Here is a 70,288-nt window from a genome sequence, read left to right on the forward strand (position 1 = left end):
GAAGGGGGGGGGTGTCAAAAAATTAAAAAAAAAAAAAAAAAAAAAGCCTGCTCATGTGCCAGGCTGGTTAGTAGTTTGTGTAATTTTTCTAACCAGCTGAAAGTCCTGACTCTTCACAACCACCTTTTTTTAAAACTTTGTTTATCCCCCTCCCCCATTCCTTCCCCAGGGAAGAAGGAATCAAGAATTGGAAAGCAGCCGGCCTTTCCTGAAGAAGGCTTTCTCTCCCCTCCAGGGGGGCTTTTGGGGAGAGGAGGGCTAAGCTCTCTCTAGGGCCCTGAGCCCCCAGGGGTGGGGAGGCCATGGTGGTTGTGGGGTCCTGCGGAGTTGATGATTTGCAGTCCTCCCCCCTTTTGTGCAGACAGCAGTGAGTGGAGAGGGGCTAGGGGGTCATGTGCGGTGTATTTATGTAAGACACCCAGACAGAGGGCATGGGTATTTATATAACCTGGCGTGGGTATTTATGTAATATAGGATGCGGTGTTTTTATGTTCCTTTCCTAACCTGCGGCTTTCCTGGCTGCCATGTGTGGTCTCTTGAGTTGGTGTTGGTGGAAACTCAGCTGGGGGTTGGGGGGGGTTATGTATACACATCTGCCCCCCCCCCATAGGGATCACTGGTGTGAGCCTCTGTTCCCATCTTTCCTTGGTGGGTACACTTGAAAAACTAAATCATGTGTGGATATGTGGTAGAGGGCAGTGGGTTTTCTGTGGATGAGCAGAATTGCTGTGGGCAGCCAGGGCACCTCAGCTGAGCCAGGCCAGCCATGTGGCAAAGGCCCCCGATGGAGAGCTCAGAGTTTGGCTGGCACCCAGTGGCTTGGCCACTTCCTTGTGGCTATTGGAAGGTTTACGGTGGCTCTCTGGGGGCTGGTGCTGGGTTGGGGCTCCTGGCTTAGAGTTCCTTTCTCTTTGGTTCTGCCCAGGCAGGGAGCTCCAACCTACCTAAAAGAGGAGTGAATCTCTTCCAACTCCCTTCCAGGCCTGGTAGTTGGGGATGGCCTTGGCACAGGGAAGGAGCAGGTCCCCTTAGTGAGCCAGCCAGGGAAGCTTCTTTCTCACCTTCCAGTTTTGTCTCCCAAGCCTGGCATGAAATAAGGCCTAGGTGGAAGGATGAGAGGCTACCAGGTGGGCCAGCCTGTCAGGTCCTTGGTGAGACTCTGTCATTGACTCAGGCTGGGTGGTATAGGAATGGTTGCAAGGCTACTCCAGGATTTGTTCTCCTGCACAAAGACCCCTCCTCCCCAATTCTGTTCACCCACACTAGCACATATGGAAATAAGGGGTCTCAAAGACCCCTTTTCATAGATTGCCGTTCCCTGCCCTGTCCCCAGCAGCCCAAACTGTCCCTGGTCTTTAAGCCTCCTACTTTGCTGACCCAAAGCACAAGTACCCTGACCTCCACCAGACCACCAGAGGGGTCCCTTCCAGGTTCTGTTATCTGTGGGCTTGAAGCACCCAGTGGGAATCTCAGGAAGGAGGAAAGCTGCTCAAATCAAGACTCCCCTTGCACTACAGGGACTGGTTACTTAACCCATGACTGTACCAGAGACCTCACAGGAGACTCTCCCTTCTGGTCTTGAAGGAAGTTTGCTCAAGTCCACCTAAACACATGCATACAGAGAGGCCTGCCAAGTAGATTCCAGCAGACATTGGAAGGTGCCCTTCCTGGCCTTCCTGTGGGCCCACTCAGAACTGACCACTCAGAACTGGTAGGGGCAGTGCTTGGGAAGACCTGCTAGGTGGTAGGAGATTCTGGCCTCAGAGGCCTAATGGAGTTGAGGCTCTTTGGAGTGCCCTCCTTTAGTTTATTTTTCCGTCTCTGGTTATTGGACTGTGCTCTTGTGGACCCTTGGCCTTTCTACTTATGTCACATTTCTGAAGCTTAGGGCACACCTCCAGAGTGCACACAGACAAGGGACCTTGGAGAAGGCTTTTAGCCTTTAACCTGTTGGGGTTGGTGGAGAGTAACTGCTGAGCCAAGCCTTCGCTGTTACCTCCTCGGTCCTTGATGTTCCTTTCAGGGCCTTGGCCTATTGTGACCACTCTCTCCTTGGGAAACTCACATTGGAGGGACCCTGAATGTTGACTTCACTGTTCTCCTGGGCCTTGGCTCAGATTCCACCTTTTCCATACTAACAGTGAAACCTTTTCTAAACCCACCTCAGTTGTTGCCGCGTATGTACACATGAGGGCTGTGTGACACCTGATGACCCTTAAGCAAAGTGAGGTCAGTCGGAGGATGCTAGCGTTTACTGCAGGAAGGTTCTGTGTCCACATGAGGGCCGGGCCTGACTCTGACATCTGTTTCTGCTTTTCCCTCAGCAAGGGTGAATCATGGAGCTGCGTGTGGGGAATAAGTATCGTCTGGGCCGCAAGATCGGCAGTGGGTCCTTTGGAGACATCTACTTGGGTAAGTATTTGCACCTCCAGCTGGGGCCTCTGGGACAGCTCTGGGGACAAGGACAAGGGAAGAGCCCAGGATTTCAGGATCTGGGGTAGAACTTTGCTCCAGTCATGTGGCATGGCTTATAAGTTCCCAGGGTCATCCCAGATTCGGGAAGAAGCTTCAGGTGGCCAGGCGGCTCCTCTCACAGCTGGGCCGGCGTGGCTCAGTGGGCTGCGCTGGGTAGAGAAGGTATTTTTAGCAGATTTGCAGCTGCAGCTGACCTGGGTCTCCAGCTGAGCGTGGGAAAGCCCTGACTCTGGTTGGCATCCCCACTGCCTAGGTCCTTGCAGAAAAATTCTGGTAGATGGAGAAGTCCAAGGCTACCCTGGACCCCTAGGGAGGCCCCCGGGGAGTCAAGGCCCTTCCCTGTGCTGTGGCCTCTTGGAATGCAGCCTGTGCCAGCTTTGGAATGACACGTGCGAGGGGTCGTCCCCCTCAGGGAGCTCCCTGTCTCCCGGATGTACTTCCTGTTAGAAATCTGAGTTGGCTCTGATGTCATTTTAAGCAAACCACTAACATCTTGGCCCCTGGCCTGGGAGAAATGGGGCTCCTGCCCTGGGTGCTTCTTTCCTAGCCTGTAGTGGGCCATTTTGAGTCTCAGCCCATTGTTGGCTGTGAGTGGAATTTGGTTGGTAACTGTGCATGTGAAGTTGGGAATCTTGGGGTTGCTAGAGCAAGATGGTAAGCCTCCCAAGTTTATCCTTGTCCCTGTGCCCTCAGGAGCTACCTCTCTTTCCCTTCTTGGAAAGTGAAAACCGCTTCTATCCTGGGCGAGGAAAATGTACAAATCCATGTACTATATTAGTTTATGAGACCAGTCAAGGGTTTCTCTTCCCTAGTGTTCAGAGTCCCCATTTCCTTTAAGTATAAATTCTACCACTCAGTGAGCCTCAGGGGGTGAGTAAGGGACGCACAGGCCTTCCCAGATCTTACCTGCAGGGCCCTTTCTGAACACAGCGGCCCTCAAGGCAGCGGCAGGATAACTGATGTCACTGAGGTTCAGCATGGTCAAGGTGACTGCCCAAGATTGCTCCAGGAAGCTAGCTGGGGTGGCCTTGACACCACAGGTCCACTGAGTGAAAGGGCAGGAGACAGACATACCTAGATTCTAGACCTCTCTCTGTGTGGCTGCCCTGGGCCTTTGGTGTCCCCATCTGTGACCCCAGCTGACCAAGTGCTGTTGCAAGGCAGAAATGAAACAGCTGTGGAAGGCAGTTCTGTGCCAAGCATTAGGTAGATCACTGTGCCCTGTAAACAGCTTGGAGTTTCTCTAAGGGTCATGGTGGTATGTGTCTGTAGCCCCAGCTGCTCTGGAGGCTGAGGCAGGAAGACTGCTCAGACACAGCCCAGGAGTTAATGGCCAAGCCTGGATAACATATTGAGACCTGTGCTCCAAGAGTAAGTAACATGAGCTCAGAGTCTGCTAGCTCTTTCAGGAGGTGGTATGAGCTTGTCTCTCCCCTGTTCCTCCATGCTAGTATGCAGCTTGTCCACAGCAGGTGTCCAGTGAAGGCTCGTGAGGTGAAGAGCAAGGGAATGGGGACTGGGCCAGGTTCAGGTTCCCAGTCTTTTCCTTGTTTGCTATGTGACCTGGGTTAAGCGCCTTTCTCTGTCCTTGGTTTTCTTGTTGTCTGTGGGTATCTCCTGTTGGTGAACCTGGGGTGAGTATGAGGAACTTCCTCAATGAGTCTCTTGGGCCCAGGGGGCAGCTCTTGGCACAGACAGGCACCTACTTCTAGATAATCCAGTTTCTTGGCCCCTCTACTGTAGAAGGGACATGGAAGCTTGTGGAAGGGGAGGGGCAGCTTAAGGTCACTTAAGTCAGTGTCCTTGGTCTAATGTGGTACACCTCCCTGGAGGCAGGACTTCCAGTTTATCTGTGAAGTCATCTGGCTTATACTAACAACTAGGTCCACCTTTACTCCTGTTTGTGTCAGCTCTGGAATCAGTTGACCTGGGCCCTTTCCTTTTACCAGACGCCCTGGATCCCTGCCAGCCTTGATTTCCCCGTCTGTGAGGTGAAGTTGTGAGAAGTAACATGACCTTGGTGTGTGGAAGGCCTGCCCGTGCTGGGGTCTGCTCGCCTGTTCTGGGGCCGCCTGCCTGTGCTAGGGCCAGCAGTATGGATTTAAACCTTAGGTCATGTCCACCTTCTCAGTTAGAAGCTGCTGCTTTCCAAGGATCTCCATCCTCTGGGGAAGGAAATTCTCCCTCTGTCCAACCTTGCTGGGTACACCAGTATTGGGGGGGTTTTGGTGAGCACCTCATGCCGATGCCATCCTAGTCCCCCTCCCCCGTCTGTGTGGGAACAGTGGTGGTTTGTCCAGCCTCTAGCTGGCCTTGCTGGCACCCTTTGTTCAGAGTGCTGGCCACATTTTCATCATGGTGCCCAGCCAGGGCCTGACTCCAGATGGCCTCTACAGGTGGGGCCAGGCTGAGCTTCCAAGTCTGCCTTTCCAGGATCGACTGTCTGAGAGTCCTAGGATAAGAGCTGTGGGTGTGGTATTCTTTAATTTCTGTCTAAAACCCCCTACTTGGGGAGAGTGAGGTTTATTTTGCTAGGGTCTCAGATTGCTAGGCTGCCCAAGGTCTGGAGAACCTAGGCTTGGGCCCACTAACTGATCTTAGGGGAATGTTCTAGACCTCTTAAAGGCTCTGATGACTTCTGGGCCTTAGCTCTGCACGGGGCAGGGAGCCATGCCCCCTGACAGGCAAACACTGCCCCCCACCCCTTTTGAGATAGGGCCTTAGTATGTAGCCCAGCTGACCTCAGACTCACAGAGGTCCACCTGCTTCTGCCTCCTGCATACTGGTATTAAAGGCATGCACCACCATGCCCAACACTCTGGGTCTTTTAACATGTGGGAACCAGAGTTGCTGCTGTTTGCTATTGGTGCTGGGATAGGTGAGCTCCATCTCTACCCCTAGTCTCTGATTGCATCTGTGTAGGTGGTTCTTTAGGGGGCTGATTACTCCCTCCCCACCTGTAGCTGTTTCTCAAGGTTCTAGCCTCACTGGGGCCAACCAGGCTCATAGCCTTCTCAGCATTCAAGTTTGTTTGGTGACTGCTTAGTTCCCTCATTTTGCTGCAGTGTCAAATTGATGAGGCAGGAGGCGGCCTGTTTCTCCTAGCTCCAAGTCTTCACTCGTGCAGCCCCTCAAGTAGGCACCCATACTGGCCATCTGCCTCTGCATTTCCTATACCCTTTGTTACTCCCACCAAAGGTGAGCATAGCTCCAGTGTGTCTGGCAAGCTCATTGCTGTCTGCAGCTTTGATGAATGAGATGCTGAGGAACTGGAGTGGAGGAAAAAGCAGAGGCTTTGGGAGAAATTTCAAATCCTGGCTCAACTCCAGCCAGTTCTGCCTGGCCTCTCTGAACCTCAGCTCAGTGGTTGGCAGGATTAAGGGAGGTCAGAAAAAAGACTGGCTGCCTCCTGATGGGAATCAGGCCACCAAAGGCCTGTCAGTTGAGGAGGCAGCCATGGCCACCATCTGGGGGTCAGAAAGCATTGCCTAACAGCTTGGGCCCCTGGCCTAGGAAGTTGTGTGGCTCATGTCATTCAACCTTTGGTACCTCAGATTTGCCCTGGGTCAAAGAGAGATGCAACAGTAGCCTTAGCAAGGTGTGTCAGAGTTCAAGGAGATGAAGGACCCCATCTGTTCTGCTTCCTGGTCCTGGTCCACTGAGTCACCATTGCTGCTGGTCCTGCCTTGAGTTATCTTTGCCCTGGCTATCCTGCCACAGCCTCCTCCTGGATCCGCTTTTCCCCTTGGACTCCCCTTTCCCCCTTCAAATCCCCTCCAGTCCTTTCTAATACACTAGTGAATCTTAATGAGGAGTGATTTATGTCTCCCAGGGGCATTTGGAAAGTTCTGGAGACATTCCTGGTTATTTGAACGGAGGGTGGACAACAGTGGCTACTTGTACCTGGTAGGTAGAAGTCAAGGAAACTCCCAAACACCCTACAGTGCACAGGACAGCTCACAAGAAGGAATTGTCTAAACCCAGTATCAGGACTGTCAAGATTGAGAACTGTCACCACATACCTGCACCTGGCTGGGACCCTCAGCTGGAAGGCCTGGATCTTAGCCTTCACCCTTGGTTCACTTCTGCCACTGTCCTCTCCAGCTGTCCCTGGTTCCATTGCACCAAAGCTTTCAGCATTAGCTGCACCCCCTCCTACTGGACCTTTGCACATGCTGTGACCTCTATGTGTCTGACACAGTTCTGGCAGCCTTTCCTCTAGGGAGATGCTCCTTCACCCCAGAATACTGTGTTCCCCTTCTTCCTTTGCTCCCACATGGACAGCTGTCACCTTACCACCACCACCACTTCACCCTGTCCCTGGCTCATCCCTGGCCAGGGAGGGTGCCTCCTCGTCAGCCTTCACTGTGCAGGGCTTGCTGTGTACTTGGGGGGCTCTGCTAAACTTGTCTATACCATAAACAGCCTGGCAAACCAGGTTCTGCTAGTGGTTTGCAGATAGCCCCCTGGGCTTGGGAGTGGGTAGGGGACTTGTCTGAGGTCCTGTGGTCAGGAGGTGGCAGAATGAGGATCTGAGATCGAGCAGCTTGGCTCTGGAACCGACTTCTTGAGACAGGCTCTTGCTACGCAGTCCAAACTGGCTTCAAACTTCCCATCCTCCTGCTGTAGCCTCCCAGGTACTGGGATTACAAATGTGCATCACACTTGGTTAGAAGTGAGCATTCACTCATACTCACTGCATTTCCTGCCTCTGATGCCATGGTGAGATGGGCACACCAGGGGATTCCAGGGTACCCCAGTTATCTTACTGTGCCACATGTTTACAGACCTCAGGAATCTGTTGGCTCTATGGAACAATGACTGTTGATGTGTTGAAAGCATGTAACAGAGAGCTAGGGGAGAAATGAGCTTGTCCCATAAGCACGAGACCCAGCAAGGCTGGCCACTGTTCATCCACATTAAAAAGAAAAAGCCTGGTTTGGTGGTATGTGCCTGTAATCTTAGCACTGGGAGGGCAGAGGCAGAGACAGGAGGATCCCTGGGGTTTGCTGGCCAGCCAGTCTGACTGAATGGACAAGCTCCAGGTTCAGTGAGAGTCCACAGTACAGTTTAGGGGCAGAAGAAATGGCTCAGCGGTAAAAGTCCTTCCTACACAAGTGTGGCAGCCTTGCATTTCTTAGAACCCATGTTAAGGTAGAAGGAAGGTATGACTCTACAGACCGCTACATGCTCCCCCACATGTATATACATAATAACTTTTAAAAAGTTCTTTTTTGAGACAGGGTCTCCCTGTAGCCCCAGCTGCCCTGGAACTCTCTGTGTAGACCAGGCAGGCCTGGATCTCACAGAGACCTGCCTGTCTCTCCTCCCAAATGTTGGAATTAAAGGCGTGTGTCACCACACCTAGCCCCCCAAAAAAGTTTTCTGGAGTACAATTTGCAAACCCAGCCTCTAGTTGCTCCCTGAATTTAACCTCTTAATCTATTTTTCTTTTTCTTGGCTCTAAAATCAAAATACATATGCAAAACCAGCTGTTAAAACATGTTAAGGTGCTGGAGAGATGGCTCAGCAGTTAAGAGCACGGATTGCTCTTGCAGAGGACCCAGGTTCGATTCCCAGCACCCACATGGCAGCTATGAACTGTCCTTAACTCCAGTTCCAGGGGAATTGGAAGCCCTCTTCTGACCTCCGAGACACTGCACTACACAGATGCACTCACATACATGCAGGCAGTATACTCATACACATTAAAAAAAAAAAAAAACATGTTAAGTGAAAGCGCTAAGAAGACCATGTGATATAAGCTTGTTTCAGTGAAGTGTCCAGAAAGGCACATCTATAGATGGAAAGTAGTCACCAGGGGCTGGGGGCTATGGGAAGTTGGGTCATGAGTCCTAACGGGCATGTGAGGGGGTGATGGAAACATTCTCAAGTTGATTGTACCATGGTCATATCACCTTGTAAACATACTGAAAAACAGAGTTGAGCAGTGCCAGTGAACTTTCTTACACTTTATTACATCTCAGCAAAAGTGCAGAGGTGGCAGCATATAACTATCCAGTGCGCACTTCCCCTCCCCCCATCTCTCATGTTTCTTTTTTCAGTGTTTCTTTATGTAGACACAACTGGGCACAGACACTTAGACACTGTTACTGAAAGGAGTGTTCCATCCTTGGCTTTCTCACTTCCTGTATCTTAGAGAGCTTCCTCCTCTGCAAAGAAAGTGCTTCCTCATTCCTGTGATTGTGTTCTGTGTCATGGATGGGCTATTCTTTATTTAACCAGTCCCTGAAAGACGGACATTTGGGTGTTTTCCAAGCTTTTGCTTATTGCAAATGCTCCACAGTGGGCAGCCTTAGCTGGGCCTCTTTTTGCACCATGCAAGGATGTCGGCTAATGGGGCTGGAGAGTTGGCACAGCAGCTCTTACAGAGGATCCGAGTTTGGTTCTTGGTTCCCAGAACTGATGTTGTATGACCTACAACCACCTACGTATGGCTCCAGCTCTAGGGGTATCTGACACCTCTGGCATCCCTGGTCACTTTTACTCCATGTGCACCTATCCATAATACATACTTTAAAAATTTTAAAATACACACATACATATTTTTTCCTTTTTGAGATAGGATCTTACTATGTAGCTCTGGCTGGTCAGGTGTTGGCTATGTAGATCAGGCTGGCATTGAATTCATAGATCTCTGCCTGCCTCTGGCCCCCCGCCCAATTGATAGGATTAAAGGTGTGAACTACCATGCCCAGTTTAAAAAATAAAAATCCAGGCTAGAGAGATGGCTCAGCAGTTAAGAGCACTGACTGCTCTTGCAGAGGACCTGAGTTCAATTCCTAGCACTCACATGGTGGCCACAAATCATCCTTAACTCTAGTTCCAGGGGTATCTGACGCCCTCTTCTGACCTCCACGGCAATTGCAGGATACCAGTGCACTCACATACATGCAGACAATACACTCATACACATAAAAACATAAACAAAATATTAAAAAATAAAAATCCTAAAAAAATTATTTAAAAAGAATGTTGGCTAACTCCTCAGAAGTGGAGGTGCCTGACCCAGCTGGCTGGAGGAAAGTCATCCTCCCATCATGTGAAGAGGAAAGCTCAGTTGGCCTTTAGCCCTGCCTTCTTGTGGTCTTTGTGATAATCCTGCTGAATTGTCTTCCATGCCCCTTTCATTTGCATTCTCTGGAGGCTGAGCATCCTGGGAGGATGCTATTCCCATTAGAAATAGTTTTGGGAAGAATCTGTTCACATCCTCTGTCCTGTTTCCCCTTGAGTCTTTTTCCTGACCATTAGCTGTTTGCCTGTGATAAGAAATGAATGTGTTTTTTTCAGCCTTATTTCTGGTGTTTTTGCTACCCTGAAGGGGTTCTGTTTTTGAAGAGAAGGGAAACTTTATTTTTGGCTTATCTTTATTTATGTATGTATGTGCATGTGTGCGTGGAGGTCAAAGGACAACTTTTTGGAAGTGAGTTTTTTCCTTCTACCATGTTGTTTCTGGGAATCAAATTCAGGTTGTCAGGGTTGGTGACAAGCCTCTTTACCTGCTGAGCCATCCAGCCAGCTCCAAAACCAGGCATTTTTAAGTGTACAATTCAAAGCCAAGTACGGTGGTACATGCCCATAATTCCAGCACTTGGGAGGCTGAGATGGGTGGATCGCAAGTTCTGGGCCAGCCTGGATTACATAGCAAGACCTTAACTCACAAGACCAAAATCAAGAAAATCAAAGGTGCTTACCATAGTGCTGTTCAGCCACCACCTTTGCTAGTTCTTAGACATGTACCATTCTTCCTGAGAATAGTTCCTGCCTCTGGCAACTGTCCATGGATTTGCCTTTTTTCTCTCCCTTCCCTCGCCCCAGTGTCTCACCTCTCTTCTCCCCATTTCCTGGTAACTATTCCTCTCTCCATTTCTACAAGGCTCTGCTTCTGGGTGGGCCTTACCTCCCTCCCTCCTTTTCAAACAGGTTTTTTGCTGTGTATCCCAAGCTGACTTTGAACTCGGGCAAATCCTCCTGTCTCAGCTCTCTCCCCTCCAACCTTATGGGAGTGCAGGTGTGAGCTACCATACTTAGCTTTTCTGGACTTGAGCCATGGACTGGGCCCTAGCTGAGAGCTGGTCCTTGGGCTGTGCATTGTTTCTTAGGCAAAGTATCTAATGGGAAGCTAGGAGGGGGTGGGGAGAGGCAGTGGTGTGACAGGACCCTCAGGCCTGGACTCAGAAGCTTGGTCCACTCTCCATTTCATCACTTACTAGCCATTGGACCCTAGCTGAGCCACAGTTTCTTCTTTGTGAAATGGGGATGAGAATCAAATGGGTGATGAGAAGATGCTGGGTTCAAATGTGGGGCCTTCGAAGATGTTAACATTGGCCTAGGTGGAATGGGGGCTGATTATTGGGTACATTCCTTGAACTGCCTTCCACTTAGGGTTGTCATGGAGTATTTTACCCTCTGCATCCCAACCTCATTGGGCTCCTGGCCCCTCTTTGTCTCTGTGACTCTCCACACCCAGTGTGCCCCATTGACCTCCCTGTCTCTAGGATTAAGTTTCCTCCCTTGGTGATCTGCAAGCCTTTTGTCCCCTTCCAGGCATCACGCCCTCCTGACCCGTGGTATCTAAGCAGCCCAGGGTGTATCACTCCTATCCCACATGCTGCTCAGGAAGCTTTGCCCCCCTGTGTCCAGCAGTGCCATGCTTCTTTTCAACCCCTCCCAGTGCCAGTGAGGCCCAGGTTACTCCAGGCCTGGGTCCCAGCACCGTCAGTGCTAGATGGGTGGGGATCCCCTGGCCATCCCAGAGTGACTCTGGTCCTTTGCTTCCCCTGTCACTGGCAGGTGCCAACATTGCCTCTGGTGAGGAAGTAGCCATCAAGCTTGAATGTGTGAAAACGAAGCACCCCCAGCTCCACATCGAGAGCAAGTTCTACAAGATGATGCAGGGGGGAGGTGAGGCCGGGTGGGGGATGTAGAATGGAGGGAGCCGAGATTAGGGTAGGGAGTAGGAGAATACAGAATGGGGACAGTTGAAGCTGGGTTGCTGAGTGAGGAGGTGCAGAATGGGAGGGGGCTGGGGTAGGGCAGTGAGGGGGAGAAGTAAGGCTAGAGGGAGGACTGAGAGCAGGGTTGGGGGAAGATGCAGAAAGTGGGAGGTAAGGCCTGAGTAGGGCATTGAGTGGTGGGGTTACAGAATGAGGGGGCCAGGGGCAGTACTCAGAGTCAGGTGGAGGATGCAAAAAGAGGGGAGAGATATTTGTGGTGGGGCAGGGAATGAGGGAAAGATGCATAAGGTGGGGGTGGGGGAGGCTGAGGTTCCTGGTGGAGAGCAAGGTGAAGACAGTGCAAAGGACATGGGTGGGGAGTAAGGACCCCTCACTGAGCCCCTCTTCCCTGGCCTCAGTGGGAATCCCATCCATCAAGTGGTGTGGGGCCGAGGGCGACTACAATGTGATGGTCATGGAGCTTCTAGGGCCCAGCCTCGAGGACCTCTTCAACTTCTGTTCCCGCAAGTTTAGCCTCAAGACGGTGCTGCTACTGGCCGACCAGATGGTGAGTGTCTACCTCCCCACTCTCCTGCTGTGTGAACCACTTCCCTTCCAGCCCATTTCCCCATTGTGCCAGTGGGCACTAGATACCAGCTCTGCATCCCACCTTCAGATGTTGGACCTAGGGCAGGCCAGGGGACATTGGCCACCCACTGGAGAACCCTGGGCTGTTTCTTTAACATATACATTCCAGGCTCAGCTCCAGGCCAAGTCTGCCTCCTGGGGTAGGCCTGAGACTGTGGCCCTGTGTGATTGTAAAGTCCCATCGCAGTGCCTGACCCGAGGTGAATGGCTTAAGTCTGCTGAGCCTTAACCGTCTGGTTTGCACCTCCCCTTTACCAGGTTACCATGGGGATTAAGTGGGGTGCTATGCAATGCCCGGGCCAGAGCAGGTGTCAGGTCCTGCAGCCCTTGAAACACAGAAGAAAGCTCTGTTCAGAAGATAAAACCAGGCCACTCTCCCTTGAGGAGCCTACACCCACACTTGGATGTGTTTTATCCTTTCCCTGAAGACATCTTTGTTAAACCCCTGCTTGAATCTGTGTTAAAACGTGTGTGTGTGTGTGTGTGTGTGTGTGTGTGTATGTATGTATACACCTGTGTATATGCACATGTACATGTGGGAACCCTTGCGTGTTATGGGGCAAAGTTTTTTTTTAATTTTATTGGGCTGGAGAGATGACTTAGTGGTTAAGAGCACTGACTGCTCTTGCAGAGGACCCAGGTTTGATTTCCAGCACCCACATGGCCGCTATGAACCATCCTTAACTCCAGTTCCAGGGGAATCCGAACCCCTCTTCTGGCCTCCTTGGCCTTCGATGACATGGGCGCACTCACATACAGACAGGCAATGCACTCATACTCATTAAAAAAATAATAATAATAAAATATTTAAAAATTTTTTATTATTATTATGTGTATGAGTGTATCGCCTACATTTGTGCAAGTTCATCTGTGTCATGCAATGCCTGCAGAGGACAGAAGGGGGCCTTGGAGTCTCCTAAACTGGAGTTACAGACAGTTATTAGCCACCATGTGGGTACTAGGAATCGAACCCAGGTCCTCTGTAAGAACAACCAGTGCTCTTAACTGCTGAGCCATCTCTCTAGTCCCCTTCTTATTTTTTTGAGATACAATCTCTCATTGAACTTGGAGCTCACTAATTCAACTAGACTAGCTGGCCAGCATCATAATACCAGGGATCTGCATATCTCTGTCTCTCCCTGCCTTCCTAACTGTCAATGCTGTGGTTATAGACATGCAGTTAAGCACTTTATCAACTGAGCCATCTCTTTATCCTGCTAAAACCTTTTTTTTTTTTTGAGAGAGAGAGAGGGTCTTCCTGTAGTCCCAGCTGACCTGGAACTTACTATGTAGACCAGGCTGGCCTCCATCTCACAGAGATCTGCCTACCTCTGCCTCCTGAATGCTGGGACTAAAGGTGTACACCCCGCCCAACTCTAAAACCTCTTCTTAATAAAACTCCAACTCTGCTTCTTTTAAAAATGCAAAACATGGGGCTGGAGAGATAGCTCAGTGGTTAAGAGCACTGGCTATTCTTACAGAGGACCCGGGTTTGATTCTCAGCACCCACATGTTGGCTATCAATTGTCTGTAACTCCAGTTCCAAGGAAATCCAACACCCTCTTCTTACATCCAAGGGCACTGCACAACACAGTTGCACTATACTATACTATACTACATATACTACATGCAGGCTGTATACTCATACACAGAAAATAAAATTTTTTTGGTTTTTGCTCTTTTTGAGACAGGGCCTCCCTGTAGCCCCAGCTGACTTGGAAGTTGCTATGTAGACCAGGCTGGTCTTGAACTCATAAAGATCTGCCTGCCTCAGCCTCCTCAGTGCTGGGATTAAAGGTGTGCACTACCACGCCTGGTGAAATCTTAGAATTTTATACCTCTCTCTCTGTCTCTCTGTCTTTCTCTCCTCCTTCCTCTCTATCTCTCTGAGATAGAGTCTTACTCTATGCTAGCTTGGAACTTGTGGTAATTCTGCCTTAGCCTCTCAAGTGCTGGGATTACAGGCATGGGCTGGCACTCACTGATAAAAACCTCTTGAAGAGAGGACTTTGTATCTGCCTGACCTGCGGCCTTTGGATTCCTATCTCATGCTTCATCTCTCTCATTCCTGCTAAGTTTAGGCTTCCTTCACCTTCCCTTCTCTCTCCCTACCCCCATCTGGTTGACTCTGTGTCCCTGGCTCCCCAAGTCCTGTGAGGGTTGAGCCAGGCAGTGTTCTGTAGGGCCTGGCTGCCTTTCCCACTGCCTCTTACCTTTGGGCTTTCTCTTTCCCTGTCTCTCAGCATGTTTTGTGAACTTTATAATTCATCCACATGTGCTTGCCTGGCCACCCCTTGAAACCGCCTTTCATACTGAGGTCTTGCTCCCTGGCTAGGGCACAGCCCATGCTTAAATTTGCCACCTCTTCAGCCCCAGCCCTTCCACAGAGCCCTTGGTGAAGGCCTCTCCTGAACACTTGCTGAGTGACTTGCTGTTCCCTCATCTTTCCCAGATCAGCCGCATTGAGTACATCCACTCCAAGAACTTCATCCACCGGGACGTGAAGCCTGACAATTTCCTCATGGGCTTGGGGAAGAAAGGCAACCTGGTCTACATCATCGACTTTGGCCTGGCCAAGAAGTACCGAGACGCCCGCACCCACCAGCACATTCCCTACCGGGAAAACAAGAACCTGACTGGCACTGCCCGCTATGCCTCCATCAACACCCACCTGGGCATTGGTGAGTGAGCCAAGCCTGAGCAAGTACACTGTGGGTGCTGGCTGGCACGGGCCCACATCCCCTACCCGGGTTAGAGACCACTGGGATTTTTCTGAGAAGGTCCCCACCCATCTGGCCCTAACCTGGACTTGTTCCTAAGCAGAGGTTCATATTATGTCTCCCTTAGCAGTTCCACTGAGTGGGTGGCAGTGTTTCCCAGTTTGTGCAGCTGGGAAATGGTACTTAAGGGAATGTAGCTTAATGAATGCTAGGGCTGGATTTAACCCCAGCCCTGTCTCATGTCATAGTGTGAGCCTTTAGCATGAGGCAAACCAGGCAAGGGGGTGGTGGGTGCCCACACAAGTTGTTGAGTGAAATAGTACCTAGACTGGAAAAACTGGGCTGAAAAAGTGCGAAAGCTGTGCCTCAGGCAGTCTGGAAGAAGAAGGGAATGGCTGCAGTTGCAGGAGAGTGGCAGGGAGCCAGTGGGCCCTGAGGAGGAGTAGTGAGGGCTGGGTGCACGTGGTTAGGACCACAGCCTGACTCGCCCTCGACCCTCTGCAGAGCAAAGCCGTCGAGACGACCTGGAGAGCCTGGGCTACGTGCTCATGTACTTCAACCTGGGTTCCCTGCCCTGGCAGGGCCTCAAAGCAGCCACCAAGCGTCAGAAGTACGAGCGGATCAGTGAGAAGAAGATGTCGACACCCATCGAGGTCCTCTGCAAAGGCTATCCCTGTGAGTAGTCAGTAGGGAGGGCTTTTCTTTCAGAGGGCAAGACCAGGCCACCTCACCTCTAGACGGGGCCAACCATGACCTTGGCACCTACCAGAGATTTAGGATGCCTGGGCTCCCTTGGCCTCGCTATTACATACCAAGTGTTCCCAACCCCTTCTTATGCCTCATCTCAGGGGTCCAGCCTCAGCCTGAATTGTTTAAGGAAGTGAAAGCTGCCTTCTTGAGGCTTAGACCACGATGGGACTGTGCACCCCCATCAGACTCTTGAATAGCCTTTGAGTTTATGACAGCTGTTGACCTGGTGGCCAAAACCCCAGAGTTGGACAGATGGAGAGCTGTGCACTAGGCTCCCCCACGGTACCTGTGCTCACAGGCAGGCTAGGCTCTGTTTATTTTTCATCCCACCCGTATAGATTGACACTAACGTAGAGACAGTGAGTACCTAGGACAGTGGTAGCTGTTGGAGGCTCCTGGGAGCATGAACCTCACAGTGCCCTTTTCTGTCCTTGAACTCCCACCAGCTGAGTTCTCAACATACCTCAATTTCTGCCGCTCCCTGCGGTTCGATGACAAGCCCGACTACTCCTACCTGCGCCAGCTCTTCCGCAACCTCTTCCACCGGCAGGGTTTCTCCTACGACTACGTCTTTGACTGGAACATGCTCAAATTCGTGAGTCACCAGCAGGCCAAGGCGGGCTTGGGGGACTGGACAGGGCAGGCCCTGACTCATAAGGTCAGGGTGACTTGGTGGGGGGCGGGCCTCCCTCCAGACGGGAGATATGAGCTAGACGGTGTGAGTGACCTCACAGGAATACCAGAACCCCGCATCTCCAGCTGCCTTGGGATAGACAGAGTGTGCTACCATAGGGGGCAGGGCCTAGGGAGGGGGCTACCTTCTGTCAGACTGGGGAGGACTTGGCATGGCCTCGAGTCCTTCCTGGGTGCCCATGGTGGGGTATGGATGGCACTGGCTGCCCCCCCTGCTGCTGTGATGGCTGTTTGCACCTTCCTGCTTCTCTTGTTGTGTGCGTCCCAGGCAGCTGCCCTCACTGAGGCCTCTCTGGCCAGCCTGGACCCTTTTGGAGTGGCTTCTTTGTTCCTGGTCATGGGCCCCTGGGTTTTGCTAGGCACGTGTTCTGTCTCTCTCTTTTAAGGGTCCCAGGGGTGGGGTGGGGAGAAGTGTTCATCAATCGTGCCTAGAACTCCAGGATCCGTGAAATCATGTATCTTGTTTCACATCTCTTCTGGAAAAAGGGGGCTTCCTCGAGCCAGGCTCAGCCCCGAGACAAGGAAGCTATTGCATCACCCTGCCCCCGCCCCTGGCCCTGCGCCAGGCCCACGTACTCACCCACGTACTGGTAAGGACCTTCTGAGGCCTGGCCCTTCCAAGATTTGCAACTTAGCCAGCAAGCATGAAGACTTAGCCTCAGCTGTGCTCTCTCTGTCCTTTCCAGGTGCCCGGCGCCCCTGGGCACCCAAAGACTCCCAGATAGGCCTGTGGAGGAGGTGGAGCAACCGCCCCCCCAAAACTATTGGCCTATGATGTGGACTCCAGGGCCCCAGTTCTGACACCACCAGGTGTGCCTGGGCCCATCGGGGTCAAACCTGAGGAAGCATCCCTTGGGATGGCGGGTATGGCACCCTGTTCCTGAGAGAGGGTGTTCAGTGGAGAGGGTGTGGTGAAAAAAAGGCCCTACATGGGATTCTCAGGAATGAACCAGCTGCCAGAAGGCCAGAATAAGCCTGAAGAAGGGATCGTGGTGCTGCCTGGGAGGGGCATGATGACACTAACACAAGTCCTGGCTCCATCTAGATCTCATTTGCCATCTCTGTATTGAATCTGAACTCATTAAACACCTCCCACACTTCATACCTGTGTGCCTCTTTTTAGAGTGGCCAAGAATGAATCTAATGCCAAGATTACACATTGATCTTGGGCTCTTCTCTCCCAGTTTGGGTCTGTTCTGTAAGGAAAGGGGACAAAGGTCAAGCAGAAAATGGGAGCCTCTTGGAGACCTTGAGGACAAACCTGTGGCTTTCCTCTCTGAGGAAGGGGGCAGGAGGTGGGCAGTGGGGCACCTTCCAGCTCAGAGCATGGTCAAGGACATAAACATGGGTCTAGCTCTTCCTCACCATAGGGTTTTCAAGGCCTTGGGCACCAGATGCTTCCTACAGAAAGCCACCTCTGAGTTCAGTTATAGGATGAGCTTGACCCTTCTACTCAGTAAAGCTCCAAGAATGGATTTTGCAGTCTAAACCTTAACTGTACTGACCATGTGCTGCTAAGTTTTCATTAGCTAAAACTAAGGGGAATGGAAACTGTAGTTCCTCAGTCACATCCGCCACATTTCAAGTTGTCACGAGCCACAAGTGGCTGGCTAGTGGCTGCCACATCCAGCATGGCAAATGGGAACATTTGATATCCCAGAAAGTTCTGTGGACAGCTGTCCCTCATGGGACTGGCCAGCCGTCAAGATCTCAAGCTAAGCCAGGTGCACCCTCCCTGCCCCGTTGCTGGTTCTCTAATACCCTCCCTGGTGTCCTCTTGGAAATAGACTCTGGAGTCCAAAGCTGGACAGCCTTTGCCTCCACTGTGTGTGACCCTGTCACCGTGTGACCATCTCCAGCAACGGGAGCCCCCACAGGATGTGCAGTAGAGATTTCCATCACCCCAAAGCCAGGCCCTCCCACCTGCCCTGCAAGAAGCAAGTCGTCACTAGGACTTCCCAGCAGATAGGACCATGTGGGACTCCGTGAGCAATGAACTGGAAGGATTCTACCCTTGACCTTGGAATGACCTCCCCATGTTCCACATCAGGGCACTGGAATGATCTCCACATGCCTGAAACCTGGGATACTTCTCCAAGCACACACAGCCACCATCCATTCTGGCCAGGAGGAAGTGTCACATAGTCCAGGACAGACATTCATGACAGAACTGGATGCTTGTTGACTGTGACATTGACCTTTGTGCTTTCTTATGGGCAAATAAAGGCTGTGGAATCTCCCTGGTGTGCATTTCTTGATGCGTCAGTCAGTTTCAATGGAAACACAGCACCTCCTTTCGAGTGTGGGACCAGCTGTGGCCTGAGCCTGCTGGAGCTGTGAGAGCCAGATCTAGCCATCTACCTGGCTACTGGTGGTGGGGCTCTGCACCTTAGCCCTTAGCCTCACTGAGCCTCCGTTTCTCTAACAAAGGACTGAAATGATTTCTACCCTGTGGGGTCAGTGTGCCTCTGCCCACAAGAAGAACCCTGGGTGCTGTGGCCCTTGTTGTACTGTGTTCTGACTGAGTCTGCCAGACAGCGAGTGAGTGGGTAGAGGCCTGGCCGCCCTAGGCCCTGGTTTCTGAGTGGAGGACTGGGGATGTCCAAGGCAGGTCTCTGAACAGCAACCTTTTGAGGGGCAGAATGGAGCTCAGTGGCAGGGCTGGCCCCAACTCTGCTTTAGCTGTGTGACCCCAGGCAGGTCACAAGGCTCTAGAACCAGGCCAAGTAAGGATAAAGGCGGCAGCACCCCTGCTTCACTTCTGACTTCAGAGCCCACCTCAGAGGGGACCTCAGGAAGGGATCAGAGTGCTAGTGATCGGGTAGGGGGTGCACTTGCTCAGCTTGGCTTCCCTAGATTTAGGGATCATTCTGAACTCTGCCATTCCCCTGGGGGTGCCTGAAGACAGTCCTCTCTCCATTTCCAAGAGCAACAGGGCCTGTTAGCCATTGCCCAGAAAGACATGGGTTTGTGGATCCCACATCCCATGGCCCATGAACAGACCCCCAACTCAGCCTGTAGCTCTCTCCTCCACAGATGCGGCCCCCCTCTCGCCAGCCCCCTGCCCTTCCCTGTGGACGGCCCCAGGACCAGCTAGGTAACTCAGCCAGGCGCTGTACCCACACCATGCTCTTCTCTGGGTCTTTCTCCCTTCCTCCTGTACTTGGGTGGCAGCAGCTAGAGGGCAGGTCCCTGGGACTCAAGCTTTACCTGAGGGCTGCTTTCCACCATGGGCCCTCTAGCCTGGCTGCTTCTTTGACTCCCCTGGGCTTCCAGGCAGCAGTGTTACCAGAGTCCCCTGGGTTTCCTGGCTGTCATCCCATAGCAGGAGCCATGGCCAAGTCTGGGAGCCAGGAAAAGGCAGCCCTCTGGGCACTGGGGGACCTGGGGACAGTCCTGGTTCTGCCTTCCTTGGAGTTCTGACTGGATTTGCCCTTTCTTCTTTGACTATGAACTGTCTCTCAGCTAGGTGGGCCTCTGAATGCATTCCCTGCTTGGTTGGGAACCTGGAGAGACTGAGAGCGCTTGGTACACAGGGGGGCCAGGTTGGGAGGACCAAAAGGTGTCCTTGGTCATCCTAGGGGCATCAACCAGGGTAGGCTGAGCTCTCTGTGCTTCTCTGCCCTGTTACCTCCTTTCTCTGGGTAGTTGGGTGACTTCACCTCTATGAGCTATGATCGAGAGTGACCTCCAACTTTCTCAGAGCATGGATCCCACTCTGTGGGAAGGAGGCCGAACCAGTTTTCTGAGCTGCCCACCCGCCTCTCCCCTGCTCTCTTCTACTAGGGGTCTGGGTTGTGGAGCACTGGCTTCAAGGGGCCGACTGGTGTTTCTTCTCAAATTCCTTTAGGGTGCGGCACGGAATCCCGAGGATATGGACCGCGAGCGACGAGAACACGAGCGAGAGGAGAGGATGGGGCAGTTGCGGGGTTCCGCGACGCGAGCCCTGCCCCCTGGCCCACCCACCGGGGCCACTGCCAACCGGCTCCGCAGTGCAGCCGAACCTGTGGCTTCCACCCCAGCCTCCCGAATTCAACAAGCTGGTCAGTGGGGGTCTTGAACCTTGGGCTGGAGCCAAGGGGTCTCGCTTGTGCCCACACTGAGGGTGGCTCCCTGCCCTCCCTCCAGGCAATACTTCTCCCAGAGCGATCTCACGGGCAGACCGGGAGAGGAAGGTGAGCATGAGGCTCCACAGAGGCGCGCCTGCCAATGTCTCATCCTCAGACCTCACTGGACGGCAAGAGGTCTCCCGGATTTCAGCCTCGCAGGTGAACTCTTGCCCTGGCCCCTCTCCCGGCCCCTCTGGGCCATGGCGGACCTCCTGGAGATTCCCCGTGTTGGTCCGACCTCTTGGCTCTGTCCTTTCCTCCCCTGTCTGAGTACCCTGTATCTGGAACTTGGCCTGGCTTAATCGTCTTGGGACTAATTAGCCCTGTTTCATTGAGCAAAGTGAGAAACAGCCTCAATGAAATAACTGCCCCCAACAAGTGATAGCACTAGTACCCCAGCTTGCTCTCAAGACCCAATCGGGGTGGACAGCAAGGGACTCAGAAACAAGCTGCTCACACCCCTTGCCATTAGAAAACCAGCCATCAGCACTGGTGACAGCAGGGGATGGAGGAGGGAGAGAGGTCCTAGCTGGTGACCACACTTAACGTGGCACATTTGGACTCAGAACATTGGGAGGAGGGCCTGGCAGAGGTAGAACCTACCTCCCTCCTGCTCGAGGGGCCAACCCTGGGGTTGAACTGTCTTTGGCCTTGGACTTGGGTGTAGCCTGGAATTGTTGTTCTGGCTCCTGGCAGTGCTCCATCTGCAAAACAGTCTCAGATCCCTGAGATCTCATAGCCCTGCCCTTGGATTGAGTAGCCTGGTGTGATGGGTGGAGCTCACAGTGGGGAGAGACTTTTCAGAATCACTGTTATCAGTCATTCAGAGACTTGCTTGAAGCTTACTTGTCTCTCTGCTCCCCCTCTTGAAGACAAGCGTGCCATTTGACCATCTTGGGAAGTGAGGAGAGCCACCGTGGACCAGTGTTTGCTTAGGTGAGTGTTGGTGACTGCTGAGGGCCCCAGGAGGAGGGCAGCATGTGGTACTTGGGGTAGAGGAAGTGGCAAATGTCACCATGTACCCCAAAACAAATCTCCTCAAGGAAGCTTTAGATCTCAGAGTCTTTCATCTTCCTGGAACAGTCCTGGCTCTGGGACTAACAACTTCTGGGAAACTGTATCTCTGCTCTTGGGCTTGTCCATGATCCTCTACTCAGAACTTTCTGGAAAGCTGGTTCCTAGCAGAGACCAGGCCACAGCCTGCTTCTACCTCTGGGCTGTTGAATGAATACACTAAATTGTGCAAAACCCCTAGAACAGGGCCAGAATGTAGAAAAGGCCCTTGGTTGACTCTGCACCCAAGAAGAGACCTCTGGCCAAGGTGAGTCTGGATGGGACAACCCTTGGCTGCTTGAGGCCCAGAAGCCACTATGTAGTATGGATCCATTGACCTGATTTGGGGAAAGGGCTAAGGGTGCTCCTGGTACATGTTGATGGGGGCCTCTGGCAGTAGCTCACCTAGCAGAGGACTCAGCTCTATACCCTAAGCAGGATTCACTTTGCAGAAATTCACTCACAGCTAGTCTGTTCTTGGCAAGGCAGGAAGACAAGTGACTAGGAGTGGCCAGCTCACTAGGACAGAAGAGCAAGTTGGTTTCCCTCTCAGGGCAGTAGACCATCAATTGTGTGCTGGGCTTGCTCAAGCCAGACTCTGGGCCCCAAGAGGGAGAGATGGCCTTGGGGACAAGAAGACAGGAGCTAAAGGGGGTCTGGCAGATGGCTACCTAATCTCTTCTCTTTATTGCTCTTGTAGTGTCTTCACTGTATTTTCCTTAAAAACAAAACAAAGACAGAAAAAAAAGAACCACTCAAATGAACAAAAAGGAAAGAAAAAAACCCAGCACAAAATCAACAATGGATTTTGTTTCTTTGATTTATTTTGCCAACGGCAAAAAGATGAGATGTCCTTAGCACCGAGGATTCTTGTCCTCTCACTTGCCCACTGCTCCCAACCTGAAGGCTGCCAACGATATGGGTCACACTCTTGGCCACTTGTCCCCACCACCACCCACCACATGCAGGGCTGAAGCCCTCCTAATGGGACATGCGGCCATTGGAGGCGCCTGAGGCACTCAGTCGGGGACTGGTTTGGCCAGAAGATGAGTCCTGCGGGGTTGTTTGAGCCTTGGATCCAAGAAGACATGTGCAGCTGAAGCCCCTCTGCACAGCCAGCGGCCAGCTTTGTGTCGGGCTTTCCCAGTTGCCCCCTGAGCATTCGAGTCCCCCTGTCACCTCTCTATAGACCTTGAGGGGACGGTGAAGTGGTGGGCTGAAATGCCTTGTGTGCCTGTGTGTGCGTGTGTGCGTGCGTGTGTGCGTGTGTGAGTGTGTGTTAGACCTGTATTTTCCACAGCAGTAGGTGGCCCGCTCTCTCCTGCCTGGCCAAGTTTCTGTTCTCATGCCCCTAAAGACAAGGTGGCATGGACAATGATCTCCACATCCCTCAGGGTCCTTGTCACCACCTGTCCCTAGATGCCAACGTGTGGCAGCGCCATTCTCCAGTCCCGATCTTAGGGCAAGTCTGGGGAGTGTGCCCCCAGGTGACATTGGCTCTGGGTTAACAACTACTATCCTAGTCCTGACAGTCACCACGGTCCTCCCCCTTCCCAGGTCCTGACTTCTGAGGAGGAGCCTGGGGTCAGGGCTAAGTGTTGGATTTATCCATCCTTCCTGGTTAACACTTGGTTTTGGTTTTATTTTACTTTTGTTTGTTTCCTTGGTGTGTGTATTTCCTAATTTATTTACCTCTGTTTCCCTTTTCCCTTTTTTTTTTAATTAAAGAGCAAAACTTTTTATTACTTTGTAATTTAAAAAACTGAAAAAAAATTACTGAAGAACTTTGGGGGGAATTTTGTACTTTTTTCCTGTGTAAATATTGGACTTTTTTGAGCTTTATCGTGGTTGTTAATTTGAAGTAATAAAGTAGAAAAGGACAAAGTGATGCGGGCTGCCCTTTGTCCACCTCTTTGTCCTTGGGGTTTCTCACCAGCTAACCTGTCACAGACAACATGTTACAGAGAATAAGCTGTCACCCTCAGGCAGGTGCAGCCAGGGCCGTTTTCTGCTGTCACTTGGTACATCTGGGGATGCTTTGAGAACTCAAGGGTGCACTAGTGGCACCTGGGAGCTTGTTGAAGTGCAGCCTCTGATTCCTGAGTGCTGAGGAGGGGCTGAGGGCATGCACCCTAGCACCTCCAGATGCTAGATCCAGAGCACATCATATTATTCATACCAGAGTTCTGTGGGTTTGGGACACTTGATATTCATTTCTCAATGAGAAACCATCCATGGGCAGGCACAATGACTCGCCTGGAGTCAGTCCTGGCGGCAGAGCCAGGATTTGGGTTATCAGACCTCGCGAGTGGGCCATGGAGCTCTGTGAGGGATGGTCCTAGAGCTGGGATTCCAGGATGGGCGCTGTCTAGCTGACCCTGTTTAGTTCTCTCAGCCAGATCCTGATGCAGGACCCTCTTGAGTATCACTGACCTTTGTCTCACTGCTTATAAACTACCTTGTCTCTGTGTGTTCAGCTGGCACCACTTACAGTAACCCAGGGGCCATTGCTGTCAGTTTCATTCCACAGAGAGCAAAGCCATCTGATGACTGGTGTGCCTCAGGAGGGGTGGGGGTTCTGGGAGGTTTCCTTCAGGCGTTTCAGCATCCTGGGCTTAGCTCAAAGACCCTTCAGTGTCAGCATTTGAAAATCCTGTGGACACCGCCCCCCCCCCACCTCCTGGCTCAGGGGAGGCCCCCAATTTGTGTTAGATGCAGGGATGAGGTTTGTTAACTCTTAAACACCAGGGGTTAGGGTGTCACCCAAAGCCTGGGAACCCAAGTGGGCCTTGGAATTGTAATTAGCAGGCTCAGTGGGGGGAACTAGTAGTCAGCTGGTTGCCCTTATCAAAATTGTAGTTCTTGATTTATTATTTTTAATGTGTTTGAGTATTTTGCCTGTATGTATGTAAGTACACTCGTGTGCAATGCCTGCAGAGGTCAGAAGAGCACATCTGATTCCCTGAAACTGGAATTAAGGAATGTTGTTAGTCACAGGGTTGTTAGCCATCATGTGGGTGCTGGGAACTGAACCCTGGTCCTCTGGAAGAGCAGCCAGTGCTTTTTTTTTTTTTTAATATTTATCATTTTTATTTTTATGTATATGTGTGTGCTGCCTGCCTGTAGGTAAGTGCACCCATGTTGTGCAATGCCTACAGAGGACAGAAGAGGCTGTTGGATCCCCTGGAACTGGAGTTATGGACAGTTGTTAGCTGCCATGTGGGTGCTGAGATTTGAACCCTGGTCTTCTGCAAGAACAGCCAGTGTTCTTAACCACTGAGCCATCTCTGCAGCCCCCAAATTTTAGTTCTTGATGACACTGACGTATCTATTCATTTGCTGTACCCTTCATCTACATTAATGATTCAAAGCATTGGCTCAGTGGGTGAAGGTCCCTGCCACAAAGACAACCTGAATTCAATCCACAAGATTGACATGGTGGAGGACTCCCAAAAGTTGTCCTCTGACCATCACACATGTGCAGCGTTATGTACGCTTGCTGTCTCTTTCTTGTGCTCTCATTCTCCTGCTCTCACACAAATACAAAATAAATAAAAATAATAAAAATTGAAAAAAAAATCGAAAACAATTTTGATACTACTATCAAAAACCTATGGAGTAAAGGCTTTTTTTTTTTTTTTTTTTTTAAGCTTTCTTTAGAATATACCTGACTGGATGTATTGCCAGAACGCAGCACTCAGATGTGATTTGAAAAGATTCTATGTGAGGCTATTTCATCAATTTTTTAGTGCTCCAACCCCAGTTTGGCTTAATGTCTTGATGTGAAATGCTTACATACATGAAGGTCACGCTATACCTAAAACAAAACAAAAACTATAATCAAAGCTGGTTGCGTTATGACCAGTGCCTGCACCTGGGAGGCTAAACAGGATGGTATGAGCCTCGGGTGCAGAGCTCCAAAAAATCAAAAGCCAAAAAACAAAGGCAAAAGCTATAATTTGAGAATCATCCCTGCCCGAGCCACCCTGTTCCCCCCAATATTGTTGCTTCCTTTCCTGTGGATGTATGTGAATATATGTGGGAGGGGACAGTGGTTGACACCAGGGAAGTGACCAGGACACATCCACCATACAGTTTATTATGCATGCCAAACAATCACCAGGAAGTTTTGCTCAGACCAGAGAGGGCAGCCATGCCACTCAGTGAGTCATTGTCCCTCAAGCAGCAAATGATTTGGGGCTCTCACGTGGACACTAAGGGTATTTGCCAGGTGCTGGGATGGATTCCAGAGGGCTAGGTGGCCCTTCTGTGACCTCTGACCTGGTTTCGTCTTGTGCAAGGTAGTGATGATGCTCCAAGACCTGTCAGATTAGATTGTGGCTGGACACAGGGCACTGAGGGTACCAGGCTGTGGCAGCCCTTTGCTCCTGACAATCCCGCGAGGCTAGTGTTTCGTGATCCTCATTTGTGGATGAGACCGCCAAAAGAAGAAAAGGCATCCCTGTCTCACGACCCAAGCTCTCAACCTTCACAAGAGACCCTGGGTTCTACCCCATCACCAAACAAAACAGCATCAACAGAATCTGCTTTGAGTTGCCCAGTGTCAACCAGAGCCAAGGAAAGGTGTATCGTGTGAAGGAGGTACAATGAAGACACTTGACCTGAGCCTTGAAATATGAGAAGCTTGCTAGGGAAGAAAGTCATTCCCAGCAGGGGCCACATGCCCAAAGGTTTAGACCAGCTCAAAGACTCAGAGCTTCAAGTGTGTGTGGTGAGTGTGGGGAGGTGGTTAGGCAACTGCTGCTGAGGCTTTGGAGGCCAAGGTCAGATTATGCAGATGTGGACCTGAACCTAGAAGGTTCTTTCATTTCCAGTTATCTGCAAGCAGCTCATCTTAAAAGAAAAATGTGTGTGTGTGTGTGTGTGTGTGTGCACATGGGCATGAGTATGTGTACATATGTATATAGTGGGCATGCATGTCTATGTACATACATGTGGAGGCCAGAGGTTAATGTCAAGTGTCTTCCTCTGTTGCTCTCCACCTAGTTTTTTGAGTCTTTTCCTAAACCCAGAGCTCACATGATTGGCTACACTGGCTGGCCTGTGAACCCTGGGGACTTAGCTCTGGAATTACAAGTGTGCTGCCACACCTGGTCCTCATGCTCAGTCATCAGACACTCTAGGAGCCATCTCTCCAGCCCCTTTTTCTTTTTTTGTGAGACAAGGTCTCTCTCAGTTTGCAGCAAAGACTGGCCTTAAACTCATGCCAATTCTGTCTCAATACCAGTTCTAGGGTTATGCGTGTGAGCCACCATGCCCTGCTCATCTTCCCTGAGCCCCAGCTTCCTCATCAATAAAATGGGGGCAAGCACGCCCACAGGTTCTGTCACCTCCCCTTTGCTCAGCTGCCTCAGTGCCCATTTGCCTGATTTTATTGCCGGCTCCTCTGTGAGTTGGGGAGGCCTGGATGGATGTTCACTTGAGGGTACCAGTGGGCTGGGAGGCTAGAGGAAGGAGAAGGAGGGCAGGGAGAAGAACTAGGGAGTTATGATCACTTTCCAGGCAGGAGGCAAGGATGATTAGCTGCCAGCAGACTGGGAGAGGAAGATCTGGCTTTGGGGGTACTTTCCTAGGGAACCTGGGAGCAAAGAGGGAAAGCTAGAAGTGGGGGGTAGGAGAGGCTCTGCCAGAAGGACAGAACATCTAAGAAGGAGGGGTGCACATCAGAGATGGTGGCCAGTGGGCTCAAATATGGATGACCAGGTCCTTCCTAGCTCCTCTATGTTATTTATTTTATCGAGAAGGTCTTACTCACATAGCTGGGCTATCCTCGTGAGAGGCTGCTGGGATGGGAAATTATCCCAGGCAGCCTTTACTGTACATCATCTTTCACATAGGAAGTACTCAGAAAATAGTACCTGTGAGGAAGATGCCGAGGACTCAGCCTTGGGGCTCCAGGGAGGAGCACTGTCCTTTTAGGAGGAGGTCTTGCTGGAGACCCCTACCAAGGTTGGCAGACAGTGTCCTGGCTCCTCCCAGCCCTTTGGAGAATGTTTCTCAGTAATTATACCTCCTAGTCCTTTCATCCAGCACTTTCAAAGCACTTGTGATTCAGGTGTGCCCCACCCCTCCCTTTGAAGTCAAACTAGCCAGGTTTACCCTGGGCAGGCAAAGGTCTAACAAGCCAGGGCAGCTCTAGATTTGGGGTTCCAGACTTGGGGCTCCCAGACCTCCAGGAACAGCCCCTTAGCTCCCTCTGTGTTCCTGACATGCAGGAGGACCTTTCCCTATTAGTTGCCTTTCTTGCTGCTGTGACAAAATACTGGACAAAAGCAGCTTAAGGAAAGGGCTCATTTTGGTTCATATTGTGAAGGTATTGCTCATCATGGTGGGGGCGTTGTGGTAGGAGCTCGAGGAGGCTGGTCGCATCCAGTCCATAATCAGGAAGCAGTGAGAGATGAACACTGGTGCTCAGCTCACTTCCTGCTTTTATTCGCCTGGGACCTGAGCCCATGAGATGGTGCTGCCCTCTTTCCTGTTAGACCTTTCTACAGATGCCTTGATAGACACGCCCATAGGTGTGCTTCCACCGTGACTCTAGAGCCCTTCAATTTGATAGTGAAGGTGAATTATCATGTTCCTTTCCTAAGGGCTGTGTTTCTGGCTCCCTGGCTGGCTGTGCCTGGGGTTGTGTAAAGGATCTGACCCTGGTGGTTCCCAGGAAAAGGATGGTTCCCTTGAGCTGATCTCATTTGCATGTCAATCTGTGCTGGCTGCATTTGAAGGGTTCACCTCACCAGTATTCTAGGACAGGTATGTGTGCAGCTGGGAGAGGCAGAGAAAGGACAATTCTTTTCTTGGGTCTCCTCCTTTTGAGACTTTTCCTACAAGCTGTCAGTCACCACTGGTCACATCCTGGGATTAAAGGCATGTGCCACCACGCCTGGCGTCACACACAAACAATTTAAAAACAATAAAAAATAAATCTTAACAAAGAAATTGCCTACACATTTTAAATTGCACACACTTGCGTAAATGAGATACCCAGTGTGTGTTTTGTGAATGACATTTTCTTCTTTTTTTTCTTTTTTTTTTTTTAAATATTTTATTTATTATTTTTATTTTATGTGTATGAGTGTATTGCCTGCATGTATGGCAGTGCATCCATGTCGCATGGAACTGGAGTTAAGGACGGTTCGTAGCCGCCATGTGGGTGCTGGGAATTGAACCCAGGTCCTCTGCAAGAGCAGTCAGTGCTCTTAACCACTGAGCCATCTCTCCAGCCCCTTCTTTTTTTTCTTAAGATTTATTTTAAGGGTCGGATGTTGTAGTACACAGCTTTAATCCCAGCATTCAGGAGGCAGAGACAGGCAGATCTCTGTGAATGCAATCCAGCCAGATCTACATAGTAAGTTCCAGTCCAGCCAGAACTACATAGTGAGACCCCCCATCTCAAAAAAGAGAAAGACATTTTAATTATTTTTATTTATGTGTGTGTGTGTGTGTGTGTGTGTGTGTGTGTGTGTGTGTGTATGCTACGTATGTGCAAGTGCCTGTGGAGGCCAGAAGAGGGTGTCCTATCCCCTGGAGCTGGAGTTACAGGCAGTTGTAAACCACCCGATGTGTGTGCTGGGAACTGAACTCTGGGCCTCTGCAAGAGCAACAAGTGCTATTGACCACTGAGCCATCTCTTCAGCCTCATGAATGACAGTTTTTCTTCTTCCACTTACATCCAGAGGAACTGGTTTTGTCAGGGACCTGAAGGAGGGGTAAGAATTTGGGAAAAGGAATGGGATGGAGGTAAAAATAAGGACGAGAGTGTGTCAGACCTTGTTTTAGCAGCAAGACCTTGGTGCTCGACAAAAGGCTGCGCTTTGGAAGTGGGACCACTGACGGGCATACCAGGGGCAGCTTTGCTGTTTTCACTTCTGAATGGGAATTTCAAGAAGGGCCTTATTCACTCATTGCTGTAGATTCCAGAAAATTCTCTCTCTCTCTCTCTCTCTCTCTCTCTCTCTCTCTCTCTCTTACTGTGGTACCAGGAGATTACAGGTGGGCAAGTGCTTTACCACTGAATCCCAGCCCCAGCTCCAGAAACACTCATTGTAATGTGCCAGGACTTATGCTTATGCAATAAATTCTCCTCTCTTCCGCTCTCTCTCTCTCTCTCTCTCTCTCTCTCTCTCTCTCTCTCTCTCTGTCTCTCTCTCTCTGTGTCTCTCTCTCTCTGTCTCTCTGTCTCTGTCTCTGTCTCTGTCTCTCTCTCTCTGCCCTCCCCCTCTCCTCTCCAGGAATGAGCCTAAGGCCTCATGCATGCTAGACAAGTGAGCACCTTACCACTGATCTGTATCCCCAACCCTTTCTGTTATTTTTTATTTTGAGACAGGGTCTCACTAAGTTGCTCAGGCTGGCCTTGAGCTCACTCTTTTTTCTTTTTTTTTTTTTGGTCTTTTTGAGACAGGGTCTCCCTGTAGCCTCAGCTGTCCTGGAACTATGTGGACCAGGCTGGCCTCGAACTCCCAGGGATCCACCTGCCTCTGCCTCCCAAGTGCTGGAATTAAAGGCATTCGCCACCATGCCCGGCTGAGCTCACTCTTTTTAAAGATTAATTTTGCTATTTTTTTTATGTGTATGAGTATTTTACCTGCATATACGTAAGTGCACCTGTGCATACAGTGCTTGCAGAAGTTAGAAGAAGGCATCAGATCCCTTGGAGCTAGAATTATAGACTTGTTAGCCACTTTGTGAGTGCTGGGAACGAAACCCAGGTCCTCTACAAGAATAGCAAGTGTTCTTTACCACTGAACCATCCCTCCAGCCCCCTATTTATTTTTATTTTATGTGTACGTGTGAGGGTCTGCATGTATGTATGTGAACACATGTGTGCCTGGTGCCTGGTTCCCAGAAGAAGGCATTGGATCTCTGGAACTGGAGTTACAGGCAGTTGTGAGTCATGAACCCGGGACCTCTGCAAGAGCAGCAAGTGCTCTTAACTGCTAAGCCAGCTCTCCAGTCCCTTGAACTCACTCTTTAGCCCAGGCTGGACCTGATTTCAATCTCTTGCCACAGGAGACTGAGTGGCTAGGATTATGGGCTTGTGGTAATAAGCCTAGCTCTCCTCTGTTCCTCCACTTCTCTTCTTTCTTCTCCCTCTCCCTGTCCATCTCTCTCCCTGTCCCCTCCCTCCCTTCTCCCCTCTTTTTAAAAATTACTTTATTTCTTGTGGGGGGTGGCTCATGCATGCACATATGTGTTCCCACCACAACTGCATGTGGAGGTCAAAGGACAACTTCCAACAGTCAGTTATCTCCTTCTACCATGTAGGCTCCAGGGATCAAACTCAGGTCGTATGGCTTGGCAGCAAGTGCCCTTACCTACTGAACTATCTAGCTGGCCCTTCTCTCCCTTTTGTTACAGGGTCTCACTCTGTAGCCCAGACTAGCCTATGTTCATTATGTACCCCAGAATGGCTCTAAACTCATGGCAATCCTCCTGCCTCAGCCTCTTAAGTACTTGGAGTACAGGTGTGAGCCCCTGTACCCAACTTTTCTCTTTTTCATTTTCTGTGTTTTTGAGACAGGGCCTCATGTAGCCTAATGTAACAAAGGCTTGACTTGAATTCTTGATCTTTCTACTCCACTTCCCAATTGCTGAGATTATAGGTGTGCTTTCAGGTAATCTGACCCTGGTACCAGTCCCCAAAGGATGTTTCTGGTACTAGCCCATTTCACAGGTGAAGAAATAGAGGCATAGTGAGGCTTAAAGACTTACCTAAGGTTTTCTGACTACCCGTGGTGGACGTGGGGGTCAAACCAGGTGGTTTAGCTGTTGCACAGGGTGTGGCCTCCAAAGAGCGACCCCACGCTGCTGTCTCTGTGTTTGTTCCTCCCTCTCTGCTCTGGGTGAGGTTACATTTCAGCCCCATCCTTGGTCTTCCTTTCTGGGTGACCCTAGGAGAGCTACCTAAACTCCCTGAGCTGATTAGCACTGGAGGTGTTTTTCTTCCCAGCACTTTTTCTCCCCTCTGCCTGTGACACCACCAGTCTCCTCCAAGGACTTGCCATATCCCTCCCAAGTACTGTAGGTTCAGAAGAGTTGACCCCACCTACTGTCTCCTGGGGTGGGGCCCAAATCCAGGCCTGGCCAATCCATGCACTGCTTTTCCTCTCTACAATAATTGGCTCAGAGAGGGGGAACGTTATCACAAGCTGGGCCAGTAAGAGGCAATTCTGGGATAGACTTTGGAATTCTTGGGAAAGAGGAACACACTGTCACTGGGGTGAAAGGCCAGCTGGGAATGAAGCCAGCACACAAACACACACACACACACACACACACACACACACACACACACACGCACGCACACATGTGCACACACACACAGAGCAAAAGACAGAAAGAATAGCATCCCACTGACCCTGTATGAGGCCTCAAATCCCACTCTCTACTGGGAACCACTTCTGCTTGCTTGACTCTCTGGGGCACCTGGCTGGGGCTCCTTGGGAACACAAGGATGGCCCAGAGGCTGCAGATGAGCTGGGCCCCTCATCAACGTGCATGCCTGAGACCTCTGCTCTTGCCTCCATATGTCTTGGCCAGAGGCTAGGAGTGGATTCAAAGGAGGGGTAACCACTAGTCTTGGATCTCCTTTCTGTCTCCCCAGGCATGGCATGGTTACCAGTCAGAGCTTCGGGGACACTGCCAGACTCTTCTGGCAGAGCTGCCACCCTGCATAGGGAGAGGGTTTTTGTAAGTAGTTATTTGCTGAGCTGGATATGGGACGATGTGGAGATAAACCCAGCCTGAGTCCCTGTAGACAGCCTCTGTCCTCTCAGCAGATGATTTGTGATGTGTTGATGGGAAAACCCAGACCAGAACAACACATCATTTCTTTAAATAACTGTTTTCTAAGTTTGAAAATACCACGGTTTTGCAAGCAAATTTCAGACCTTCTGAAGGGAATAAAAATATTGCTGCTCATAACTCTGTCACTTAGAAGGATCCATTGATAACCCGTCTATTGTTTCTCCTGCTAATCTTTCCCTCTCAGCACTTTTTTTTAAAGAGTTCAAACCAGGCTGGCACACAAGTTTATTTTTGCCTTTACCACCCAATATTATTCCTAATTGTTTCCTCAATGCAAAGACTAGGCATATTAAGAGACTTAAAATTAAGCCTGGCGTGGTGGTGCATGCCTTTAATCCCAGCACTTGGGAGGCAGAGGCAGGCAAATCTCTGTGAGTTCAAGGCCAGCCTGGTCTACATAGTGAGTTCCAGGACAGCTGAGGCTACAGGGAAGCCCACAAAAAGACCCTCCCCCCAAAATTTATTAAGACAGAAGGGGGAGATGGGTGCAGCCTGGACTACATTAGTAAGTTCCAGGCTATCCTGGGCAATAGGATGAAAACCTGTCTCAAAACAAAAACAAAAAACCCAGAATAGAGCAGCTGGGGGTTTAGTTCAGTGGTAGAGCACCATGCTTTGCATGCAGGGAGCCCTGGGTTCTAAGTCACAGCAGCAAAATAAACAATAAGGAAACAAAAACTGGTACGGTGGCTTTGGTCTTTGAAGGAAGCTGACTGTGCCCAGAATAGAAAAGGAGTGGAGCTGGAGAACGGGAAGGACATGCTTTGTTCATTGACCAGTGAGCAGGTGTAACGGAGAACGGTGGATTGGAAAACTGGGAGAATCACCTAGAAATTGAGGCAGCCTGAAGGAGGGTGGTGTGGATTCGTGGAGTCAGAGGGCAGCTTGTGAGGGTAGGTTCTCTTCTTTCCACATGTGTGTCCCAGAGATCAAACTCAGGTCATCAGGCTTGGTGACAAGTGCCTTTACTCACTGAGTCATCTCTGGGCCTTATCGCAGCTTCTTTTTAGAAAGTCTGAGTGCTAACAGCCATCCATAACTCCAGTTCCAGGGGTTCCGACACCCTCTTCTGACCTCCGAGGGCACTGAACAACATGGGTGCACTTATACACATGCAGGCAGTACACCCACACACATAAAATAAAAATAATAATTAAAAAAAAAATGGCCGGGCGTGGTGGTGCTCGCCTTTAATCCCAGCACTCGGGAGGCAGAGGCAGGTGGATCTCTGTGAGCTCAAGGCCAGCCTGGTCTACATAGTGAGCTCCAGGACAGCTGGGGCTACAGGGAGACCCTGTCTCAAAAAGACCAAAAAAAAAAAAAATGTAGAAAGCCTGAGCAAAGCTGTGAGGGGGACTTTTCCTCCCAAAGAGAAGCAGCCAACCAGGGCTCCCGATGCCACTGGCCAACACACTCCGTCACTAGGCCAGGTGACTTTCTGTCTCGGGGTTTTTTTTCTGGCAACTCGTGCCTAAAAATACCATCTGTCTGTGCCCCTGCCAGACAGGGCCCCTGTAAGTTGAGAGCCATGAGTGCCCTTGCAAAGCCAGGACTAAGAACCCAGATTTGGGTGTGGTTTGACCTGAGAGCTCTGGAGGGGGCCCTGGCTATCACTGGGTCTGGTTTGTAAGCATTGTTGGTATGGTGACAGAGGGGGTGAGGACTCTGCCCTAGAGGGGTTAGCAGGTCCACAGGGGAACTAGCAAGTTATGAACCAAAGAGGAGTTCAAATCTGGGCTGGGAGGGGATCTTCCTTCCTTCCTTCCTTCCTTCCTTCCTTCCTTCCTTCCTTCCTTCCTTCCTTCCTCCTTCCTTTCCTCCTTCCTTCCTTCCCTCCTTCCCTTCCTCCCTCACTTCCTCCTTCCTCCCTTCCTTCCTTCCTTTCCTTCTTCCTTCCTTCTTTCTTCCCTCACTTCCTCCTTCCCTCCTTCCTTCCTTTGCTTTTTCTTGATTTTGTTTTGTCTTTCTTTTTTGTGTGGTCTCTTTATTTCCTTCTTTTGTTCATTTGTTTTGCTTTTTGAGACAGTGTCTCCCAGTAGCCTCAGCTGGCCTGGAACTCACTATTTAGACCAGGCAGATCTTGAACTCACAGAGCTCTGCCTGCCTCTGCCTCCCAAGTGCTGGGACTACAGGCGTGCACCACCACTCCCGGCTCATTATTATTACATTTTTAGTGCATGTGTGCGTGCATGCATGTATGCCTGTGTAGATCAGAAAACCATTTCTGGGAGTCAGTTTTCCCCTCCCACCATGTGGGTCCTGGGGATCAAACTCAGATTGTCAAGCTTGGCAGCAAGCACCTTTACCTGTTGAATCATACATGCAGCCCTAGAGGAGAGTTTTCTATTGGAATCAGCTATTATATTTGTTGCTGTTACAAATACTTTCTGGACATGTTCACTGTGCCAGCCTAGTGCTGAATACTGGTTTCTGTCAGGAAGCAAAAAGGACAGGCATCTTTGCCCTTGCTATATTAACTTGTCCTTGATAAGGCACTAACCACATACCAAAGTAATGATTCTACCCAATCTAGATTGGTGAATCAATGAGTTTATTGGAGTTGCTAATAGGCGCATGGATGAGGAGGTATTTACAGAAGTGAGGGTGACTGTGAAACACCCGTATCATCAAAAAGTCCCATCCCAGCATGGGTGATGACTTCCCCATAGCTTCATACGATTCCCTTCCTTCAGTTAGGTTTCCACCTAGCAATTCCAGAGGCCACATGCAGCTGGGGTAGAATTACCCCAATTACAGTTGCAAGCAAGTGTTCATCTGTGCTCTGGTGGGTAAGCCCAATAAACTCAGTGGCTCACGAAGGTAGACTTGGATGGAATCTTTTGTCTGCATCCATCTCTCTAGAAAACAACAACAACAGTTTTTCATAGAACTTATGTTCTACTAGAAGAAGAGGAACAATACAACAGGCAAACTGTACAACTTTAGAAATTTAATGTTATTTGGAAGCAAGAGCAGAAACTTGCTGAATACGGAGTGCGAGTGACTTGGCAATTTTACCCTGGTGGGAGATGTTTAACTCTGAACAGTCTTACTGCAACTTTTCAACTTCTGCAGGAGCCAGCAACGCCCCCGCAGAGCAAACCTGTGAAGAAGATGAAAGATCGTTCCGGTGTCTGTGGAGAATGGCAATCTGAGCAGGGAGAACAGCCAGTGTGACAGTCTTGAGACTGAATGTGTTTCCCTTACTGTAGGGACAGCAGTGGTCAGGGTGGAAGGAAAGGTAGGAGGTAAGGCCAGACAGCCCCGGGAGAAGAAATGACGGCTTTGTGCGGATATCTAAAGACTCTGGCTTCTGTTTAGAATGAATTGAGGAGGTAATGCTGGGTTTTGAACCAAGTGCCATGGTTTGACTTGGGTTTTATTCATTTGTGGTGCTGAGGATCAAATCCAGGTTTGGGGGCATGCTAAGCAAGGGCTCTGCCACTGACTTAGGCTCTAAAACAATTTCTCTGATTCCCATACTGATACAGACCAGCAGAGAGGTGAAGGTTGGAAAATCGGAGCTGGTTTAGGACAACCTGGCTAAACCTGGGCAGAGCGTGAACCACATGGCTGCAGTGGGGGTGGTGTGGAGGAGGTCAGAGTCTAGGTATACTTTGCAGACGGAGCCTGTAGGATTTCCTACCTGCCTAAGTGGGGAGGGGCAAGAGCAGGGAATCAAGGATGATTCCAGGAGTTCTGGCCTTGGGACTAAAAGCACAGATGCTTGTGAAGAGCCATGCGTGTGGAAAGGGGAGGGAGTCGAGCCCTCCAAGTAGGTATCAGTTGGAGCTAGAGCTATAAATAAATTTGGTTGCATATTTTGCATTTCACTCAACTGGGTAAGATGTGGACCAGGCCAACCAAAATGGGCCAGGCAGCTGGACTGATACCGTAGAATCTGGCTAGCTGGTTAGGCGGCCTAGCACTAGGCGGGGCAGGGCCCCACGCGAGCTGAGTGGAGTGGGAAGAAAAAGCCTCCTTTTGGGCTGTGCAGTTTCGTCTTGCGTAACTGCACAAAGCACTCTGAACGTTCATTCTGCAGTTCCATACGCATCTTCCACACAACAAACAGCCACTGTAATTCGTTTCACCTTCAAAATGGGCTCAAATTAGGGTTCAGAGAAGTCAAGAACTAGCCAGCCAGAGTGTCAGGGAGAGTTTGTAGCCCGAGGCTCAGTCTTTGCATCCCAGGACTGTGGTTGGTGAGACTCGGAAAACTGGGGGTTCGGTCTCGCCCAGTTTGCAAACGGCGAGACAACCAGGTCGCCCTCTTCCCGACCCAGGGAGTCGCGCGCGGGGCTTGACAGCGCCCGGCCCCTTTAAGGCTCCCCGAGTGATCTCAGCCGCGCGCGCTCCCCGCCCCGCCTTCCCCGGCGGCGCGCCCAGTGCGCAGGCGCATCGCGGTGGCACTCCGCTGGGTTCGGTACGCGCCGGCGGCCGCGGAGACACCAGGCTGCGGAGCTGCCTGCCCCGCCCGTACAGCCCGGCCGCCGTGCGTCGCCCGCACACACCACCGCCATGGGCTCCTAAGGTACCCGGGCCGGTGGGATGAGAGGGATGCAGTGGATGCTCGGGGAGCCGGAGGGGATGGCGCGGTGGAGACAGGCCCGCGCAGAGGGGCGCCCCGCGGGGAGGAGGGGACGCCGAGGCCCCTGGGCGGCCGGTGGGTGTGCCCGCTCCGCCTCCCGCCAACGTGGCGGAGGCAGGTCGGGACTCTAACCGGACCTGTCCACGGGGGACCCCGGGGCTGCTGGGGGACAAGCCCTTTGCTGGGGGGATCGTGCGCATCCGGGTGGGTGTGCTGGATCCTGGCACTGCGGAGTGAGGTGGGGAGGCATTCGAGCCCTGTGCGGTGGCTGCGACCTGGGTGGGTGGTTGGCCCTCGAGGTCTTAAAAGCTGCGTAAAGGGGGAGGAGGTGTATAAGCTTGGGACATGGGTCAGTGGGTTTGGAGGGGGACTAGTGAGAATCTGGGGCTCGAAGGATGTTTGCGTTCAAAAGACTGGTTTGGGTGTGTACGTCCGACCTGTGTGTTGTGCCTGTCTTCCCTAGACACGCCCATGGACATCTTGCTTGGGTAGACTCCAGTGCTAAGGGGCTGTGGCAGGGGAGGGAGTGTGAGGAATGGGTGCAGATTCCCAGTCCATATCCTCTCTGAGGGGTTGTATGAGGCCTGGCATCTCACCTCTCCCTCCCTTCCAGGGCATGGTGGGGCAGAGCAGGTGTTTGCCTGCCTGATACCTGTGTGTGAGGTGAAGGCCTATGCATTATTCATCTGACTGCCGGGTGCTTTATGTAAGAAAAGAAGTAGCAATTTGTGCCCTGGAGGCTGGTGCTGCAGCAGAGTTAGCTAGCACACAGGCGCACCTGCACCAGCTGAGGAGGCCCAGGTCTCAGAGGTCTCCATAGGCTGTGTTTGCAGCATCCTTTCCTATGTCCCTTGCCAACATGATTGGTAGGTCCTTGGGCTCTGCACACTTGAATATCTTGGTGAGAATCCTGTGTTGGCACCTCAGGGTGGGAGAGCCCCAGAAACCAGGCCTGTGCTCACCTGGACACAAATGTGATGCTTCTGGCATCCGCTCCTGGCATCTGGGAGCTCTCAGGTGGGTGGGGGAATCAGACTTGGAAATATAAGTGATCACATGAATTCAAAACACACAAGACAAAGGCAAAGGAGGGCAGAGGTGGGGTCAGTGCTCGGGGAGGGGGACAGGCCAGTGGAAAAGATTCTAGCACAAAGGGATAGTTGAGCAGGAGCTGGCTGACTGACATTCCTCAGAGGCTTTTTGTTTTCCATGTATATTTTCCCAGTTAATTCTCACAGCAGGTGTGGGAGGAAAGTATTGTTGTGTGTATTTGTGGATGAGGAAACTGAGGCACGGGGAAAAATTCATGACTCGCTTGTCAGTGATACAGGCAAGGGATGCTGTCATCCCTGAGTCCTGACTCAGGTGTTGACAGGTCTCCTTGCCTTATTGAGCATCTATTATGTGCTAGGCTCAGGGCTGCCTCCAGCTCCTGTATTTATCTTTCGCTATCCATCCTGTGGAGTAAAACAACACCTAGGGACATGGAGGTCTGAGGAAGAATGGGACTTGGTACCTGCCTTTAGAGGCTCCCATTCTGTAAGGGAGATGGACATAGATGGTGACCCCATTGGCTAGGGTGGGTGGAGAGAGACTCTGTAAATCCTGCCCTAGAGCTATAGAGACCTGGGTGCCCTTGCCCCATCCTGGGGGGTGGGTGGGTGATGAGTGTGTTATAAGTTGCTCCCAGGGTGGTAGGGATTGTATAATCAAAGAGCCTCTCCTGAATGCCTTCAGTCAAGTGGAAGAAGAGCTCCCAGGCAGAATGGGCGAGAGTGACCAGCTTGCCCTAGTTCCCTGGTATTGGCTGAATTCTGTGAGCCTGGGCTCCTGTCTAGGGGCTGTTTTTGCTCATCCCCCCCTTTAAAATTCTGTGGTACCATGGATTGAATCGGGGCCTCATACATGAGAGGCAGGCAGTATGCCAATGAGCCCTAGCCTCTGTCTTCTGCCCTTCCAGCTTTTGCTCTGGCTTGCTGGCTGGCCTGCCCAGTCCTCCGCTCCCCAAGAGGGGCTTAGTGCTATTTCGAGTCTCTGCTGTGCTCATTTCTCTCTGAACATTCCCTGGAGTAGAAACGGCTAGGCAAGGCAGGGTACAGCCCTTTATTGTTTTGAAAACCAGTAGCAGTGAGTGAGACTGGGGATTTGCTGTGTGAGTGCTGTGAGGCCCATAGCTGGGTCCTCAGAGTTCTAGGTGGGGCCTGCCCCAGGACCTTAGCTGAGGCTTTTGGGGGCAGCAAATGCTTACTGAACACCTACTGTGTGTTGTGAACTTGCTGGGCATCAAGGAGGAGAGGCCAGAGACCTGGGTTGTACCCTCTAAGGCTGTGGTTGGTTGGGGAATCCAGCATATAACCAGTAAGTGCAAGACAGTGCTCTGCTTGTGGTTGAGAGAGGACTCTAAAGGGGCCCGAGGACAATGGGAACAACAGCTCGTTTATTGAGCACTTATTGTGTGCCAGGCACAGTTCAAAGTGCTTTCATGAATTACTGTTTCATCTTTCCACCACCCAGTGAGGTGGGACTGCCACCTTCCATATCAGAGCTCGGTTGGTCTGACTTCAGAGCCCTGCTCTTCTTGCACTGGAAGGTGCCGGGTGTCTCCTGGCCTTGAGGAACTAGGAGTGCTGCACCCAAGGAGGAAGAGGAAAGGATTCTAGGTAGTGGGTGGGAACCCCAGCAGATATAATGTCTTCCTATAATGTCTCCCCTCTCAGAGGGTTTTGATTTGATCCTGGTATGGTCAACAAGGCGCCTTTGAAAGTTTCAGAGGAAGTGACATGTTCAGGCCCATAATAGTAGGCAGTATCACATCCTGTAACTTGCTTCCTTCATTCTGGCAAATAACTCCAAGATGACCTGCCTCCTTCCAGTTTACTGCCCCTCTGGTCCCTGGTGTCTAGTTGATCTCTGCTTCCTTTCCTTCAGTGTCTTCTGTAGCTTCTGGTCTGAAGGCCACTATGCCCTGGGCCAGACCTCTGGATCCTCCATTGTAGTGGCGTCCCCTCTGCAGCTGGCCTTTCCTGCCCTCTGCCTGGCAGCACTGAACTGGAACTTGGGTTTTGTTTTTGTTTTTTGAGACAGTGTATTCTAGGCAGGACTTGAACTTACCATGTAGCTGAAGATGACCTTTAACAACTTATAACACTTGCTTCTACCTCCCAAGTACTAGGATTATAGGCGTGTGTCACCCTGCCCAGTTTATGCAGTACTGGGGAGAAATAGTGGGTTTCTAGGGTTTTGTGCACACTAGGCAGGTATTCTAGCAACTGGGCTACATCCCCAGAACCTGAACTTGTTTTCTTAAAGATTAAAGTCCTGGTGCTCCAGATCTCATGGGGCAGTAGCATCTCATGTCACAGCCTGAATGCTCTTGGGAAGGTGTGGTCTGTCTTCTACCATCCATGCTTGGAGTCCTCACCTCTTTGAACACAGGCAGAGAGGAGAAAGCCAAGCTCTGTTAGCTGCTGGGTCTCTCTTGCCTGCCCCACTTTGTGAGGTGGGCAGGCTGTGTGTATTTGATGCGGTGACTTGTCAGTCCATCAGGGTTGAGGAGTTAGGCATTATCTCTCTTCTCGACCGAAGGCTGTGAGATTAGACAGGGTCCTCTCGGGGGTCTTTGCAGAACACTGCTGGTGCAGCAGTGTGAGGGGATGCAGACTGACTGGGTATTGGATGTGAGCAAGAAAGTTGGGGGGAAATTCCTAGTTGGGTGACTTAGGATAAGAGATTGAGAATTTAGGAATCTGGATCAGCAAGAGGGCTCAGCAGGTAAAAGTGCTTGGTGTGCAAGCCTGGCAGCCTGAGTTTGATCTTCTGTTGGAAGGGGAGAACCAGCTCCTGGAAGTCGTCGTTTGACATCCACACGTGCACTGTGGCATGCGTGTACCTGCACTCACATACGATACCTACACATAGACACACACACACAAACACACAATAATAATAATAATGAGTAGTAAAATAGAGAATTCACACCCCTTTATAATGTCCACTGGGAGCAAGAGGAGAGAGGGAGCTACTGAGCTAGCAGTTCTGGTGACCTGGAAAGAGAATTAGGAGATACAGTTCAAATCCTTGCTTTTATTAGCTCTGTGTCCTTGGGAAGGTTGCTTACCAAGTTCTAATTTCTAGTTTTTAAAACTAAGACAGTAGTGGTGGTGGTAATGCATATTTGTAATCCTAGCACTCTGCATGGGGGTGTTGAGACAGGAGGATAGCCGTGGAGTTCAAGGCCAGCCTGGGAAAGGACTGGAGCTGTAGTTCCTTCATCTGTAAAATGCAGATACTGATGGCATGGCCACCATAGGGCTGGCATGACCCAGTGTCTGCATAGAGCTTGGCATGGCACCTGGCACACAGTACACACTCAGGAAACAGCGTGTATGTGCATGTGTGTGTGTGTGTGTGTGTGCATGCATACATGCCTGCGTGTGTGCATGTGCATGTGTGTGTGTGTATGTGTGTGTGTGTGTTAGGCCAGAAGTCATCCTTGGGTGTTATTTCTGATCCACCTTGTTTTTTGTGACAGGGCCTCTCACTAGGGCCTAGAGCTCTCCAATTAGGCTAGGCTGGCTGGCCAGGAAGCCCCAGGGAGCCTCCTGTCTTAGTGCTGGATTACAAGTGTACACCACCACACCAAGCTTTTTATGTGAGTGCTGGAGATCAAACTCAGGGTCCTCATGCTTACATGACAACCACTTTACTGACTGAGCAATCTTCCCTGCTCCCACCAGCTTTTACTATTACCCTGAAAGCCATTTAAGTTTTTCAGGAGCCCTGTGTGAAGGACAGTATATGAGGAACTGTCCTCAAGAGCTGCATCCACCTGGGGAGAGGGACACCACCTACAGGACAACTCTGGTTGTCCTGGAAGCTTTGAGGGACATTAGGTCATTCTTGTTTGGACAGGTACTTTTCTAATGAGGTGACAATTAAGATGTCACTATCTAGCCAGGTATGGTGGCACATGCCTTTAATTCTAGCACTTGAGAGGCAGAAGCAGGTGGATCTCGTGAGGTCAAGGCCGGCCTGGTCTACATAGTAAGTTCCAGGAGCTGGGGCTATAGAGAGACCCTGTCTCAAAGACTAAAGAAAAGATGTCACCATCTGAAAAGGTAGAAAAAATGGGTTTCAGGCAGAGGGAAAAGTTTGTACAAGGCAAAATCTGAGATGATGTCTGCAAAACCATGCAGCCCTAAGAGTCAGCACTTAGCAGATCTGTAGTGCATGTCCACTGGATGTGATCCCCACCTCAGGGAGGCTAGAAACAGAAGTAAAGTGGGAAGTAGCCATAGCGACAACTGGATGGTCCCCAAGCTTTAGATTTTCTCTTTATTTCCCATGGGCTATTTCTACTCTGTGGGATGTGGCACCTTAACAGCACACCCCGAGAAGTCTGCTGGCCACATTCTTAACAGTCACTCCTTGAACTCTGCTTTTTCAAAGCCCCAGAAGCAGAAAGCTCTATGCAGAGGGAATCCGGGAGCTGGAGTTAGCCTGGGTACCCAGACAGCTTTTATTTACATGCCTGGCTGTGTTATTATTTTTATTTTTTTATGTGTATGAGCGTATTGCCTGCATGTATGTGGGTGCACCTGTGTCGTGCAATGCCACAGAGGTCAGAAGAGGGTATCAGATTACCCTGGAACTGGAGTTAAGGACAGTTCTTAGCTGCCATGTGAGTGCTGGGAAATCAAACCCGGGTCCTCTACAGTGCTCTTAACCCCTAAGCCATCTCTCTAGCCCTTATTTTTTATTTTTATTTTTTTTAAAAGACAGAGTCTCATGTAGTCCAGGCTGGCCTACAACTTGCTGTGTAGCCAAGAATGACCTTAAACTCCTGATCCTCCTGCCCCCACCTCCTGAGTACTGGTGTTATAGGCATGCACCACCATGCCAAACTCAGAACAGGATTATCTGTTAGGGTAATAGATAATAAAGGTTGTATCACTGGGAGCCAGCACTACCCAGTGCTAACCCTTGGACCTTTCCAAAGGCTGGCACCTACAGGGGGTAAAAAAGGTCTCAGGCTTGTGAGGGGGCAGGAAACCCAGCAGACACCTCCTTTTCCCTCTCCTCTGGGACGGAAATCAGAGGGGAAGATCCCACCCAGAAAACCTTTGTGCCTGACCCGCGTCACTTCCAGCTCTACTGTATGTTAAAGAGTCACATTGACTCAGGGAGAAGTCTACAGTGTGGCTCCCGTGTTGCAGCCTGTGAGAATCAAGAGGCCAACTGATGTTAGTTAAACTAGCTTGTTGATTATAGTCAGTGAGGAACACAGAAAAGCCTGGGATCAGAAATAGAAATCACCTCAGATTCACAATCAGGAAGTAGTCACAGCACTTGGGAGGTGGTAGCCAGAAGATCTAGAGTTCGAGATCATCCTCAGCTACATAGCGAGTTCAAGGCCAGACTGGCTCCATGAGACCCTGTCTCGGCCTCATCCACACATATCCCCAAATAAGTAATTGCTATTGAAGTTTGGGAGGATGTTCATTCTAGGAAGGAACTTACATTGTCTCGTCGTTTGCTTAACGTGGGGTCACAGAATTTGCCCATGGAATTTAAAGGTTGGGCACAGGTAGAAAAGAGGCAGGGTCCTGGTGTTTTAAGTTTTGTGGGCAAGATGAGATCCCCAGCCTCAACTGTGGCCAACACCATGGCATGAATGGCAGACAGGGCATCAGCAGTCAGAAACTTGGGTGATGGCTTTGGGCAGGTTACTTGCCCTCTCTGAGCTTCACTGCCCAGCGGGCTTCTCACCCCCACTGCCCACCTTCCTAGGCTCAGATGAGTTCCCAGGTTAGAAAGCCTTAGGTATGGTTTGGAGGATTGGCAGGTCATGATGTTGTAAAGAAGGTTGTGTGTGTGTTCAAGTGTTCTTGTGCTTGCATGTACATGGGGGTGGTTTCTTTTCCATCCTGAAGTCTGCAGTGATTCTCATGAAGACTGTTTTCCATGCTGAGACTGGTATATCTCTTAGCTGGGTGTCATGATCCATCCCAAGGTGGCCATCCCCTACCAAAGGTGAGGGAGACGTCCTCAAATAATTGTATCTGATTTTCAGATCAAACAACCTCCCTACCCAGAGGAACATACGACATCTCTATGTTTCTCCTGCTGACCCCCTATGGACAGGCTGCAGCAAGAGAAGCAGGAGACTGAGGACCTTCACTGCAGGGCGGGGCTGTTCTGCAAGGCCCTTGGGTCATACCGAAAAGCTCCATAGGAAAAATAACCCCACAACGCTGCTCTAGCTGCCACAGACTCTGGTTTCCACTTCCTGCACCACAGTTTTTATTTATCTCAAATGAGCAATGAGTGGGGGATCCCAGCATACCCAGTGTGGGTGTCTGCACAGCACAGTGATGGGTGTTGGCAAAAGTGTGTGTGATTGTGTTTATATTAATTAATATTAGCAACTAATTACCTCAATTCTGTCCTCAATGTGATTTGTGTAGGGCTTTGCAAATTGCATTCCCCAGTGGCCATGACCCGAATTACTATTCTAGCCATTCTGTAGTGGAGAGGCTGGTACCCAGAAGGGTGAATCGCCTATGTGCTTGGGAAGGAAGCACTGGGCTTTTTGACTCTTCCTGTCCAGAGTGGCTACCTGTGTTGCCCTCCCTCAGAGAGCTCATAGCCTACTGGGAAAGCCTGGCATACCAGGTTGCTGCCCAGGGGTGAAATGCATTTAATGAGGGCCCTGGTTGAACTGTGGGGCCCCAGGAGGCAGCAGCAGTCTGCCCTGCCTGGGATGGGCTGATATGGGCAGTTGAGCTGGAATTCTGTGGATGATGGCAGGTGGAGAGGTTTGGAGGGCCTTCAGATAGTGCTGCTACCTGGAATACACACAGAGGCCTCGGACACAAGCGTGTGATGTGACACTGAGGCTGAGCGAGCCTTCCTGGTGGTTTAGGGTCTCTCCTCACCTCCCAGAGGGCATCACTCTATACTCTATGTGGTTTAAAGGAGCAGGATTGGGACAATCTAGATTTGCTAAGACCATGTATATTTGCTTTATTGAGTACTGTGTATTAGATAGAAAGATTTTTCACAGCAGCACCCTAGTGCAGTTAAGGTAAGTTGATGTGCCAAGGTTCCTGGCTGACTCCAAGCAGTGGGAGCAGAACCCGTGTGGGGAGACACGCAGGCTGACAGGTTCTCTTTCTCAAAGGTCTCTCCCACTCAGCTGGGGGCAGACCTTTCCTTTCATCCACACTTCCCAGTAGCTGGGCCTGCTTTGGGGAGGTTGGAGGAAGCCCCACCCTGCTGGCTTCATGTCCTCACTTGTCCTCACTCTCAGGAACAGCACCTGGATTCCTGCCACAGACCGCCTCCATCCTCCATGACGGGCTGGCTGGAGAGTGATGCTTAGATGGTGTGGCTGTGGGACCCATGAGTTATGTAACCGTTAGTGATGGTCTGGGAGCAGTGACTGTCGTGGAACGTGAGTGTTTGCATGGTTGTGATGTCCCTACGGCTTTGGCAGGAGGGGACAAGAGGCACTTTTCTCTCACTTGGGATGGCCAGACCAGAAGCTAGTGACCCTTTGGTTCTCTGCCCGACCAGGCCTACTTATCCTCCTCTGTACACTGGTACCTTCATTCAGGGACACCAGTTAGAGCTGGGTGTCTTGATGACCTGTCTCTGTCCACCTTATCCCTGGCTTAGAATCAGGGCATTAGAGCCAGAGCTGGGAAGGGCTGAGGGTCTAGCCTTTTCACTTTTCTTTTTTGGCCATTCTAAGATCGAGCCCAGGACCTGTACATCGTAGGCAAGAGCTGTGCCTTAGCTACACCCCCAGCCCTGGATCTAGCCTTTTATATGTGGGTAAGGAGAGCAGGTTCATGGGGCACAGCATTGAGCAAGTTGGGGCTGATCTAGTACTAGTACCATCCTCTGATGCAGAGTCCTATGTGTTGAAAACTAAGCTTTTCTCTACCATTTCTTCCCCTAAGCATCTTAACATATCACTTTACATATCACTTAACATATCACTCCCAACAAAAGGTTCATTTCTTAGATGAGCAACTTAAATGTATTCCACCTCTGTAGTGACTTTTCTTAAAACTGCATTTTACCAGCAGCTGCACTTTAGGAATTTAGCCTGCAGATGTGTTAACATGTGTGCAGACTGACTGGTCCACATGGTTAGTCATTACTACTGCTTTTGAAATAGCAGAAGATTGGACTCACTCGAAATGCCTATGTGAAGGAAGCCATAAACAAGTTATGGCCTATGCAAACCCTGGCATGCTATACATCCATAGAGAAGACCCAGGCTCCAGGTGCTGACACACACAGACTACTGAGTGAGAGCAGGTGTGTGTGTGTGTGTGTGTGTGTGAGGATCCCCTTCTGTAAAAGTGAAGCAGGGTGCTTCCAAATGTTCAGATGGTCTCTGGGCAGCCGCAAGAGAGGCAGAGGCAGGTGGATCTCTCTGAATTCAAGGCCAGCCTGGTCTACATAGTGAGTTCCAGGCCAGATGGGGTTACAGGAAGACCCTGTCTCAAAAAGACAAAAAAAAAAAGAAAGTGAATATTATGTCTATGTCCTTTTCAGAAAACTCAATAACGGTAAGAACGGTGGACTTACCTCTTGCTCATTGTAGAAGTAGAGACTGCTACCCCTCCAAGGCCAGCCAGCCTCACTTAGGCTCCTGACCACTGCCCAATAAAAATGCAGCCTAGTTTTCATAAAAGATGATGGTTTGAGGGTTCCTTGATGAATATGACCCCCCCCAACTCCCACACAGCCATTGGTTGGCTTTGCTACTTTAAATCCTTGCTGTGGTCGGCTCAGTTCCTTCCCTCTGAAGGCTTTAGGTCTTCTCTGTTGGTAGCAAAGGCCCTGGGTGTCCCAGGTCCCCGTGGAAGGATTTGGGGTGCCTCTGTAGTTGCCCTTTACTTCTATACCCCTCACCCCCAAGTGGCAGGCAGGCACGTGATTGGATGATTTTTTTCCTTCCTCTGGAGCCACATTGGCATTGGCATGGGGATTTGAGCGATCCACTGCCTGCATCCCTGGTGTCCCACCTGCATGCCTGTGTTCATGAAGCCTCTCTGCAGCCAACCTTCCCTCCACAGCAGCTCTTCATAGCTATCTCAGAGTCTACCTGCATCCCCTCAGCACTGCCCTCCACCTTCCCTGCAGCTGTGCCTCTTCCCTGCTCCTGTCACTTGGGACTTTCTACATTGTGTCCCTGGTTCCTGCTTCCTCCCTGGGCCGGCTCATGGTCATTTACCCTCCCAGGTAACTGCTGTTCACATGTCAGCACCAGGGATTTGTTCTGCCTGGTTTGAGCCTCCAGTACATGGCAGCACAGAGTTGCTCTGGTGCCTAGCTTCTTCCCCCATGTTGTCAGTAAGATCACCTGACTTTGTAGAATGGTCCTTTGTTCTTTTTCACTGCTGTGGAGGTCTCCACTGGCTGAATATGAGGCTGTTCGTGCAGCTCTTCTTGTGTGGACAGGCTTCTGGGCTGTATCCTGCCTCTTCTGTTCTTGTCTTGGGCCCCACATCACTAATTGCTGTGGTTTGCACCAGGATGAGCTGTTAGCTCACTACTCATTTGCATGAATGAAGTTTATTGGTTGGGGTCTGCCATCCAGGGATCAGGGCTGACATCTCAGAGGACAGGCACCTGCTACAGCCTTTGTTTAGCTATTCTTCCCCATGAGGCAGTAGGAATGTTGGGGTTCAGGATTCTGCACCGGGGTGCTCAGTGCTAGTTGGGGCTTTAGCTGACGTTTAGGCCTCGAAGCCTGAGCCCCAGAAGTCATACACCTGTTCATTTGTTCTCAGTGATCAAAATTTGGCCTGGTAAATATTTTTTAAAAGACTCAATTCAAGGCAGAATTAAGTGTTCCCCTGTGGAAGGACTTTGGGTGCCTCTGTAGGTACCCTTTACTCCTGTACCCCTTCACCCCCAATGGCAGGCGGGCACATGATTGATTTTTTTTTTTTCCTTCTTGCTTCAGACCTTGGTGGGAATGTGGCCTCGGGAGAAGGGGAGATGTGGGGCCTGTAGAAGGCCTGTCTGGCTTGTGTTGACGGGAGGGGAGTATGGGGAGAAGTGGACCCCTGCCCTATCTCCAGGCATGTGACCTTTCAGAAATGTCGCCAGGCAGAGCTGCCAGCTGCTGGCCAGCCACTCTTTCCTCTAATCCCCTCTGGAGAAGGGCCAGGATGTGGCCTGTTGTCTGGCTCTGATGTGGGTCAGCCTTCCCCCGAAGGCAGCCATCTGGAAGCTAACCAAGCCGAACAGAAACCGGGGGCCTGCAGGTTCTTTGTCCGCAGGTTGTAGGAAGCTCAGGCCAGAGTGAGTGTTCAAGTCAGTCCCTACCTGGGAGGCATGTAAAAATGGACATTCCTCCAGAGGTAGCAAAGAGAACAGAAGTCCCTCCCTTGCAGGGTGTATTAACATTCCAGAGATGCTCCTGCCCACCTGTTGCCAGTGTAGCCTGCTCTGTGGGTGGCAGCTGCCTGAGCAAGCGCTCCATGGCTACAGCTTGGGAGGGTTCGGATCTGAACCAAATGAGTGAAAATCTGTCTGGGTGTCACAGCTCAGGCCTATAAACACAACACTCAAGAGGCCGAGGCATGGGGATCACTCTGACTTCAAGGCCGATATGAGCTACAGAGAGATTTTTTTGGGAGGTGCTTAGGAGTTAAGAGTGCTTACTGTACAACCATGAGGACCTGAGTTCAGATCCCAGTACCATGTAGCAAGCTGGGCATGGTCTCACATACACCAGTAACCCCATTGCTGTGGGAGGTGGAGTCAGGAGGATTGCTTGTTGGCTGCCAACCTGGTCAAAAACCAAGGACTCTAGGGTCAGGGAGAGACCCTGCCAGAAGGGAATGAGGTAGACAGCAAAGGAGGAGGCACATGCGCCCTCCTCTGGCTTCTAATGCACTCATAGGCATACATACATGCATATTTAGAGAGCCAATGACCAGAGTTGGGGGCAGCCTGTGTCTCAGAGACTGTTGGGAACACAAAATCCCAGCGTGACCAGAGGATGGGAAGGCAGTGAGACGGGGAACAGCATCACTTGTTGCGCCCCATCTTGTTCTTTCCTTGAAACTCCTCTGATCTAAGTGCAGCCAGGTGCCCACTGTACCTGAGAGCAGGCAGGGGTTACATAACTTGCCCGTGACACATGGCTGAGTGGCAGAGCTGGAAGTCAGGTGTAGGCGGTCTGTCTCCAGAGCCCAAGACTCCAGAAAGGCCAGGCTGTGTGAGGGCAGTGTGAAGAGGCCTTACATTGTGGCTGGACAAACTGCCTCTGGCCTCGTCTGCAAGCTCCTTGCTTCTGGTGCTAAGGAGGGTACCAGAAAGGTGGTGACTCAAACCTTGTACTTGTTACCTCACTGTTCTGGAGTCAGAGTCCAAAATGTATCTCACAGCCTAAAATCAATCTGCTGGCAGGGCTGCCACTCCCTCTGGAGCCCAGGCAGAACCCACTATCTGGCCTTTTGCATTCTGGAGGGCCCTTGCATTCTTTGGCTTGTAGCCCCTCTTCCACTCCCTGCTTCCACCATCACGTCACCTGCTTTCTTCACACACTCGCCCTGTCTCCTTGGTAGAAGGACCCCTATGAGGACACTGGGCCACCAGGATAATCCTGGATGGCCTCGCTAGTTCCAGGCCCTCGACGTCAATATATTCGGAGAGTCCCTTTGTCTTGCTGGAGACATGTTCACAGATTTGGTGACTGGGCTGGGAACTTCTTTGAGAGGTGCTCACAACACAGGGTATAATGAAGTCTGTGGTGGTAGGCAGGATATTCACAAAACTAAATGACTCAGAACAGACGTGGTGAGATGCCCGAGGCGCTTTTGGGAGTAAGTTCTCTGAGGCTGGTGGCCATGTGCTGTGGTGACCCCTGGCTGAATGTCTTGTCTGAGAAAGGAGGGTGTCCTGTAGAGGGACCAGCAGCCCCGTCCTTTCCTGGAGAAGGCTGTAGGTGTGGGCTGTGCTGGGGTAGGTGAGCGTTTACTGAGTGGTTTTTTGGGCTTGGCACAGTTCATTGCCCGGGGCCTGCTTGGATTTTATTCAGACCCTCCTTACCGCTTCCTTATCTTCTGATTGTCCACTCTCAAGCCCCTTCTGGTGCTGGGTCCGTTCTCTTGACTCTCTGGTAGGAGGTAGAGGAGCATTGTACTGGCTACTATTTGTTTTTTGAGCTGGTTGGCTCAAACCTGCTCTTCTTTCCTATCAGCCCCAGGTCCTGGACCTGACATGAGCCCTGTCCCTGTGTCATGGGGGCTGTATGGGGCTGGGCTTTACCTGCCTGAGTGCTCTGATGGGACAAGACCTTCTTCACATGGTGGTCAGAGGGCTTGTTCCAGACTGTACTGCCCCACACTGCCCTGAACCTCCATGTGAGGCCTGCTCCCAGTGCACACCTACTCAGGCATCAAGAGGCCACAGGCTGTCCTCCACACATTGCTCAGGGCCTGTCCCCTACCCCCAAGGCAGGGTTCAGCAGATGTGTCCTAGTACCCAATGGCAGCCATCCTCTGGGCCATGCCCTGCTGTCATGCACCCATCCCACCAGGAAGGCAGGTGCTAAGTGGCCCAATTTGCATCCCAACCGAAAAGGATGTGAAAGAAAAGAGCAAGCCAGTAAAGACAGGCCTCAGTCAGACACGATGGAAAGTGGCAGTGTGCAGGCTCCAATGTGTGGGAGTCAGGGAGCTCTGTGGTAAGAGTGGAACATTCCAGTCCTCAGGGCTGGTGCAAAGGTGGTGGAGAGTATCACAGTTTGAGTTGGAAGGAACCACTGAGGGCAGGCTTATCAGTGCTTCTATCCAGGGGAAGCTTGTTGAATGCTAACCACACAGGCCCTGAGATGGTTGAGCCTAAGACATGATCTTTGACCTCCAGAAGGTTACAGTGTTGCCAGGGAGAAGGCAGGCAGGACTGAGCCACCAGGCAGCATTCCTGTCCCAGGGAGCATCCTTATTCCAGAAGCACTTAGCACAGTGCTAGAATGTTCTAGCTAATGAAAATGTCTTGTTGCTAGTTCACCTTCATGTTGCTCCCACCAGATGGGTCAGGCTGTGTCCTGGTGGAACCTTTGCTAGAGGCCTTTGCTCACCCTGGTGTGGCCTTTCCCTACTAGAGCACAGTGGCTGTGACTCAGCCTCTGTCCTCTGCTGTCTCTGTCCCTTCCCTCCCTCCAGCCAAACACCCAGGTGCTCCAGCCAAGCTGGAAAGCGTCATCAGTGGGGAGGGGCTAAGTGACAGAGCCCACAGGAAGGGCAGGATGGTTCTAAGACCAGGCACTCCATAGCTCAGTTAATCATATGGCTTTTTTCCCCGTGCCCCTACTGCATGCTTTACATCATGTTAGGCCTAGAAAAGTTGCAAAGATGTAAGAGATGAGAAGGTGGGCAGCTGGGCCTAAGGGAGACCATGGTGTCTATGGTGAATTGAGAGTCATCAGTCTTGTGCCCATGAGAACCATCGCAGAAGAGGCACTTGGACACAGACGTGAACTCATATGTGCAGGACACAGGCATAGGCTCATATGTTCAGAACAACAGGGTTGGCACTGCAGATGCTCAGACAAGAGGCCAGGAAGGGAGGCCAGAGACCCTGGACTCTTGCCGAGGAGCCAGGACTGCATCCTCTAGCCCACTCCTGACAGCTGTGAGTGGATTTGAGGTCCAGGGGGACTGTGTCATGTTGGAAAGTGTAGAGGTTGGCACCCTTGCAGCTCAAGGGCCTTCCTGGCCATGTTCCTTCTCCATCATGCTAGAATCTAGAACACACAGAAGTCCCAGTGCCCTGCCCCCTTTAGTCCACAGCAGACTAATTTCCCAACAAAAATCTGACCTGAATTGATGTGCAACTAATTATGCTCTTTAAAAAGATCTTACCTATGCTGATCAGCCATACTTTTCTCTGTGGGAGTGCAATGTGTTTGGTCTGGGGGGAGGGGAGAATTGCCCAGACCCCTGTGCAAATGTCAGACATATGCTATTATCTATTTATTTACTAATTTCTTTAATTTGGTTGATAAAGGTCCCATATACCCCAAGCTGTCCTTGAACTCACTTTTTTTTTTCTCCTTTATTTTTTTATGGGGTTTTGGCTGCTCTAACATTCCCCCCTCTGAAGAGGTAACCCTAAAATCTTTTAAGGATTAAATAAAAGTTCCCAAATATTTTCCACATTTTTGGCCTTTGGAATGGAGTATGTTGTTAAGAGGCCCAAAGACATTGTGAGTTTTAGCCAAGAAACTAGCTACTTTTCTTTGGAGTCTTTTTACCCTAAATGCCTAGCCAGTTCCTACCTCCTGTTCTTATCACGCCATCCTCTGAAGGGGTTACCCAAATTGCCAATGGGGAATAGGGACGCAGACCGCTCTGGCTTCTTCCATGCTGAAGAGGGATGCAGTGAGGCAATTGGAGTACCCCTTCAGTGGGTCTAGCTAAAAGACTACCAAATTGCATAACTCTAGGGGGAAAAGAAATTCCTGAATAGGAGACGTGAAGGACAAGTAAAGGCAAGAATAGCATTACAAGTTCTAGACAGGGAACTAGAAAAAAGTCAGAACGGGGCAATTTGGGGGTTCCTCCTCAATTTTCTTTTGTCTTCCAAGGCTGGACTCTAGAGGGATGGATTCAGGATTTGCTTTCAGGTATTTTGATAGCTGTTGGAGTGGTTAGAATCAGTGTCAGTTCCCTCTCAAAGGCTTCTAGATAGGGGGAGAAAACAAATTTATCCATCATTTTAAAACAATAGCTGGTTGTCTCCCTTAGCTACAGATGGGCACTACAGATTTGAAGTCTTCCATCTGAGCAGCACTTTCTGGTTAGGAACAAAATCATCAATGAGAAATAATTGTCTAAATAACTTTTTATATAGACTTAAGCCTAATGTCTGAGAAGTGTAATCCCTTGAACTCTTAAGGAAATATACTGATGACTGTACTCTTTGATTATACTTTCCTTTTGTGTGTTTAAGATCATACAGTTGGCCCAAATAAATCAATTTATTTTTTTACACTTAAGGTCATTTGAGGATCTGTTCCTCAGCGGTCACATGGCCTTGGGAGGAACTCCCAAGTCAAAGGTCCTGCTTGACCATGTCTGGCTTCACATGGAAGCATGAATGAGATGTTTCCTCTGAGTTGACCTTCCTCTTTGTAAACTGGACACTAGTTCAAGTCCGTCTTGTGGGGTCTCTATGGCTTCTCTGAACAAAAGGACAGGTGACTGACCGCAGTCACAGGACTTTTTGAAGACAGGTGACTCACCACAGTTATAGGACATTTTGAGAGATGTTCCATAGTCCCCTGGAACTTAGTCGACCTTGGAGGGCAAGGGGCAAAAACTGTCCTTTAAATCTTTCTGACCACATTAGTATAGGCCTCAAAGTATGGCTGTTAAGCATCCTATAAGGTTAGTTCCACCAGTCTGGTACATCTATTTATTTTAAAATGTTAAAGTCCATCTTGTGGGGTCTCCGTGGCCTCCCTGAACAAGAGGACAGGTGATTCACCACAGTTACAGGACATTTTGAGAGATGTTCCATAGTGCCCTGGAACATAGTCGACCTTGGAGGGCAAGGGGAAAAAACTGTCCTTTAAATCCCTCTGACCACATTAGTATAGGCCTCAAACTATGGCTGTTAAACACCCAATACGGTTAGTTCCACCAGTCTGGTACTTTTAATTATCATGTGCTATGTAGATAAGGCTTGGGTAAAAAACCAAATATTCTCAGATAAACTTTGACTAGATATTTATTTTGTTCCTTAAACTAGTTGAACTCACCTGTAGCCAACATGAGCCTTGAACGTCAGATCCTCTTGCCTGCACCTCCCCAGTGCTGGGATTACAGGAGAGCACCACCAACCTGGTTTATGTGATACTTGGGATGAAATCCAGGGCTTTGTATGTGCTAGGCAAGCACTCTACCAGCTGAGTCACATTCTAAGCCCTATCTATATCCTTTTGAAAGTCTGGAAACTTCTGAATTGCTAAGCTTACTGGCTCAAAGGCTATGCCTACAGGACAGTACATACCTGTGTTTGTCTCCAGAGGTAAGAGTCCAGTCACCTGCCCAAGCCCAGCTCAGCTCCCTGAATCAGGGTTTAGGACAGAGTTCCAGCTTATGAGCAGCCTCTTCATAGCTACTGGCTGGCAGGTGAGTGGGGGACGGGTGATAGCATTCATTGGCAGGTGGGCTAGGCAGGGACTTGACTTGACTTTCTGTGTGACCTGCAGCCTGGGACTGAGGGTACTAAGGAAAGATGTGCAGGGAAGAATACGGACAGAGAATTTATAGGAAGGGGGAAGCAACATCAGTGGCCTCTGCCCACTGTGCTAACTTTTCATGTTAGTAACATAAAACCCAGTCTTGGGCTGAGGAGATGGCCTAGGGCATAAGAGTGCTTGCTGGTGCAAGCATGAAAACCTGTGTTTGGATCCTCAGCACCCATGTAAAAAACCCAAGTATGACCATGCTTGTCTGTGACCACAGTGTGGCCGGTGGTGCACGGGGTGAGGGTAGAGAGGAAATCACTTCACTGGGACTTTGCTGGCCGCCAGCCTCACTAGGAATCACTGAGCTTTAGACTCAATGAGAGACCCCTTCTCAAGGGGGTAAGGCAGAGAATGACAGGGGATGCCTGACATCCTCCTCTGGCCTCTGCATGTGTGTGCATGGGTGCACACACACACACTTGTACATAAATATTTACAGCGTGCGCACATGAAGCTTTTTGACCACGTGCCCCCAGCACATGGGTGTTGATGTAGTTATGCATATGCATGAATAACCTTCCCACTGTCCTATGTATATAGCATCTATTCCCTGAACAGAAGGCAGAGGACAAGCTGACCATGTCATGATTTAGGAACTGGAGAGATGGCTCAGCTGTTAAGAGCTCGTGCTGCTCTTGCAGAGGACTCAAGTTCAGTTCTGAGCACCCATGTCAGGAGGCTCATACTGCCTGTAACTCCAGCTCCAGAGGATCCAGTGCCTGCTTCTGGCCTCTGTGGGCATCTGTTCTCAATGTATTCAGACCCACCCACAGACACATATACATACACATAATTTTTAAAAATTTTTATTTATTATTTTTATGTGTATATGTGTATTGCCTGCATGTAGGTAAGTGAACCCGTGTCATGTAATGCCCGCGGAGGTCAGAAGAGGCTGCTGGATCCCCTGGGCCTGGAGTTACAGACAGTTGTTAGCTGTCATGTGGGTGCTGGGATCCAGATCTGGGTCTTCTGCAAGAACGACCAGTGTTCTTAACTGCTGAGCCATCTCTCCAGCCCCTACACATAATTTTTTTAAAAAACCCAAAACTTGGGCTGGAGAGATGGCTCAGCGGTTAAGAACACTGGCTGTTCTTGCAGAAGACCCAGAACTGGATCCCAGCACCCACATGGCAGCTAACAACTGTCCGTAACTCCAGGCCCAGGGGATCCGGCAGCCTCTTCTGTCCTCAGTGGGCATTGCACGACACGGGTTCACTTACCTACATGCAGGCAATACACGTATACACATAAAATAAAAAATAAAATATTTTTTAAAAAACTCGAAACTTTAGAGATGTGATTTTTGCTGATGGTCCAGGCACCTCTGGCTTCCTAGGCTGGGCTGTTCTGGGCAGGCGAGCGTTAGTGCTGCTGAGGAACACCTGGGGGGCCTGACTGTGTCTGTGGTGTGTCTTCATGCCTGGTCTTTGTGGCTGCTGTCCTTGATGACTCTCCCTGCCTTGTACGTGCAGCATTCACGGGGCAGCACTTCATTGGCTTTCTTCCCAAATTGGTTACTCACTTTTCCATCTCAGCGGCTAAGTATGCAGAGGAATTGTCAATGAGTGCTGCTGAGGAACACCTGGGGGGCCTGACTGTGTCTGTGGTGTGTCTTCATGCCTGGTCTTTGTGGCTGCTGTCCTTGATGACTCTCCCTGCCTTGTACGTGCAGCATTCACGGGGCAGCACTTCATTGGCTTTCTTCCCAAATTGGTTACTCACTTTTCCATCTCAGCGGCTAAGTATGCAGAGGAATTGTCAAAATTTGGCTAGTACATTTCCATGTTCCCAGTCAGATGTTTTTAAAAACTAAATTGAAGGTATTTTCTTTAAAATCCCTAACATAGGAACCCCAAACACATTCTAATGTGCTGGAAATTTTTAAACCAACTAGAAAATCCTATTTAGTATTTCAGGGGTTCTTTGTTTCTTCAAATCAGTGCCAGACATATTGTTTTTGGTAACAAAATCCTGCAACAGTAGAGACATTCTAAACTTGTGTTTTCTGAGCACTGGGCCCTTGTCTGACCTCTCAAAGAGCAGCCTCTTTATTGTCGGCCATGGCATGCATGCCTTTTCTGGGAAGGGATGTCCTGATGTGCCCAGCTGTGGTTTGAAGACAGTTCTAGGAAACGTATCTCTGACAGCCATTTGTTAGAGAACAAAATGGCCAAGTATGAGACAATCCCCCACCTCTTTTTAAGTGCTGAGGATGGATCACAGGAAAGCATCTGCCTCTGGGTCCAGCCCCAGATTCCCTGTTGTTAGGTTTGACCACTCTGCTTGCTTTTCCACAAAGAAGCCAGTCACTCCGATGCAAGCCATTTCCTCAGCCAGCTGATGTCGTAGTACAGCTTTTGTAGAAGATTCGGCTCTTCCACTATCTGAAGGGTTTAGGTAGACCAGAGATCTGCCTGCGTCTGTCTTTGTCTCTGGAGTGCTGGGATTACAGGCATGCTCCACCATGCCCCACAATCTGAAGGGTCTTATTATGGAAACTTTCTTACACACCAGAAGAGCACATCTCTCCTTTAGTACTCAGAGTCTCAACAGTTGCTATATGGTACAGTCTTGGTACATCTTTCTCCCTCCTGTTTAAAAAAAGACCCCAAGCTGGATGTTTTGCCAGCTGCCCCAGACTCTGGGAGGCTGAGGCAGGAGGATTCTTTTTTTTTTTGAGACAATTTTATGTAGCCCAGTCTGGCCCTGAATTTGCAACATAGCCAAGAATGATCTTGAACTTGGTCCTCTTTTCCTCTACCTCCTGAACACTGGGATTACAGGTATGCACTTACCATGTTGGGTTTCCATGTGGTGCTAGGGATCAAATCCAAGGCTTCTTTCTTACTAGGCAAGCACTCTAACCAACTTCTAACCAACTAAGATGTACCCTAGCCCCTGAGGATGCCTTTAACATGACACAAAAATTCAAGCTCAGGCCTGGAGAGATGGCTCAGCAGTTAAGAGCAGTGACTGCTCTTGCAGAGGACCCAGGTTCGATTCCCAGCACCCACATGGCGGCTATGAACCCTCTTTAACTCTGATCTCCGCAACATTGCACAACACAGGTGCACTCACATACATGCAGCCAATACACTCATACACATAAGATAATTTTTTAAAAAAAGAATTCAAGGTCAACCCCAGCAACAGAGTCTTTGTCAGAGAGACAGGTGGAGGATGAATCATAGGCGCCGTGTTATCTTTTACCCTTTAATACACTAGTATGCATCTGTTTGTGCTAGAGATGTTAAACACTCTCTATTTTGACATAATTGGAGAGTCACAGGAAGTTACAAAAATAGCATAAATGTCCTGTGTTCCTTGGGTTGGTGACGTCTTCCCGGGTTGTAACCACATCAAAGCAGGACGTGGACATGAGGGTGGCTCTGAGAACTGGGCTGCCGGCCTTATTCGGCTCCATCTTTTCACCTGTGGCGAGTGCATGTGTTTGTGTGTGAGATTCTTTATGATTTTATTGCATGTGGATTTATGTACCCATTACTGCTGCAAGATGCCCTGTCCCCTCACCTGGAAGGAACCCACCTGCACATGCCTTCTCTCTGTCACCAGTCTCTGCCAACCATTCACCTGAGCTCCACCTTTATGCCTTTGTCATTTTGAGAATGTTCTATGAATAGAATCAGGTGGTGAATGACTTTTGAGATTGGCTACTTTGACTAAGCTTAATACCCTTGAGACACACCCAGACTGCTGTGTGCTGATGCTTCCGTGTTGTTTATGCTGAGTAGTATTCTGCAGTATAGATGTAGCAGTTTGTTTAATCTTCACATATTGAAAGGCTTTCAGGCTGTTCTTAGGTTTTAGTGAACAGCTACTGTGAATATTTCACATGAACATAAGTTTCCATTCTCCAGGAGAACTAAGAGTGAGTACAGTGTTGTATGTTAGACACATACCTCAGTTTTTAGTTTTTTAAAAAAATATTTTTTGGGGGCTGGAGCAATGGCTTAGTGGTTAAGAACACTGGCTGTTCTTTCAGAAGACCCAGGTTCGAATCCCAGCACCCACATGGCAGCTAACAACTCTCCGTAACTCCAGTTCTAGGGATCCAACAACTTCTGTCCTCCACAGGCATTGCACGACATGGTGCACTTACCTACATGCAGTCAATACACACATACACATAAAATAAAATAAAAAATAAAATATTTTTTTAAAATTTGGGGGGCTGAAGAGATGACTCAGCAGTTAAGAGCACTGGCTGCTTTTCCAGAGGACCTGAGTGTTGTTCCCAGCGCCCACATAGTGGCTAACAACTGCCTGTAACTCCAGTTCCAAGGGATCTGACGCCTTCTTCTGGCCTTCATGGGCATTGTACGACATGGGTGCACTTAGATACATGCAGACAAATACTCATACACATAAAATTTTTTAAAATGTATTTTTTTTGTGTGTGTGTGTATAAGTATTTTGCCATTTAAGTGGACCATATGTGTGCAATGCCTGCAGAGGCTGATACAGGGCATTGGATTTCCCCTGGAACTGGAGTCACAGTTAACTGGAGTCAGCCACCATGTGGGTGCTGGGTCCCTTGCAAGAGAAGCCAGTGCTCCTAACCACTGAACCATCTCTCCAGCTCTGGTTTTTTAGTTTTTTGAGGTGGTTTTGATATGTTATCCAGGGTTGTTATCTTAGTTACTTTTTCTGTTACTGTGATAAAAGACTCTGTCAAAAGTCACTTAAGGGAGAAATGATGTGTATCATAGCTTACAGTTCCAGGTTGCATTCCATCATGGTGGAAGACTCAAGGTATCAGGAGCTTGAAGCAGCCTGAGTCAGAAGAGATCAGTGAGTGCATGCATACTAGTGCTCAGCTCACTTTCTCCACTGTTACAGTCCAGGACCCCTTGCCTAGGGAATGGTGCACCCACAGTGGATGGGTCGTCCCACCTCAATTAACATAATCAGGGTAATCCCCCCCAGACAGACTTACACTCATGGGTCTCCCAAGTGATCCTGGATTTTGTCAAGTTGACAGTTAACACTAACCCGTCACAGTGGTCTCAGACTCCAGAGCGCAGGTGATCTTCCTGCCCCAACTTCCCAAGGGCTGGGACTGCAGGGGTGCACAACACTGTGTTGCTTCTTGTGTAAGAAACCGCCACAGTTGACTGTTTTATCTTTGTACCAGCATCCTTGACAGCATATGGCTTTAGCACTGTTTCATGGTTTGTAGCTATGTGGATGCCTCACTGTGGTTTTCATTGTCCCTGCTTGGCTGTAGATGTTGACCATCTATCTATTCATGTGCTCCCCCACCACAATGCCTGTTCATGTCTTTTGACTATTTTCAGATTGGGTGGTATATTTTTTTACTGTTGGGTTTTTGAGTATTTCATTCTATCCAATATGTTAGCAACTTCCCAGAGCTGTCCTACAGACACATCCACTTTGTAACTCATCTTCTTTTAGACTTAAAATTTTTTATTTTATTTTATGTGTATGCATGTATTGCCTGCATGTAGGTAAGTGCACCCGTGTTGTGCAATGCCTGCAGAGGACCAAAGACCCTGTTGGATCCCTAGAACTGGAGTTATGGATAGTTGTTAGCTGCCATGTGGGTGCTGGGATTCGAACCTGGGTCTTCTGCAAGAACAGCCAGTGTTCTTAACGGCTGAGCCATCTCTCCAGCCCTAGACTTATTTTTAATTTTTTAATTTATGTGTATATGTGTGTTTGTATGTGTGTATGCCATGTGTATGTGTGCCTGCAGAGGACAGAAGAGGGCATCAGATCTACTGGAGCTGGTGTTTCAGGTAAGTCACCCAACAGGGTTACTGGAAACTGAACAGGGGTCCTCTGCAAGAGCAGTATGTACTCTTAACCACCAAGCAATCTCTCCAGCCCTCAGGCTTATCTTTTATATTACAAAAGTTTTCACTGTTCCTTCCTTCCTAGCCTTTCTTTCATGTTTTGAAGCAGAGTTGGAGTTTATTAAGAAGACAGGTTTTGCTATGAGTTCTCACTTTTTGTACACTTCAGTTTATAAATTTTCCTTTTATGGGGCTGGAGAGATGACTCAGCAGTTAAGAACACTGCTCTTGCAGAGGACCTGGGCTCATGTTCCAGCACTTATATGGCAGCTAACAACCATCTGTGATTCCAATTCCAGGGGATCTGACATCCTCTTCTGGTCTCTTGAATACATGGGTGCACTTACACACATGCAAGCGATACACTCCTAAACATAAAATAAAAATTAAAATAATGAAAAGAAGGGCTGGAGAGATGGCTCAGCGGTTAAGAGCACTGATTGCTCTTGCAAAGGACCCGAATTTAATTCCCAGCACCCACATGGCAGCTACGAACTGTCCTTAACTCCAGTTCCAGGGGAATCCAAAGCCCTCTTCTGATCACCACAGCATTGCACGACATAGGCGCACTCACATATATGCAGCCAATACACTCATACACATAAGATAAAAATAATAAATAAGCAGGGTGTGGTGGCGTATACCTTTAATCCCAGCACTTGGGAGGCAGAGGCAGGTGGATCTCTGTGAGTTCGAGGCCAGCCTGGTCTACAGAGCAAGTTCCAGGCAGCTGGAGCTACAGGGAGACCCTGGCTCAAAAAGACCAAAAAAAACCCCACAACAATAAAGAAATAAAATATGAAAGAAAATAATAATAAAAATAAAATATAAGTTTCCCTTTTATGGGTCATGATTCTGGTGTTAAGTCTAAGAACATTGGGCCTGCCTCTTGGTTTCAAAGTTTTTATTTTATGTCTTCTAAAAGTTTTATAGTTTTACATTTTATATTAAAATCCAAGCTCCAAGGCTGGAGAGATGGCTCAGTGGTTAAGAACACTGGTTGTTCTTGCAGAAGACCCAGGTTCCAGTCCCAGGGGATCCGACAGCCTCTTCTGACCTCCGCGGGCACTGCGCGACACGGGTGCACTTACCTACGTGCAGGCAATACACGTATACACATAAAAAATAAATAAAAAAAATAATAAAAAAATCCAAGCTCCAAATAGACATGAAGATTCATGCCATAATCCCAGCACTTGAGAGACTAAGGCAGTTCAAGGCTACCCTATTTGATACATTGAGGCCTTATCTGAAAACAAAACAAAAACCCACAGTCCACTTTGCATTAATTTTTAAAATGTTATATTTTTTTAAAATTTTATGTGTATGTGTGTATTCCTTGCATGTAGGTAAGTGCACCTGTGTCATTCAATGCCCACAGAGGTCAGAAGAGGCTGTTGGATCCCCTGGGACTGGAGTTATGGACAGTTGTTAGCTGCCATGTGGATGCTGGGATTCAAACCCAGGTCTTTGGCAAGAAAAACCAGTGTTCTTAACCGCTGAGACATCTCTCCAGCCCCTTAAAATGTTATTTAATATTATTATTATTTGCATGTGATGTACATGTGTATATACATGCCTGCTACAGTGCATATATGGAGGCCAGAGGGCAACTTTGTTCTCTCTTTCCACCTGTCCATGGGTTTTGGGGATTGAACTGAGATCATCAAGGCTGCATGGCAGGCTCCTTAGCCTGCTGAGTGATCTCACTGCCCCATTTTCCATTAATTTTTGTAGTTGGCCATCAGAATTTAGGTTTGAGCTTTCGTTTTGCATCTAACAATCTATTTGTTCAGCACCATTGATTGAAAAGCTTATTTCCAGAGCTGGAGAGATGGCTCAGTGGTTAAGAGCACTGGTGGATTTTGCAGAGGACCTGAGTTCAGTTCCCAGCACCTACATGGGGCTAACAATGGTTCATAATTCCAGTTCCAGAGGATCTCATGCCCTCTTCTGGCTTCTGCAGGCTTTGCCCACATATGGTGCACTTACATACATGCAGGCAAAATAACTCATATATATAAATAAAATTAGAAAAAGAAAAGCTTATTTCCTTCTTTAAAAATTTTGTTTTGTTTTGTTTTGTTTTTTTGAGACAGGGTCTCCCTGTAGGCCTTGGAACTCTCTAGGTAAACCAGGCTGGTTTCAATATCATAGAGATCCACCTGCCTCTGCCTCCTGCGTTCCAGGAGTAAAGGTGTGCACCACCACACCCGATGCCCTATTTCATTTCTATTTTTTATTTGTGTGCCTGTGTGAATGTATACTACATGTATACAGGAGCCTACTGAGGCCAGAAGAGGGCATTGGAGTTGTAAGTTGCCTGATGTGAATGCTGGAACCCAACTCTGGTCCTCTGCAAGAGAAGTATGCTCTTAACAGCAGAGCCATTCTCCAGCCCTGAAATGCTTGTTTTACTTCCACAGATAAGTAATTATATATTTTTAATTAAAGATTTTATTTTATGTGTATGAGTGTTTTGCCCGCATGTTTGTAAGTGTACCACATGTGTGCCTGGTGCCCATGGCAGCTAGAAGAGAGTGATGAACCCCTGTAACTGGAGTTACAGAGAGTGGCTAGCCACCGTGCGGGTGCTGGGAACCCAACCCAGGTCCTCTGGAAGAACAACCAGTGCTTTTAACTGCTGAGCCATCTATCTAGTCCCAAGGAATTTTATTTTTACTTACTTACCATGTCACAAAATGGACAAGAATTACTGTAAATTACCTATTTCAAAGAGATCTTATAATGATTGATTTGTTACCATCAGGACTCAAACAGGGTCACTGTTTCCTCCCATTCTACAACAGCCTCTGATTTATTGGTGAGCCTAGGCCTTGTCCCATAGACCGTCCCACCCCACCTCCCAGCACAGCCATGGCGTCTTCATGGCGAGGTGCCCTCTCCCCCTCTGCCCTGCCTCCTGGGTGCTGACCATTAGCTGTGGAGGCTTGCTTAGATTCCAGTTCATACTTGGCAAGAGTCCTTTCAAGGTGGCGTGGGTACTTCCAGCACTAGCCAAACAGAGCTTCAAATCAAGCCACCACCCCTTTGCAATGATGCTGACTCTGTGTCTGGAGGGCCTAATTGATTTCTTGTCATCGTGTCTTCATCAGAATTTGCATTAGGTTGACTGGTTTGATTTGGGTTTTTGAGACAGGATCTTGCTATGTAACTACTCCAACCCTCAATCATCCTGCCTCTGCCTTACACATGCTGAGATACCTGGCTAAAATTGTCACTTTTTATTACCTTTATTTGTTTGTTGGTTTATTGTATGTATGTGAGAGGGGAATGCATATGCCACTGCACATATATGGGGGACATAAGAAAACCTGTGGAATCAGTTCTCTCCTTCCATCATGTGACTTGTGGGGATTGAACTCAGATTTGTCAGGCTGGATGCCTTTACCTGCAGAGCCATCTCACTGACCCTGAGATGGTCACTTTTAATTCTGTGAGTCTATTACTGGGACTTCTGTAAACTCGAACCAGCCCTTGTGAATTATATAGTTATCCTGAAATACTATAGATGAAGAAACAGAGGCTTTGAGGACTCACTTGCATGAACTTGCTGGTGGCAGTCTGGTGGGACTCCTGTTTATTGCCTTCAGAGCTTAAACTTGGTTATGCTGTTAAGACTATGCTGGAAAGTCTCCACCCCTTGGAAGCCTTGCCCACACCAATCTCCTGCTCTCATCTCTCAGCAGAATGGCAGGATGAGACCTCCACATTTCACTGTCTTGGGTGCAGGAACATGGGCTGTGAGCTTCTCATGACTTAAGACTGGGTCTTCCCAGGCCAGAAGGAACCAGAAACCTCAGGACATGTTTCTTAGAGAGGTGATTTTAGTGTGTTCCCACAAACCTCTGCCATGTCCCTGGCAAAAGAACATTTGACCTGTTAAGAATGGGAGACATGGGCTGGGGAGATGGCTTAGTCCATAAAGCGTTTACCAAACAAGTATGAGGTCCTGAGTTTGATCTCAAGAACCCATGTTAAATAGATAAACAGATAGATAGATAAATAAATAAATAGATAGATAGATAGCTTGGTGCAGTGCTTGTAAGCCCAGCCCCGGGGAAGCAGGAATAGGAAGACCTCTAAACCTAGCTGAATTGGAGTGCCCCAACCCAATGAGAGACCCTGTCTCAAAAACCAACCAGAAGTACATGCAAGCCCACCTACGCACATATGTGTACCTGCACTCACATGACTGTATACCTCTCCCCCAATAGAATGGGAATCTGCCAGAGCAATTCTGAGCCTTGCTGTGTGCATCTCCTCTAACCTTGGGGAGGATGGATGCTTTGAAAATGTCGGGGGACATAGAGGTCATGCTCCCCTGGCGAGGAGAGCAGGTAGGACCAGTTCTGTGATTCCAGCCACAGTCATCCCTGCTTCTCCAAGGCCCTGGGGGCTGAGCCAGGCCAATACCCTGTTTGTTATGGGGCCTAGACAGGCAAGAGCTCTTTCCCAGAGAGACCCCCCTGCTTATAGGTGTGAAAGGGTGGGACCCAGTATCCATCCTCTTCTCTCTCTGCACATGCTGTGAGCAGTTTGCAGGGCTTAGCATGGGGCAGACTGGACCCATGTCTGCAGTCTGGGTGGAGGAGCTGCCATACCTATTAGGGAGTTGCTTCAACTGTTGTGTGGGAGAATGTTCTAGAAGCCCTCAAATCATTTGGGAGGGGGCTGTAAAATCAAGTTCCACATCTTTTTTTTTTTTCTTTTCAATCTCATTTCCAAGATGTAAATAATGCCACTTCCTTGAAAGTTGCTGTGAGGAAGAAAAAAAAACATGAGAGAGTATTTGGGGAAATGCTGAAGTTTGGGAGTTGGACTTCCTCTGCCCCCCCCCGGTGTTTATTCTTTTAATTTGGGATGATAGGCAAAGATGTTGATTTACAACTCAAATCTTCCTTTTAAATGTCTCTGGCACTGGTTTTCAGTTTTGAAACCATGCTTACAGGAGCTATTATTAGACTGTCACTGGGTCTTTTTTTTTTTTTTTTTTTTTTTTTTTTTTTTTTTTTTTTTTTCAGAGCTTGCCACCAATCTTTATATAGACACCTTCTCTGTTTTTGAGTTTCTTAATTTAGGTGCCATTTTTTGTCTTTAATCTAGATATGTCTCCTGGTTGGTTAGGGATCCTTTACATGTAGGAAAATAACTGTAAGGGTCCCAGCACTCTGCAGAATCTGACAGGTGGAGGAGATAGAGACAGAGGATGCTGGAAATGCTGGTGGGGAGCCAGGACCAAGGCAGGAAGTATGGGTGGACAGCAAGGTGGCTTCTGGATTGTAGGGCAGACAGGAGCCATTCATTCCCTGCAAAGACCAAGGGAACTTCCTGCAGGTGTCACTACATTCTGGCCTGATCAGCTTGAGGACTTGGAAAGGACTGTGAGGCTGGTCACCTGGGCTGATGTTAAGTTTATGTGAACATGGTTGTGTTTGGGTTTGGCCATGTTCTGGGTTGGGAAGCAAAGACCCTCTGGGGCCCAGTGAGCCTGCATTAGGCACAGGGCTGATGGTGGAGCTGGGACTCAAGCTTCTGCTAAGCTGCTTCCCAGGTATCCACACTCTGCAAGGTCTCTCCATTTACCTCTCTCTGCTGTGCGCTGGCGCTGGTTGCGGTGTGGGTCATGGCCATAGTCCGTGGTTTGGGCATTCCGCCCACCAGGTCACCTGCTGGTTGCATGGCATTGACCATTCTGTCAACAGGTGGCAGTGCAGAAGAGGATGAGGTTCATGAGGCTCCAATGCTGGGGTAGGGGGAGCAGCCGGCCTCCTGGCCTCCTTTCAAGCCACTGTAACAGAACACCAGGAACTTACCTGCCTGCTTCTCACAGTTCTGGAGGGTGGGCAGTTGAAATCCAGGTGCTGGTCCAGCAGTGTCCAGTGGGGGGCCACTCTCCTTACTTGTGTCCTCACATGGCTGCAAAGGCAAGGGGTCTCATATGAGGCCTCTAGTCCCTCTAATCACCCTTAAAGATCTCACCACTTGCTAGATGTGGTGGTGCATGCCTTTAATCCCAGCTCTAGGGAGGCAGAGGCAGGTGGATTGCTGAGATTGAGGCTAGCCTGGTCTACATAATGAGTTCGAAGCCAGCTGTAGCTACAGGGAGACCCTGTCTCAACCCCCACCCCTCCAAAATAAAGCAAAACAAAAAACCCACCTCTTAATGGCATTGCCTTGGGAATCAGGGTGGGGTGTTACATACATCCAAGAGTACATTTCAAATGATCCTGACAGAGCTGCTCTTTGAAAATGGCTCCCATCTCTGACCCGGCCTTGATCCCTATTTGTAAACATCTGGGGAGGATCTGACAATAGCTCTTTTCTAGGCCATGTCTGGGTTACTTAATACGAAATTGTCCTTTGTTCCCAGGAATACTGGTCAACCCTAGGAAGCTCTGCCGTACCCCAGCCCCATCTCTAGAAAGGCATTTCTCCCACAGAGGTGCCTTCCACTCGCATCTTCCCTTCCCACCGGAAATCTCTTCGATGACACTTTCGTCACCTCTGCCCTGTTTCTGACTTCTCTCTCTTGTTGTGAGGCACTTCACATTCTTTTTGAAATACAAATGAAAGCCAGTAATGAAGTTAGTGCTGCCAGAGATTAAAAGACAGGGATAGAGTTGTACCTCAGATCGAGCAGGAGGAAAATACATAGGCAAAACACAGGCCATGTGTTCCATAGAACAATAAGAGCATGTCGTGAAAGAGATTAGAATCTCTAGTTGGGGAGGTGTACGGGAAAGAAGATGCCCAAGCTGAGTTAAAAGATGATTGCTTTGGGGCTGGTGTGTAGATCAGAGGTAGAGGGCGTCCCTAGTACGTGTGAAGCCCGGTGTTCCTTCCCCAGCACTGAGGGGGAAAAAGGAGTAGTTTGAAGATAAGCAAATTGGGAAAGACCCATAAAGTCTCCAAAATAGCACAGCTGGGCAATAAGGAATGGCTCTCAGCAATTAGGGAAATTGGAGAGAAATCTCAAAGGAAAACTTACAAGCCCTTCAGGGAGATGACCATAGTGATGAAATGATTTTTCCAGGTCAGAGTGGTACATCCCTGTAATCCCAGCACACAAGGACCTGAGGCAGGAGGATCATGAGTTTGAGGCCTGCCAGGGCTACAGAGCAAGGTCTTGTCTTAAAAGGAGCAAGAGGCCAATGGGGCCATCTTGTGGGCCAGAGTGAGGGCTACTGGGACAATGGGCGGGCCAAAGCCATACTTTGCCGTTGTATGAAGTTTTTACTTTGCCCTTGGGATTCTCATCATGTATCAGTCTTCCAACTTCCTGGGGAAGCAGCTGGGAGCTGTTGGGGACTTTTGGCAGAGGAGGGTCCCTGTCTGGCTACGTTCTCAGGAGGGTCACAAGGTCATTGTGTATGGCCTAGATGGCGGGACAATGGCAGAGGCATGTCGGAGTCAGAGTACTGTCTGGGTGGGCTTGATTCATGGCTGGAAGGTGATGCAGACATGAAAGGTCATTTCCAATGCCTCTACTTACCTGGATCTCCTCTCTAGGCCAGCTTGTCACTCACTGAAAGGGATTCTCTCAGGGAGCCTACTGCTGCTGGGCACCATGACAGTGAGGGGGGCTGCGCTGGCCCCAGACCCAGCATCACCCACCACCGCAGCAGCTTCGCCTAGCATCTCAGCGACCCCCGAGGGCAGTCCCACGGCCATGGAGCAGCCTGTGTTCCTGATGACCACTGCCGCCCAGGCCATCTCCGGTTTCTTTGTGTGGACAGCTCTGCTCATCACCTGCCACCAGGTACCTGGGTGACCTCTATAAGTGTTCGACATGGTTTCTAGTCCAACACAGAGTAGCTTAGGCAGTCAAGGCTGTGCAATAGTAATGAGAAAACTACGTTCTAGGTGATTTCTTGCGGGCATCCCAGCTCTGCTGAGAGTAGGTCAAGTTCAGGTTTGTGGCTCTGGGGTCATGTTTCTTTACTCCTGACAGTCAGAGTGGCAGGTGCGTGGGAAAGACACCCAGATACTTGTCTACCTCGATCTAGTGATGCTTGTTATTTCTGCTCATCAGCCATTGGCCACATTCATGTCTATCCAAAGCTACGGCAGTGGGTGCATGTCTGAGACTCCTTTGAAGAGGGGCTTGAGAACCTGAGACGGGGGTGGCAGAGGAGCTGACCTGGTCAAATGGGTGGTAGAGCGAGAACAGACATTAAGTTTCCTGTCTGCTATCCTTGTGGCCCCAGAGGAGGCTTGATGGCTATCCGATATAGAGGGCTGGGTGAGTCTGCTCAGACCCCAAGCAGCTTCTCAGTCCTTTTCAGATCTGTTAGCATCCAAGATGATTGGCTCACAGTGGTTGGGGAATATTTTGTTCATTTCCTCTCCAGCCAGGCTTGGGCTGGGCCAAGAATGATGTCATGAGAGTCAGAACCAGGCACCCGGTGTTGCTGGGACTGGCGACTGATCTTGGCAGTTGTGTGGTGCCTTTACCGTCTCACCTTCTCACAGTCACACAGCATTCTCCTCCCTTCCCAAGATGCTGCAGTGCTGCCTTCGTTTAACAGATGGGGAATGAGGCTCAACGTGAGCACGTCATTGAAGCCAGGAAGTGTACCCAGAAGCAAGGCTCCTTCCTGTCTGCCCCACCCTCCCTACCATCAGTTAAGGCAGATTCATCCTTGATTAGCCCCTCAGTTAACTCAGTGCTGCTGCTGTAAGACCCCAGGAACCCCGCTTTTGGAATGGCAGCGGGGGCTCCAACCTCAACACTGTGGCCTTACTGCCCCTCTAGCTGCAAGGTGGCCTGTGGATGACTGCTTTATGCAGCCCTTTGGGCCTGACTCAGGATGGACGTTTTCTTATTGCATTTATAGAGCTCAGGGTGGGTCACTAGCCTCAGGCCTTGGAACAAAGAAGGGCAGAGATGGAAGTCGAGAGCCAGCCTCTTCCCTTGGATGGGGCGGGAGGCAGTGTGGTACAGTAGGTTCTGACTGACCCAGTTCCCTCTGCACAGATCTACATGCACCTGCGCTGCTACAGCCGCCCCAATGAGCAGCGCTACATCGTGCGTATCCTCTTCATCGTGCCCATCTATGCCTTTGACTCGTGGCTCAGCCTCCTCTTCTTTACCAACGACCAGTACTACGTGTACTTCGGCACCGTCCGTGACTGCTATGAGGGTGAGGACAGAGTGCAGAGTGGCATAAGAGGGAGGCTGAGGGGCAGGGGAGGGGGGGCTACAGGAGCAAAGGGAGCGTATTTCCCTCATTTGTTCCAAGGACTCGGGGGGGGGGCGGGTAGGGCATCTCTCCTGAGCTCCCCCATGGGGCTTCCAGACCTCATAAGGACTGGTTCCAGCTCACTGTTCCTCTTGCCCACCTGAGTCTCCCATCTATCCCCAGTGGACAGGTAACAGTGCATATGTAGCCCAGCCTCACCCCACAGACATGCATTGCCATGGGGGAGTCCTAGAACTCCTTCACAACTGCCTGGAGGCAAGGACCCCACCTCTGTTAAATTTATTTCTCAATTCTGCCTTCTCCAGTTGGGTGGGCAACTTATAAGTGGTCCATCTGTGAGTGGAAACCCCAGGAACAGGTGGGAAGATTTACACAACTATTGAAGGGAGTGTGGCAGGACTGAGCCTGCATCCTCACATGTCCCATGAGATGTTCTGTTGTGTCTCAAAGAAGGGGACTGGTGAGGGGCTGGAGAGATGGTTCAGCAGTTAAGAACACTGGTTATTCTTGCAGAAGATCCGGGTTTGAATCCCAGCACCCACATGGCGGCTAACAGCTGTCCGTAACTCCGGTCAAGGGGATCCGACAGCCTCTTCTGACCTCCTCGGGTGTTGCATTGACACGGGTGCACTTACCTACATGCAGGCAATACACGCATACGCATAAAATAAAAGTAATACACAAAATTAAAAAAATAAAAATTAAGAAAGAAAAAAAGAAGGGAGGGAGGGACTGGTGCCCTCTCATGAGCCTTGCTTCCTCATATCAAGTAGAAATGTCAGTGTTCCCTTCTGCTGATGTCTAGCCATGTGGCCTTTAGGTCGCAGGAGGGAAAGCTGGTCCTTACTTTCACTGCTCCATGGAGTCAACAGCTACTGTATTGTTGCCACAGGGAGACAAGGAAGCTGCCTGGCCAGGAGATTATGGGGGAGTGTGCAGGGGCTGGCCTTAGCCAGAGGAGAGGTCAGTGACCTGATACAGAGTGACTGTACTGGGGAGCCAGGACAGAGACATCCACAGTCTGTGGCCAGATAGAAGGTCACACTCCTTTTTTTACACTTGATGCACAAAAATATTGATGAGATTAAAAAGTTCAGATTGACTA

At 49.8% G+C, this 70,288-nt stretch overlaps 2 protein-coding genes across 8 annotated transcripts in view; both read left to right on the plus strand.

Moving 5' to 3' along the window:
• Nucleotides 1-2,324: 2,324 nt before the first annotated feature.
• On the plus strand, nt 2,325-23,293 carry Csnk1e (casein kinase 1 epsilon). 5 transcript variants are annotated; one of them, XM_029555077.1, is made up of 11 exons: nt 2,325-2,412; nt 11,290-11,400; nt 11,852-12,000; nt 14,533-14,761; nt 15,305-15,475; nt 15,997-16,145; nt 19,280-19,340; nt 20,094-20,286; nt 20,372-20,511; nt 21,225-21,288; nt 22,106-23,293. In XM_029555077.1, exons 1-10 carry the CDS (start codon nt 2,337-2,339, stop codon nt 21,239-21,241), a joined length of 1,296 nt encoding a protein of 431 aa, XP_029410937.1. In that variant the 5' UTR covers nt 2,325-2,336; the 3' UTR covers nt 21,242-21,288; nt 22,106-23,293. The 5 variants fall into 5 exon arrangements, with proteins under 5 accessions (XP_029410937.1, XP_029410938.1, XP_008849484.1 ...); XM_029555078.1 differs by having other exon boundaries at nt 22,242-23,293; XM_008851262.3 differs by lacking the exon at nt 19,280-19,340.
• Nucleotides 23,294-36,620: 13,327 nt separating this feature from the next.
• The window catches only part of Tmem184b (transmembrane protein 184B), a 57,119-nt gene continuing 23,451 nt past the window's right edge, over nt 36,621-70,288 (plus strand). For 2 of the 3 annotated variants that reach the window (XM_008851266.3, XM_008851267.3), the window contains exons 1-3: nt 36,621-36,766; nt 67,490-67,739; nt 68,958-69,123. In XM_008851266.3, coding sequence (XP_008849488.1) covers nt 67,548-67,739; nt 68,958-69,123 — 358 coding nt within the window. In that variant the 5' untranslated portion in view covers nt 36,621-36,766; nt 67,490-67,547. Of the gene's footprint in view, nt 36,767-67,489; nt 67,740-68,480; nt 68,605-68,957; nt 69,124-70,288 lie in introns of those variants that run through there. The other variant, XM_008851268.3, reaches the window with a different exon arrangement.

The sequence above is a fragment of the Nannospalax galili genome, unplaced genomic scaffold, assembly GCF_000622305.1.
Source record: "Nannospalax galili isolate Female #2095 unplaced genomic scaffold, S.galili_v1.0 scaffold445, whole genome shotgun sequence".
NCBI lineage: Eukaryota > Metazoa > Chordata > Mammalia > Rodentia > Spalacidae > Nannospalax > Nannospalax galili.

Bases quoted from the DNA above. Each gene is read 5' to 3' on its own strand.
- Csnk1e (XM_029555077.1), top strand. From the start codon at position 2,337: ATGGAGCTGCGTGTGGGGAATAAGTATCGTCTGGGCCGCAAGATCGGC. The intron at 15,476-15,996 runs GTGAGTAGTCAG...AACTCCCACCAG, and splicing joins CCTCTGCAAAGGCTATCCCT to CTGAGTTCTCAACATACCTC. The intron at 20,287-20,371 runs GTCAGTGGGGGT...CCCTCCCTCCAG, and splicing joins CTCCCGAATTCAACAAGCTG to GCAATACTTCTCCCAGAGCG.